We start from the raw sequence: 72,089 nt of genomic DNA on the forward strand, positions 1-72,089 counted from the left end.
CCGCATTTGCAGTGGGGAGGTGCAATCTGTCAGCCTATCAGCAGCGCACACACGGAGCGAAGTGCTTTTTTTCACACAAGCAAGGGCATGTGTCATTGGCAGTGTATGTCACATGTCCTTGCCCTATAAGACCAAGCCATTTTCCCCGTCGCCACCATTTTCTCACTGCTGCAGCTGCGTGTTAGACGGCACCGCTGTTGCTGTGTGCGCTATACCTTGTTAATTTCAAGCCAATTTTCGCACAAATATACAGATAGCTTGGGAGTAGGGAATAGTTGTGATTGCAGTCCTTTTAAGGACTAGGTTACAGCATTTCCTACGACTTTTATCAGGGAGGTCTGTGCTCTTAAATAGATAGGTTGTGGGAGTAAAGACTAATTGTAATTGGAGTCCTTTTCAGGACTAGGTTACATGAGTTCCTATCAGTTTTTGCCAGGCAGGTCTGTGCCAGTGCTGTGCAAGTTTTTTTCACAGCATTTGGCTGAATCTAGCAAAGCTAATCCTTTTTGGCCTATTGCAGAGTGTGTTAGTCAGTGGAGTAGCCTATCTGTGTTGCAAGATATAACACCTGTGTATAGAATACCAATTTTTTTACTGCACCTAGTGAAGTAAAATCTTTTGGGCATAGCATCATTCTATTAGTCCATCTATACTGACCTCCATCAGGTTGCAAACTGAATATAATTTTTTTCTGCATCTAGCTCTGAAAAAATATTTGGGCTTCTAGCAGTGTGTGGGACTTGGTCTATTAGTCCATCTATACTGACCTCCATCAGGTTGCAAATTAAAAATAATTTTTTTCTGCATCTAGCTCTGAAAAAATATTTGGGCTTCTAGCAGTGTGTGGGACTTGGTCTATTAGTCCATCTATACTGACCTCCATCAGGTTGCAAATTAAAAATAATTTTTTTCTGCATCTAGCTCTGAAAAAATATTTGGGCTTCTAGCAGTGTGTGGGACTTGGTCTATTAGTCCATCTATACTGACCTCCATCAGGTTGCAAATTAAAAATAATTTTTTTCTGCATCTAGCTCTGAAAAAATATTTGGGCTTCTAGCGGTGTGTGGGACTTGGTCTATTAGTCCATCTATACTGACCTCCATCAGGTTGCAAATTAAAAATAATTTTTTTCTGCATCTAGCTCTGAAAAAATATTTGGGCTTCTAGCAGTGTGTGGGACTTGGTCTATTAGTCCACCTATACTGACCTCCATCAGGTTGCAAATTAAAAATAATTTTTATCTGCATCTACAGTACCTCTGAAAAAATATTTGGGCTTCTAGCAGTGTGTGGGACTATTTGTATTAGTCCATCTATACTGACCTCCATCAGGTTGCAAATTCAAAATATTTTTTTTCTGCATCTAACCCAGCCAATAGTTTTGGCCTAATACCACAGTTTGGCCACTCAGCTCTGCTCGGTTACCATCCATTGTTTTTTTGTGCAAACAACTCCAGAGTTGTGAATTAGTTAACCACCAAAATGAGTGGAAAAAGGCCTGCTGCTGGTGGAAAGGGGAATAGGCGTGTTGGGAAGGGGAAAAAAGGTTGTGTCCGTGGGGTAGGTGTTAAAGCAACAGTAACATCTGCAGAAGAAAGACCATCTTCCAGCCAAACTAAAATGTCTACTTCTTTTAGCGGACAATGTGATAAGATCCCTTTCTTACGGCCACGCCAATCGCTACAAATTCCAGATGAGGCACAAAAACAGCAGGTGCTTCAACGGATATCAAGTGCTCCTTTAAGTGGGCTCTCCTCCACATCAACTTCAACATCACAAATACTCCAGTCCTCAAAGGTGTCACCCAAATCGCACTTGCTTCCTCACAGCTCCCAAATCTCCAGCTGCCCGTCTGAGTATGAGGTAGAACAGATGGTTGAGTCTGCAGAGCTGTTTACTCATACTATAGCCTGGGAATCAGAGGTCGACTCCAGCGCTTCTGTGAATCCAGACGAGGAAATGATCTGCACTGATGCCCAGAATCTTTATGAGTCGGATCCAGGACCAGACGCAGAAGGTTCTGACCATAATGTAGACCCTCATTCCCAAACTGTAACTCCTGTTGGTGGAGACAATGAGGAAGACGATGATAAGACTCAAATACCTGATTGGAGCGACAACTTTAGTTTTCTGTCAGGGCAGGAACAGGTTGGCTCTGAGGACGACGGGTGTGATAACGCACAGGGTGATGATGATGAGGTCGGAGATTCCACTTACTGTCAACCCACAGTCAGCCAAGAGATGAGGTCAGCAGAGGAGGTGGAGGAAGATGCTAGTGACGACGAGGTCAGGTTGCGCCTTCCTGGACAGAGACGTAGTACTGGAAGCACGTCAACAACTGCATCCTCAAACACAACTCTGCCTCTCACCACAAGTCGTGGTGGCTCTTCAGGTCGCATGGGTGCTAAGCCTTGCATAGCCTGGGCATTTTTTCAGATCGATAAGATGACCCAACTCGTGTTATCTGTAACATTTGTCAGCAAAAGCTAAGTAGAGGCCAAAAAATACATAGTTTGAGTACTTCATGCATGAACCGGCACATGGACATGAAGCATAAGTTGCAGTGGGAAGCTCAGTGTGCTACAATGCGGCCTAGCCGGCCGGGCCAATCACCGTCTGCCATATCTTGTGCATCCGCGGCCTCTTCATCCTCTGTGACTGGGGGGACAGCAGTCACACCTGTTTTGGGACGCAGACCTGCCACCTCTTTACCCGCAACAGCCAGCGTGATTGGCAGGTCATCATTTTCTTTGGAGGTGGTAACACCAGCTGGTGTTGAGCGCTGTCCGACATCGATAGCACCACCTTTGGATCAAGGCAACCTAACATGTCCGCCTGCATCTTCCTCACAGACCGGCAGTTTGCCGGGGACACCCTTATCAACCCCGTCTAAGCACAATAGCCAGCCCTCGGTCCCTCAGATGTGGACAAGTAAAAGACCATTTCCTCCTAGCCATGAGAAAGCTAAGAGGTTGAATTTCACCATCTGCAAGCTCTTGGCTACAGAAATGCTGCCTTTCCGCCTGGTGGACACAGAGGATTTTCGAGACCTTATGTCCGTCGCAGTGCCCCAGTACCAGATGCCCAGTCGGCACTACTTCTCAAAGAAAGGTGTGCCTGCGCTCCACCAGCATGTCGCACACAACATCACCGCTTCTTTGAGAAACTCTGTGTGTGACAGGGTGCATTTCACCACAGACACTTGGACGAGTAGGCATGGACAGGGGCGTTACATGTCGCTGACTGGGCACTGGGTAACTATGGTGACAGCAGGACAAGGGGCTGCTGTCCAAGTCTTGCCGTCCCCACGAGTTGTGCGTCAATCCTCTTTATGTCAAAGTTCCTCCACTGCTTCTGCCTCCTCAACCTCCTCTCGGTCTTCCACCTGCACCCAAAGCCTGTCTGGTCATGCCACAAGCTTTCTAACTGCGCAGAAGGGATCCTGCACACCTCCTTACTATGCTGGCAGTAGGGCTCAACGTCATCAGGCGGTTTTTACATTGAAATGTCTGGGAAATGTGAGTCACACAGCTGAGGAGTTGTGGTCAGCTCTGGAGAACCAATTTCATGAATGGTTGTCTCCACTGGACCTGAAACCAGGGAAGGCCGTGTGCGACAATGCTGCAAACCTGGGTGCGGCCCTTCGCCGGGGCAATGTCACGCACGTGCCTTGTATGGCTCACGTGTTGAACCTGGTTGTCCAGCAATTTTTAGCCCACTATCCCAGACTAGATGGCCTTCTGCAGAGGGCACGGTCGCTGTGTGCTCACTTCCGCCGTTCGCATCCCGCAGCTCAGCGACTTACATCTCTACAGAAGTCGTTGGGCCTGCCACTTCACCGGCTAAAATGCGATGTGCCTACCCGGTGGAATTCAACTCTGCACATGTTGCAGCGACTGTGGCAGCACCGACAAGCCCTGGTGCAATACGTTCTGACGTATAGCCTGGACCAACGAGATTCAGAGGTGGGGCAAATCACGCTGGAGGAGTGGTCTCAGATCAGGGACCTATGCACCCTTCTGCACAGTTTTGAAATGGCGACGAAGATGTTTAGTGCTGACGATGCCATTATCAGCATGACTATTCCGGTGATTTACATGCTGGAGCACATGTTAAACAGAATTCGGAGTCAGGTGGTGGCACAAGAGGAGGTGGAGGAAGTAGAGGAGGAGGAGTTGTATGCGGAAGGGCTAACATCTGCAAGGTCCAGACGGTCGGCAGCACCAAGGCGGCAGGCATGTGAGGGTGGGGGAGATGGTTTTACCAGGGCGCATGGTAGCAGCCAAACTAGTGAGGAAGGTGCAGGAGCCCAGGAAGAAGTGGAGGACGAACTGATGGAAGACTCATCAGATGAGGGAGACCTTGATCACATTTCTGTTGTGCAAGGTTGGGGGGAGAGGACAGAGGAAGGAAGCATGATTGTTACCTCGCCACCAACACAACAGGGACTTGGTGCTCCTGGATGCGCAACACACATGAGTGCCTTCTTGCTGCACTACCTGCAACATGACCCTCGAATTGTGAGAATTAGAAATAATCCTGACTACTGGGTTGCCACACTGTTAGATCCCCGGTACAAAAGTAAATTTGCAGAAATTATTCCTGCCATAGAAAGGGATGCACGCATGCAGGAGTATCAGCAGAGACTGTTGCAGAATCTTACATGTGCTTTTCCACAAAATACCAGTGGTGCACGTAGTGAATCTCACAGTTCCAACTTGCCAACCGTGGGACCGTCAAGTGTTCAGCACTCAAACCGTAACAGAACCACAGTATCTGCTGGTAACATCAATTTTGCGGAATCATTTCACCACTTTTTTAGCCCATCCTTTGCAAGGCCACAGGAGACAAGAAGTCTGACACATAGTCAACGCCTAGAGACGATGGTACAGGAGTATCTCCAAGTAAACATTGAAGCCACGACTGTGTCACTGGACCCTTGCTCTTTTTGGGCTTCCAATCTGGATAAATGGCCGGAGCTAGCCACTTACGCCTTGGAGATCTTGTCATGCCCCGCAGCCAGCGTTCTGTCTGAACGTGTGTTCAGCGCTGCTGGTGGTGTGCTGACAGATAAGCGCACGCGGCTCTCCACTGATAATGTAGACAGACTCACGTTCATAAAGATGAACAAATCATGGATCCGAAACGACTTTTCTACCCCTGTGTCATCCTGGGGAGAGTAAAAGCTTGATGATTGGTTAAAATCACCCTACCAACCGTTTTAAGCTTTCAAATTACTAATCATGTTTATCTGTATCTTGACTGGAAAATAATTTGGGCTTTGTAGCAGTGTGCAGCACTGATCCTATTAGGCCATCTATACTAAAGCGTCACCAGATTTAAAATTAAAAATAATTTTTAGCTGCATCTAGCCCGGAAAATAATTTTGGGGCTCCGAGATGCGCAAGGCACATAAGTGCCTTCTTGCTGCACTACCTGCAGCATGACCCTCATATTGTCAGAATTCAAAGTAATCATGACTACTGGGTTGCCACACTCTTAGATCCCCCAAACTTTTCGATCAACCTTTTCATTTTAATAAAGACCAAAAAAATGGTCATTTTTGAAATTATAAGCATTAGCAGGTTGTTAGAAACTGAAATCAAACAGTTTTCAACTCAAAACTTTATTCTAGGTGATGTTACATTTTCACATAGGACCCCTTGTTCGAAAGGAGCTTCTGAACTCTCTCGTCCATTGAATTTGTCAGGTTTTGGATGGTTTCTGCTTCAATTGTTTTGCATGAGGACAGAATACCCTCCCAGAGCTGTTGCTTAGATGTGAACTGCCTCCCGCCATCATAGACACTCCTTTTAATGATGCTCCAAAGGTTCTGAATGGGGTAGAGGTCAGGGGAGCATGGGGGTCACACCATAAGTTTGTCCCCTTTTATGCCCATATCAGCCAGAGATGCAGATGTTTTATGTGCAGCATGAGATGGTGCATTATCATGCAGAAAAATGATCTTGCTGTGAAATACACGGTTCTTCTTCTTGAACCATGGCAGGAAGTGCTGTTTGAGAAAATCCACATACATTATGGAGTTCATCTTTAGCGCCTTCAGGGATCCTAAAGGGGCCGACAATCTCTCTCCCCATGATTCCAGCCCAAAACATTACTCCACCTCCTCCTTGTTGGCGCTGTATCCGTGTTTGCGTGGGGTGTCCATCAACCAGCCATCCTCCACTCCATCCATCTGGACCATCGAGCGCTGCACGGCACTCATCCGTGAACAAAACAGTTTTGAAATCAGTCTTCATGTAATGTTTGGCCCACTGGAGCCGTTTCTGCTTGTGTGAAGTGGATAGAGGAGGTCGACAGGATGGCGCATGCACAGCTGCAAACCTCTGAAGGACCCTGCATCTTGTTGTTCGGGGGACGTTGGAGGCACAAGCAGCTTCAAAAACTTGTCTGCTGCTATGACAAGGCTTTTTTGCCGCTGCTCTTTCAACCTGATGTAATTGCCTGTAGGAAAGAGTCCTCAATTTGCCCTTATCAGCACGCACACGTGTGTACTGTGAATCAGCTACATACTTCTTGATTGCCAAGACACTTCATCCTGATCATCGCACAATGTTGATTGTAGTCATGCCTTGACCTAAACACTCCACAATTTGTTGCTTCTCAGCAGCCGACACATCCTTTTTCTTTCCCATTTTGGCAGAAAATGTAGGCTGCTTAATAATGTGAGAGAGCCTTCTTAAGTAGTCTTGCCTTTCATTGGACACACCTGCCAAACTAATTAGCACAGGTGTCTGCAATTGCTTACAGTGATATAAAGAGCCCTGACACACATAACCATCAATGAGTTTAACTGACAAACAAACAAATTCTTCCCTTATCACTCCTAAACACTTTTTGTATAATAATTTGGAACGCAGTGTACATGTGCTTTTCCACAAAACACCAGTGGTTCACGTAGTGAATCTTACAGTTCTAACTTGCCAACCGTGGTCTGTATGGAGTTGTTCAATAAAGGGCCCAAAATTAAGATAACATAGATGGGAGAGGTCTCTATGAATAGGAATTCCTAAGTATTTGATACCCTGTGAGGGCCAGGCAAAGGGAAAGTTGGACTGGATGGAATCCTATATGGATTTGGGGAGGGAGACATCGAGGGCCTCAGACTTCGCTGCATTGATTTTAAAATTTTACCATGTAACAAAGTGATCTATTTCAGCCATAACAGCATGGATGGATATATGTGATTGAGTGATATATACTAGGACATCATCAGCAAATAGAGAGCACTTGTACTCGGTGCCTCCCACCTCAATCCACCTAATATTGGGGTTATGGCGAATTGATGAGAGCAGGTGCTCCGTCACTAGGATGTATAAGAGAGGGGACAGAGGACATCACTGCCTTGTCCCATTGGTGATTGTGAAAGGTGATGAAAATGTTCTGACGCACCCCCTGGGCCTTGGGACACCCGGAGCCGGACCCTTTTTGGTGGATGCTGGTGGTCGTAGTCTTCGTGGCGGCGACCCAGTTCCGTGGCTCAGGGCGGTCAAACCAGTGGCGGAACTATTTATGTGGTTTTCATGTTTAAATGTCCGACTACGCCACCCGTGGATTGCGGTCAGAGTGAACCGCCGCTACAGGGCAGACCACTGAGGCTGGTGTTGTGGGTGCAGCAGAGCGTAGCATAACTCCCCACGGGAGGAGTATAGCCTCAGGGCAGTGTATGCGGAGGATGGGGGTGATGGTGCAGGGCAGCAGCAGTAACGACACGGAGTCAGTGATGCAGTTCAGGGCCTTTACTCACAGTTCTTATTATCCAGACCACGTCTGCAGGTAACGGCTGCCCACGTCGTACTGTGCTCACCAGGTGAGGGGCTCAGACAACTCCCAGATAACTTTGGAGCACTTCACAGGACCCCCTTTGTGTGTCCTTTGTCTGGCCTTTCTTACCAACACTTCTGTCCGGCTGCCTCGGGCCTCCTCTTGGTAAACTTGGCGCCAGTTTCCCTGACCCTATGTGGTGCCTTCCTAGCGGGTGTAGCGAGGGGCTGCGCCACATAAAATGTCAGAGCCTCCGGTTTCTAGCTGAGGGTCGTTTCCTGCCTCCACTAGTTCGGGGACCGGTCTCCCCCTTTGGCCTGACCCCTCCACGCAGGTGGATTCGGGCGTGCGGTGGCGACTCGCCCGTCCGCACCCCTGGGATCCCTTCATTTCTCGTTCCTGGAGCCTTCTCCGCTCCTCTTCCTTCCTTCTCCCTCTTCCAGGCCTGGGCCTCTGTTACTAGGCCCGCCTCCGGAGCAGAGCTCATGCAGAGCCCCTGCTCCCTGCCACTTCTGCTCAGACTTCTCTGCACTGAACTAAGATGGTGCCCACCTTTTATACTCCCTTCTCAATGCACCCAGGAACTGCTTCCTCCCTGCTCCTGCACTACAGGGTTCCCCTTCCTCAGTGTTCCCTCCCCCCACTCCAGCCAGGGACAGGGACTGTCGTGCCCATCTCAGGGGCATATTGGTCGCCCTGCCCCACGGCAATGTGGTGTAATGCATGCAGGTGTCGGGTCCTGATCCACACTCCATCCTTACCTGAGAGTGAGATATCACACCTCTGGGTGAGGTGCAATACGTCTGTAGCAACCGAGCCCTCAGGGTGCTACAGTTCCATTTATCTTCAGCCTAGGTGACGTATTGCGATACAGGGCCGTGATTTTGGCTATAAAAGGGTCCCCTAGACCCCTACCCCAAGCTTTTTAAGAGAATCATATATGGCGTGCCAGGAGACTCTATGGAATGCTTTCTCAGCATCCAACGAGAGTATCTAATTACAAATTTTTAACTGCATCTAGCCCAGGAAATACTTTGTGCCTAGTAGCAGTGTCTGCTAGTGAGCGGATTATCCCGGCTGTTAAGCAAGCTGCACCACCTGTAGTTTAGACACTTAATTTTTTCAAAGGAAATGCTTCGGGACCATGGGATACTTAGTGAAGAGCATCAGGAGGCACCCCAAGGCATAGGGGCTGGGACTGGCAGTAGGATGCCTTGCGGTGGACAGCCGAGCTCGATCCTTATAAAAGCTTTTTAACTGCAGCAGCTTTAGTGGACGCTACTGGAGCTGGAATTACCGCGGCTGCTGGCATGAGACTTGCCCTCCAATAGATCCTTGTAAATGGATTTAAAGTGTATTCATTCAAATTAGAGAGACAATTTAAATTAAAAAGCTTAGAGCTGCCTCCACCACAGGGGGGCTCGCTCGACCCACCAGCGGACAGGCACCAGTATTGGGAGAGGGGGGCTGGCCGTCAGGGTTCACCGCGGCTCTGGCACAAACCCGGCGACACGGAGGTGGCACGGGCAGGAGCGGACTGGCCGTGTCGGCTTCTCACTTTTTGGATTTTAGAAGGGCATGACATGCCTATATCTGTGTCTCCCCCTCCTTTTACTCCTCCACCTCTTTTATTTTCGCATGACTATATGTACTTGTCACTTTTCCATGTGTTAGTTATGTCTTCTGAGCAGTTTGTCAGCTTTTGGACACCTTTGAAGGTGTTTTCTATGTGTTTCTATGTGTTTTTGTTTGCCTGCCATTGGTTTTAACGGTGTTCGAAGGTGTTCGACGAACAGTTCGGCGAACACACGGGTGTTCGGCGAACACACGGGTGTTCGACGAACCGAACCGAACTCGAACACTACGGGGGTGGCTCAACACTACTCGCGAGTCCTTACCTTGAATTCTCTACTGGTCAAGCCAACATAGATTTTATTACAGGGACATTCAGCCAGATAGATGACACCCTTGGATGCACAGGTGATATGGTGGCGAATTTCAAATGTCCGAGATCCATCATGGTTTCTGAAGTTTGTTGTTTTGGTTAAATTGCCACAAGCCTTACATAAACCGCAAGGAAAAAAGCCATTTTTATATTTAGATGTCTTCTGGGCCTTTGGTTCATAATGGCTATGGACCAAAATGTCATTTAGATTACGAGAGCGTTTAGCAATAATCTGTGGTGAATCAGGTAGGATTCGTTTGAGAATTGGGTCAGTGGAGAGGACATCCCAATGTTTCAAGATTATGTTTTTAAATTCCGTCCATTGAGAGTGATAGTTGGTAATCAGACGTACTTGATTGTCAGCCACAGATGATTTTTTGCTGAGTTGATTGTTATAGAGCAAAGAATTCCTAGGAGTGATTTTAGCACGTTGGTAGCCTCTCCTAATTGCTCGATGGCTATACCCTCTGGCCCTGAACCGTTCCGATAGTTCATGTGATTGTATTTCAAATTGTTCGTCATTTGAACAAATCCTTTTAATGCGTAAGAATTGTCCAATTGGAATGCCATTGATGGTGGATTGTAAATGTGATGACGATGCGTGAAGCAAGGAATTTGTTGCTGTGGATTTCCGGAACAAAGTGGTGGATAGCTGGCCATCTGGGTTAGTAGAAATAAGAATATCTAAAAATTCCGCAGTTCTGCCAAATTTATATGTGAGCTTGATATTGTATTCATTGCAATTCAGGCTATCCATAAATACTTTCAGTTCCTCACTAGAACCCTCCCAAATAAACATAAGGTCGTCAATATAACGAAGCCAGTTGTGGATTTTGTCAATACCAGGCCTTGTTTCGTCTTGCAATATTTGACGTTCCCAAAACCCCATAAATAAATTAGCGTAAGCGGGAGCACAGGATGCCCCCATGGCGGTCCCCTGTAGCTGTAAATAGGTTTTATTGTTGAAAGTAAACACATTATGAGTTAATATGAATTCCAGCAAAATCAAAATTAATTTAGTTAGAGAATGATCAATATTGCTGGATTGAAGAAACCAAGAGACCGCCATGAGGCCATCACTGTGTCTTATAGAGGTATACAAGGCCTCTACATCTGCTGTCACAATCAGCATATTATCATTTAATTGTATATTGTCAAGGCGACGTAGGACCATGGTAGTATCCTTAACAAATGAAGGTAATTCAGAAACAAGTGGTTTAAGATAAAAATCCACAATCTTGCTTATAGTCTCGCAGAGACTTTCATTTCCGGAGACTATCGGTCTCCCTGGAGGATCTAACGTGTTTTTGTGTATCTTAGGAATCAAGTATAATGTAGCTAATCTAGGGTTCAGATTTTTATACAGATCCAGAAGTCTTTTGGGGATGATGTGGTCCTCAAAGGCCGATGACAAAAGGCCAAGAAGTTCAGAGTGAAATGCGGTGGTAGGATTAAAGGTCAATTCTTTGTAACATTTGCGATCGCCAAGTAATTTATTGGCTTGTTTCTCATACATTGAGTTAGGCCACACCACCACATTGCCACCTTTATCAGCCATTTTGAAGACCACATCATCCCAACCCTTCATTTCATCTATAGCTTTTCTTTCTCTGAAACTCAAATTGGACTGGCCTCTAGATTCAAGGGCTAGTTTTTCAAGATCACGTGATACTATTTTAGTAAAAACTTCAACAGCCGGTACAAGAGATAGAGCCGGGAATTTTTTAGTTTGACCTACCAGATGTATAGGAAAGGCATTCACATCTGCAGAACTTTCTTCAGCCAAAGATTGCAAAGTAGCCAAAGCCTCCTGTTCTTCCATACTTGGGAACATATCAAAAACATCAGTTTTATAGTGAAATTTCTTCAGAATCAATTTGCGGGCAAATAGATGTATGTCCTTTATGGCCGTAAATGTGTCTAGATGAAACGAGGGAGAGAACGTTAAGCCTTTCTGTAGGACAGACATTTGAGTTGCAGATATGGAATGAGAAGACAAATTAATTACCTTCAAAGAATCCTCACGGGAGTTTTTATTGTACGTTCTCGTATTCGGTCTCCTCTTTTGAAATTGTCTTGGATTAGATCTCGTTTCAGAATCAGTTTCAGAGCTAAAGTCCCCCGGATAGGAGGACAGAGACTGACTGGATATAGTTCTAGGTAGATTCCTCTTGTTCGTATTTTTCCTTAGCTGCCATTTAAAAATAGTACCACTCTGAAAATCATTAATGTCCCGTTCATACTTTTTGTGCTTATCCAGACTAATATTTTTCTCCCATTTTTCAAAGTCTTTATCTAAGTTTTTTAAGATTTCCTGAAAAGTGTCACTTGACATCTCTTGTTGTAATTTTCGCTGAAGAGCTTCAATCTCTTCCTCGATGGATTTAATTGTTTGATCATTTTTATCAATTATAATTTGGATGAATTGTGAGGAACATGTATTGGCCGCATTAATCCATCTTTGGATGAGGGCCTCATCGTCAAGGTCAAAAGCAGGAAAGGTGTGAATCCTCAGGCCTCGCGGGATTATTTTTTGATCTAAATAATTATGTAGTGACGTCCTCGTCCACCATAGTTTGGTCTTTCTGTAGAGTAAATTCTTGTATTTTTTGAGATTCTCCTGGTTGGAGTATGAAACACAGCGTGACTCAGGACTGGTACCTTTCCTGAATATATCAGTAGCTTTAGCTAACCAGGAAATTTCCTTGGCTTTAAAATCCATATTGAGGACAATCTGTTAGAATAACAGTAATAGTAAATTTCACAAGAGGTGTCCAAATTAAATTAATAGTACTTCCAAACATACAATAATTACCACAATTTTTTTTACCAGGATATGTTAGAATTGCCCAGTAAAACATGAAGTACCGAAATAATTTTAAAATAAATATTTTATTTTAGACATATTAAAATTATGATAAAACCAATGCTATTCTTTTATTTCTATATATACATCTATTCAGCTCTATGTTATTCCCCTCCATCCATTTATCTTTTCTTTTATTTCTTCTTACTTCTACTTCATTCTTTTTCATTTCTTATCGTTCCAATCCATGATCTGCTCTCCTTGTGGTGAGTGCGCGTGCGCGGACTGTTGCGGCCCCGAGTCCTGAACACCGTGGTCTTTTAATGCTGATCATGCCTCGCTTTCACTGGCGGTGAGGGCGTGAGCGTCATCTAGCACGTGACCGCCGGTCACGGGACTCTTTTCCAGGATGCCGCCTCAGTCTTCGCGCGCGCCATTGGATCTACGCTGTGAGCAGCATTGGTTTTATCTCCGCCCACTATCCCCTCATTGGCTGGTTGCCATATAAAAAACGAGCACACCCCTCAGTGTGACACGCCTCCCGAAGAAGCTAAGGCGAAACGTGCGCGTCGGGGCAGGAAACAGGAGTAGCTACATTGGTATGGAATAAGTACTTTACACTTTATTGTTTAGATATGCCTATGTATTGAATGTACCCATTTAGTATTAGGTGTTAGTGACAGCAGGAGATCTTTATCTATTTATATGCACTGGATCGATCACTTCGGCCGCAGGTGCTGGTCATGCAATTAATGATTAGTGCTGGCCTATGCACCTCTGTGCACGAGAGCACTAGTATGCTACAGCACTACTGCCCTGTTGATTCGATCCAATGTGTGGCATAATAAATTAATTCCTTTTGACACCCCATGCTACTATATATAATATCACTATACTCCTTTTATTTGTGATGAGTGCTTCATCCACAGCATAATCAAATTATCATAAGATTACTTAAGCTTTGCTAAAGATTTCAATGTTGTTTCTCCTGCCTCCTCATGTTTGGTACCTTTCTCTTTTATGGTTCAAATCTGGATTTTAATATGTCTAAAATAAAATATTTATTTTAAAATTATTTCGGTACTTCATGTTTTACTGGGCAATTCTAACATATCCTGGTAAAAAAATTTGTGGTAAGTCTTTTAGTGTGTGACAGCTATCAATCATAAAAACCCAATATCATTCTGGTATCTCTGTAGTCGCATCGACCCGAAGAATAAGGTCGTCTAATCACTTATACCGCACTAGGAACGGCGTAAAAAATAAACGCTGGGGTTGGGGTTGTGCTAATGTTAGGGTTGTTTTTTTTTTCAAAAGTAAAAAAAAGATGACGATATGGCAACTAGTGTTGAACGCAAGTGCTCGCTACTTGAGTTTGCATCGGGTGCTCTGGTATGCATTGAGTATCGCGGGTGCTCGAGTCTCCGCCCCATATGCTTGGCGGCCAAAAAAACCTCGCGGGGATTGCCTGCCATGCACGAGCGATCCCCGCATGTTTTTTTTGGGGTGTCTAATAACCGTGAAACATGCGGGCGGGGACTCGAGCATTTCACTTGAGCACCTGTGATACATGGTACATGCCCGAGTACCCGATGCAAACTCAAGTAGCGAGCACTTGCGCTCAAGACTAATGACAACTTATTCAATATGATGACCTAATGTCATCAAATTCTGTGTCGCACCTCTGGGTTCAAAATGTTCACCCCTTGATAAAATCCTTGAGGGTTGTAGTTTCCAAAATGGGGTCACTTGTGAGGGGTTTCAACTATTTAAGCACATCAGGGGCTCTCCAAACGCGACATGGCGTCCACTCTCCATTCCAGCCGATTTTGCGTTCAAAAAGTCACACAGTGCTCCTTCCCTTCCGAACTCTGCCGTGCGCCCAAACACTGTATTTTCCCCACATATAGGGTGTTGGCGTACTCAGGAGAAATTGCACAAAAGTTTTTGGGGTCCATTTTCTCCTCTTACCCTTTTGAAAATAAAAAAATTGGGGCTAAAACATCATTTTTGTGGAAAAAGTTTGATTTTTTTATTTTCACGGCTCCATGTTATAAACTTCTGTAAAGGACTTGGGTGTTCAAGGTGCTCACCACACATCTAGATAAGTTCCCTGAGGGGTCTAGTTTCCAAAATGGTGTCACTTGTGGGGGGGTTTCCACTGTTTAGGCACATCAGGGGCACATCCGCTAATTATTCAAGCAAATTTTACAATCAAAAAGTCAAATGGCGCTCCTTTCCTTCCGAACCCTGCCGCGCACCCAAACAGTGGTTTTCCCCCACATATGGGGTATCTGCTAACTCAGGAGAAATTGCACAACAAACTGCATAGTGCAATTTCTTCTGTTACCCTTATGAAATGCAAAAGTGGGGCCTGAAAAACATTTTTGTGGGAAAAATGTGAAAATTTTATTTTTACGGCTCAATGTTATAAACTTCTGTGATGCACCTGGGGGTTCAAGGTGCACAACACACATCTAGATAAGTTCCCTGAGGGGTCTAGTTTCCAAAATGGTGTCACTTGTGGGGGGTTTCCACTGTTTAGGCACATCAGGAGCTCCCCAAATGCAACATGGCGTCCGCTAATTACTCAAGCAAATTTCACATTCAAAAAGTCAAATGGTGCTCCTTCCCTTCCAAACCCTGCCGTGCGCCCAGTGGTTTTCCCCCACATATGGGGTATCTGCTTACTCAGGAGAAATTGCACAACAAACTACATGGTGCAATTTCTCAACAGTTACACGCAAATTAGTGCAAGCCTGCGTTTTAATTACCTCTTGCGTCTTTCAGAAACAAGATGCTTGCTTCCTAACGAAGTTATAACACTCCTTGGCTGGCCCTGTTTGCATAAACTATTTCCCAGATGTGTGCTAATTGGGGCTTTTGTGCTGAGCAGAAGGGGAATAAGGGAGGGGGGTGAACAGGGCCGGCTCCAGGTTTTTCTGGGCCCCGGGCGAAAGAGTCTCAGTGGGCCCTTTTAACACATACACGATTCATGATGCACAGATACGGCGGAGAAATAAATATATATATATATATATTTATTACACATGGCCCAGCCTGCCCCCTCATCCTTCACATACGCAGACATATGCGCGCGCGCACACACACGGTACGCAGACATATGCGTGCGCACACACGGTACGCAGACATATGCGTGCGCACACACGGTACGCAGACATATGCGTGCTCACACACGGTACGCAGACATATGTACACATACAGACATACACATAGATAAAACAGACAAATATATATACACAGTCATATACACTGACATTCACATACATGCACTCACACAGATCCATTACTAATATTTTTAATATGGGGATTGGGGAAGCCTCACTCACCTGTCCCCGATCCAGTGTCCTGTCCAGCAGCTCCTCGGGTATGGGGCAGTGCAGGGCCCCCGGCGTGTCACAGACTTCATGGCCCTGGAACAGCAGAGGGGCCCACTTGCAGTCGGGTCCGGGCCCCTCCCGCCCATCTGTGCAGGACCTCCGCTCCGACGGTGTTTGATTGCCGGCACTCCCCCAGACATGGCCGCGCGCTGTCCGGCTGTGTCTGCTAGTAATGACGCGGCAGGAGCGACACACAAGCACAATTAAAGGTGCAGTGCCGTCGACCCTGCCGTGTCATTACTAGCAGACACAGCCGGACAGCGCGCGGCCATGTCTGGGGGAAGTGCCGGCAATCAAGCAGCGCCTGCGTCCCTGAACAGGTGCCGAGGAAGCGGCCAGGGCCCCGACAGTGAGTGGGCGGGTGGGTGTGTGGGCCCGGCCCCGACAGTGAATGGGCGGGTGGGTGTGTGGGCCCGGGCCCCGACAGTGAGTGGGCGGCTGGGCCCCTCTGATTTTCCAGGGCCCCGGCCCTTGCCCGGGTGCGCCGGGTGCTGACGCCGGCCCTGGGGGTGAACATCTATGTCAAGCAGATATGGACGAACATTTCCCTGATCTTGATATTTTATAATATTCCTGACACCTTGCAACCAGAAAAAATGTAAAACCTGTCCGTTTATAAGGACCACAGACAAGATAAAGATCCCCAATTCACATCAGGATTATAAGATCCCAGGTACGTTCAGCTGTATCACATTTAATGTAGTGTACTTAATTATATGTACCAAATGTCCAGCTAGGGGTCTTTATGTAGGGGAGACAGGGCAAAAACTTAGAACAAGGATGAATCATCATCGTCACACAATAAAAGAAAAAATAATAGATCTACCTGTAGCCAAGCATTTTTGTTCCCCTGATCACAGCATAAAAGACATGAACTTACTGGTATTAAAAGGTAACTTCAAATCTCAAAGAGAAAGAAGAATCTCAGAATATAAACTGATGATGACCTTTAACACTTTCAGAGCAGGAATGAATGTGTCGCATGGATTTATGTCATTCTACATCAACTAAGGAATGTGTTCCTCAGACTCTCATACCTCTGAGGCCACAACACTGGACCTAGTCACAGGACAATATAACCTTCACACTCCTTATCTATTAACTGCTAAAATATTTATAGCCAGAACTGTTTATCTCTTCCATAATAACTCTGCTTTTCATCACCTGTCTTACCTATTGCATTTTTTGCGTGTCTTATTGTGTATAAATATATGACTCTTCAGATTTTGTGGTATACTATGCCTGATGAAGAGACCTGAGTAGTCTCGAAAGCTTGCAATTTGTTACCATCTTTTCAGTTAGCCATTAAAAGGTATCAACCACTGAGGACTCTCAAATCTAAATATTTTTCTATCTACTGGCTAACACGGTACAAGAATATATATTTTCCCTGGCTCTAGGCAGGGATGTCAAAGTCAAATACACAGAGGGCTAAAATTAAAGGGAATCTGTCACCCCCTGGAACGTATATGACCTAATATGGGTATACAGGTGATAGAAATGTTAAAACTAGTCCTACCTGTATGGCTCATATTAATGGCCTTGTTGTTGTGAAATTGTCTGTTATTTCATTATGCTAATGATTTCTTCCAGGCGCCAGGCCCAGAAGGAATCCCCGCCTTCTCTCTTCATTAAATAGCACCTACTGGCTAGATGGGACCATGCGGAACCAACCGACTCCGGAAGAGTTGCAGGGGGAATGAATTCAAGTGCGTCATCCGGTCAGGTGCCTTTGATGACAAAGTTCCCGGATATAAAGGTCCTGCATGCCAAGCGGCGGAGTGATTTGGCATCAAGCGAGCGAAGGAAGCACAGTGTTCCTTAATAGACTTTGTTAGGAGGACTTGCAGCTTAGTGGGAATATCCAGTGACCCCCGCTAGGACCATTGTGTCAACAGGAGCTAGCGTAGCTGCTCTTCCAGGAACGGGTGTATCACCCCTGTCAAAGGGACAGGGGTGATACAGAGGTAATTCTTTAAAATACTTCTCTGATAATTCTGATTGAACTTTAAGACTTATTGTATGTTTTGCATTGTATAACCCACTTGCATTTGTGCTCTTTTTCTGCTTCCCCAGTTCCACAAATTCCCGCCATACCGGAAGCAATAAATAGTTTGCTGTCTGTTCACACCTCGTGTTCATGTGTGAGTTGCATCCAGTCTCCTGCTTACATAAGAGCAGTAAAAAGCACATGGCCCAATGGCCTAATTTAAATATGTAGTAACAAAGGATAAAAAAAAACCTTGAATAATATAAAGTATGATGCAAAAGTGCCCCCAAACACAGTATGATAACCCCCCACAGTGAATTCCTTCACAGTACTCTCTACATGCACAGTATGATGACCCTACTGTAGCCCCCCTCCCTCAATCACTCCTAACAAAGATTGGAGATTATAGTTGGTGAATCATACTGTGATGGGGTCACCAAAGGCCATAAATACAGTATAATGGACAAAAAGAAGTGCTCCATTCAGTATAATGGCCCCACATATTCCTCCATACAGTAGAATGGCAACAAAAGTGCTCCATACAGTATAATGGGCCCCACATAGTGCGACATACAGCATAATGGCCTCACACAGTGCTCCATACAGTATGAGTCCCACAAAAAGTGCTCCATACAGTATAATAGGCCCCACATTAAAACTTATTAAAAACACTCACCTCTGCCCGTTCCCCTGATCTCTTCATGGTGTCTTCAGATCCTCTACACATCTCGGTACAGTGGGCGCGTTGTAATGACTTCATCGCGTCTGCAGCGATGAGTTGTCAGATGCAGAGGGGGAATGATGGGAGAGGGTTCGTCAGCTGACACTTCTTCCTCCATCATTGCTTTCAACCGTATTGGCATCTAGGCAAAGAATTTCAGGAAAATAACATCTCGCCAACCATTAAGCATGGCTGTAGATCTATCATGCTTTGGGGTTGTGTTGCAGCCAATGGAGAACATTTCACGGGTAGAGGGAAGAATGGATGCAATGAAATTTCATTTCATTAGTTTAACTCCATTGGGTCATCTGGATTTCTATTAGCTCTGATCTGTAATACTGTAAAATACAATAATACTGTCATTTTCAGGTCTACTATTGCTGTAACAACTGTCATCAGTGGTCCTGAAAATGAGGGGACTCTGAATAAGATGGCACAGCTTACAGAATCTGTATTATCTTGTGAAGATACATGGCGCTCTGACATGACTAAGAACTAGTCGTCCTCAGATACGTCACGGCTTAGCTGCCCATGTTGTGCCTGCATTATGCTGCCATGTTTCCCCCTCCATACACACATTTGTGGTTATGACCAAGAATAAAAACAGGGTCCCAAGTTAAGGCTATCCAAAGGGACAATTTAGAGGGTTACTTGCTCAGCAAGTGCCCTTGTTTGCTGACAGAGTGCTGTGCAGCATTTAAATCAAAAAGGTGCAACATGAATGTAAAATGTGCATGTTTCCTAAACTACCATTTCCCATTAACATCAATAGGAGGAAAGGGAGGGGTGGAATAGAAAATTGGGGGTTTAAGATTAAATGTTCACATGAAGGTTTAAAAAAAAAAAAAAAAAAAAAAAAGACAAGATTTCTGTGGCAGAGATCTGATGCACAAAACCACATTAGGGAGAGAGACCCCCCCCCCCCCCCCAAAAAAAATCAAAACCATACTACTAGTGTGCTTTTCCATTGAAATCAATAGGATAACCTCAATATCAAGTTGGAACCCATTATTTCGATAATAGTACCTGATCTACAGGCTGAGTGTTATAGAGCAGCAGGAGCTGCTCACATTTTTTTATTGGAAAAGTTTCAGCAAATTTTATTCATTGACATCCCTGGTGTTTGTATTCACGAGTCCAGTGGGCGGCCCTAGTAGTGATTGACAGTCTTCCTCGTACGACTAAATGCAGAGATAGCTGTCATTTACTACTAGGGCCGCCCACGGGATTCCTATGTATACAAACAGGGATTTCAATGAATAAAATACAAGTTATACTGAATCTTTTCCAACAAACCCATATATCATTCTGCTCAGCTTCTCCTCTATACCATGCTGTCCACAAATCGGACTGCATGTCTCCCTCCATGCCTGAAAGCAATTTTATTTGGTTGTTTCCATAACTTGTATAGACCGCAATGAACATATGCAACCAACTGTCCCATTCAGCCTCCCCCTGTAGACACCCACCTCAGGTCTTCTTTGCATATAGAACAAGGTTAGAGGATTTCATTGTCCCAATATGTGGTAAGGAGTAAGGACCACCACCTACTAGACATTTACAGTAAATCCCCAGGGCCTGATGCATCAAAGCTTTTACACCACAATTATGGTGTAAAAGCCTTGAAAAAAATTGAGGTGCAACTCTGAGCGGAGCCGAAATTGTAAGACTTCTGGTGTGTTCACAACAGTTTCTCCCAGCTCCACTGAAATGGGAAGAGCTGGAGCAGGGCATGGCAACCACTGCTCATCAAATTGAAGACGAGCAGTGGCGTTTCGCTATGCCACAAATCTTACTCCAGCAGGGGTTGGAGTAGGATTTGTGGCAAGGGGCACACAGCGCTCATCTCACACTCCTGATTCATGAATCAGGAGTATCTGACTACAGCACAACATCTCAAGACCGGCATGAACAACACGTCTTCATGCATCAGGCCCATATAACAGCTGTAAAAAAGTGTGAAATGTACAACATGTATACATCTTTTTTGTGTAACAAGTTTTACACCAATCTTTATTGAACAGTATGGACAGCATGACATTCATGTACGCACAGTATATAGACCAAGGATACAAAGACACTGATGCCAAGGTAAAATACTGAACAGGCAGCCAATGCACGGATGTGTCCGGAATATGCAAGTGGTGCAGTCCGACCAAGTGTACAAAAGTGCAAATAGCAGAAGTGAGAAAACCACTTCGGGCAGAGTCATTACAACTGATAAAGGTAATAGAACATACTAACTAAACAATTTCATAGGTTCTTATGAGGACGGGTTCACACAGCCATATCAGATGCAGTTGTCTTACAGCAGGAAGGTATCCCAGAGAAGGTACAAGTGTAAGACTTTACAATAGAAATATATCCATCTCCGCTCTGGGATCTGGTCCCATCATTTTTTTTATAGAAAGATAAGAAATCCCATTGACATACATCATAAACCTTCTATCATGTATGGTCACTCAGGCCACAACATTAATTGATAGTGATCAGAAAAGGTGTCCTAAGATAGCACACTATACATTGCTGTGCATGAGAAGATACGGAGATCAAATGAGTTCGGTTTAACAAAGACACTTATCTTTAAACCAACCACAGCAATAGTAAAAGTGACAAGATCCTCTATTAATGTATCAATACACAAACATTGAGGAAGTTACACATGAAATGTGCGTTAGGGTGGAGGAACATCTGGCTTCATATGCACTAGCCTCCTAGCAGCTTTAGCTAAGGTAGTTTGTATACATATATAATGTCATTTGCTATATTCCTGCCAGCACTTGCTTAAGCACTATGTATTTTATATTGGAAACAAGCCTTACTTTGATTGCATATCAATGATTACTCCTTGTGCATGTGTTCTGTTTGCTTACAACTAGGTTGTCATACCAGTTTGTGTAATATATTTCCTTCAGAGATTATTTCTGGATGTATATATGGCATTAGAACCTGATTGATCCCTGATGTCCCTCATAGAGTGAGGCTCTATTTTATTCTTGGTCTTGGTATTTTGTGTGTGTATCGATGCATTAATAAAGGATATTGTAATTTTTACCATTGCTGTGGTTTGTTGGTTTTATGAGAAGTATCTTTGTTAAACCTAATCCATTAACTGATGATGACGACAATCACACACATTTACAATGAACATTAAAATATGTTCCGGCTCCCACTGCTTCCAGAGGACCAAGCCTGAAACACAACTCCAGTGCTGCCAGGCGGCCATCACCATTACGTAACTAATCCTGGCATTGTCAGAATGGAATTGCCTCTGGTGATGCTTGCCAATACTGGACTTCTCATTTTTTATCAATGGGCGGTTTAAAGTTATTATATTCAAGAAACAGCGTCACTCTTGTCCATTGGTTGTCAGCAACCTTCTCAACCGTATTCAAGTCATGATGGAATCACACATTCGTGTTTCACGTTTCGAGCACAGACCAGTAGGGGGTCTCCTGAGCGGACCTGGACAGCCTCATGTATGTGTGTCAGGAGACCCATAGCAGGTCCGTGCATGGCAGTCCATACCAGGACTGTGGAATATGTGCATCCAGCCTTAAAAGTGTGGGTACTCACTTAGCCAAAAAAAAGCCAAACATAGGATAAAAAAAAGAAAAGCACAGTCTGCTTCTGTGGAGTCACATGTTCATTTTCAGACAGGTAGCAACACCATATTGCACCCGTGACTGGCACTTTGAGGGCAGAGGGGATGGGAGTGGGTCCGATTAATGGATGTTCATTAGTTTAACTCCATTGGGTCATCTGGATTTCTATTAGCTCTGATCTGTAATACTGTAAAATACAATAATACTGTCATTTTCATGTCTACTATTGCTGTAACAACTGTCATCAGTGGTCCTGAAAATGAGGGGACTCTGAATAAGATGGCACAGCTTACAGAATCTGTATTATCTTGTGAAGATACATGGCGCTCTGACATGACTCTGAACTAGTCGTCCTCAGATACGTCACGGCTTAGCTGCCCATGTTGTGCCTGCATTATGCTGCCATGTTTCCCCCTCTTCCGTACACACATTTTTGGTTATGACCAAGACTAAAAATGTCTAAGCATCATTCTCTTACCTAGGTAACCCTCTTTCGGCCCATACGTGTACTAATGATGGGTTAACATGCGCAGCTATAATACCTGTACAGTACTACACAATCCAACTGTACCCATAAAGCCACAATATCGGTAGCTAATGAAAACATCCTCAAAAAGTACAGCTAATTACTTCAACTCAAAGCTGAAGGTAAACAACCATGGCTGCAAACCGGCAAGTCTGGTATATCCGCGGCTATGTAAGGAAACACAGAAGCAAAACCTTTCTACACAGATCGAATTCCAGCAATAGTACAGACCTAGATGTCACTACTTGGACAACTCCTTTTCATCCTCCACACTTGGCCACATTTAGATCAAGAAGGGGTTGTACTAGTAGTGGACCGTTAACCTTAAAAACCTCTTAAAAAGGGATAAACGTAAACATTTGTTGATATGTTATAGCCCCTGTTCAGTATTACACAAACCCATAGGGCACGATTCATTATTGCATCTGCGTCTGTCTAGTTTTTGGTGTTGGCAGCATGATGAAGGGGGTGAGACCCTGATTCCAACGATGTCTCTTGCTAGTCTGGATATTGTCATTTTGATACATTCAGTTTTCTCTACTGCAGATCTACCAGTGTTCAGAATGCTGAGCCCTGTATAACCCCGCCCCCCAGTACTGATTAGCAGCTTTCTGTTCACTGTGCATAGGCAGAAAGCTGCTAATTGGTGGTGGTGGTGGGATGGTTACACAGAGCAGTTGCCTAGGAAGCATGAGACACTTAGTCCTGCGATGATAATCTGCTGATAAAAAAGTCAAGGACAAAAACAAAAACATGTCTTTCCTTTTGCGTAAAATTCATTAACAAGACGCGTCATGATTGACTTTCTTTTTTTGTGTCAAATTCTATGAATAGCACAAGATGAAAAAAAAGGGACTGAAGAAATCTCCCGCAAATTATGAATCAGGCTCACAGACTTTCTATCAATCCCATACATCACTCCGCACTCAAGGGTAAGCAGAGTGCTTCTGAGCCTTGGTTTAAGGGATTATTGACGGTCTCAGGACCCAGACCTTGACCACTCAACACTACTGACCAGGGACTTCAACATATAAAAAAATATTTAAGAAAACCCCCCAAAAAAACAGCTACCCTTTAATCCTGAACAACAATCAGAAGCATTGCAGACAGATTACTTGTTAAAGCAAAGTTTCATCACTGCAGTTACCGGAAAATATAGAACCATTACAAAGTTACATATCCTGAAAGACGAGGGTGATCTGCAGAGTTGCAGTTTGTAGACCGGTTAATCGTGAGGGTCGCACTGCTGGAGTTGCCGTAGTGAGGGTAAAAGAGAAAAAAAAAGTGGATTTCTAGAAGGACCCCCTCCTCCTCCACCCAGTTCAATATGGCATAGTTAATTTCAGGTTTTGGCCTTATCAGTCAATTTTACAATTTTCAGGTATTTGAGGGCAGTCTACGCCTGGCGCATTGTAAGCCATCCAGATTTACTGTTACTCTAAACCTTTAGTAGGTTCCTTAAATCACAATGTAAATAAAAAAAACCTCTGACATGACCTGCAATATTTGTATGCACTTTTCCTAATAAATTATACTTCAAGATTTAATCATGTTCTTAATGATCTTGTGGAATGAATGGACGCTCCGTTAGTCCTGTAAACAGTTACGGTTTTGCCGTCTTGTGGCAAAAAATAAAAATAAAGTGCCGCAGCCCCCAAAAGTGCAGAGGACAAGAAATAAGTCTGTCAAATCATCCTTGTGGGGGACGACTGCCACACACTATGGCGTCAGTGGCGATTTCCCTTCTTGGTGAAGGAGCTCTCACCATTTGTACAGGGTGGTAAACTTACACGAAAACAGACAGTTTTGTGGAATTTATAAGGCAATCTTGCCATTGAGGCTTTCGGCGAGTCAAAAGTTCATGAAGTTGGAATGGAATAGTTGATGCAGAGTTGGAATGAGCAGGACAGCTATTTTTCTATGAGGCCGCCTTCCTTCAGCTTGAAGTAGAAGAACTTTTCCAATGTGTTGGCACACTTGCAATAATCGCTGTCTGGGGGGTTGTACTCCCGACAATTGGTGATTATTCTCTGCAGGTCAGCAATGAAGATCTTTTTGGTCACATAATACCTGTTCTTCAGCCTTTCTGTCATTGTCTTCAGATCTACAATGAGGAACGACACGTCAATCAAAAGAGGGTGGGGTGAGAGTAAGAGAAAACAAGCATGTGGGAATTGTTCATAATATTTTTTTTCTTTAGTTCCCTTAGGGGACATGAACCTGGGATTGTCCAATCGCTTATACTATATACTGTAATACAACTGTATTTGCAATATATAATAAACACCATAGTCTACTTTAGCCCCTTAACAACCTTGGGTTTTTCCGTTTTTGCTCCTCTTCTCAAAGCCATAGCCTTTTTATTTTTTGGTCAATATGGCCGTGTGAGGGCTTATTTTTTGCGGGACGAGTTGTCCTTTTAAACGCCATCACTGGTTTGACCATATCGTGTACTGGAAAACGGGAAAAAAATCCAAGTGCAGTGAAATTGCAAAAAAATGCAATTCCATGTTTTTTTTTTACCACGTTTACTGAATGCTAAAACTGACCTGACATTCTTATTCTCCAGGTCATTACGAGTTCGTAGACACCAATCATGTACAGGTTCTTTTTTATTTAAGTGGTGAACAAAAAAAAAAAAAAAGGCGCCATTTTCCGAGACCTGTCTCCATTTTTTGGGATCTGTGGCAGAGTGAGGGCTTATTTTTTGCGCGTAGAGCTGACGTTTTTACGGATACCATTTTGGGGCAGATGTGGTGTTTTGATCGCCCATTATTGCATTTTACTGCAATGGTGCGAAGACCAAAAAAAAACGTAATTCTGGAGTTTAGAATTTTTTTTTCTCGTTACGCCGTTTACCGATTGGATTAATTCTTTTTCTATTTTGATAGATCGGGCTATTCTGAATGCGGCGGTACCAAATGTGTGTATGTGGGGTTTTTTTTTTCATTATTTTATTTTAAATGGGGTGATTTAAACTTCTTAAAAATATATAAAAAAAGTATAAAAAGCTTTTTTTTTTTTTTTTACACTTTCTGCTTGCTTCAATAGTCTCCATAGGAGACTAGAAGCAGCAGTTTTCTGATTGCTTCTACTGCATACAGGCAATGAGCAGATCGCTTGTATGCAGTAGAAATGCTCACTTGCTATGAGCGCCGACCACTGGGTGGCGCTCATAGCAAGCGAGACATGACAACTACAGGGGTCTGCTGCAGACCCCGGTTTGTCATGCCAACCCATAGGTGACCCGCGATCATGTGATGGGGTCACCGATGGGCGGGGCCTAGGACGTGCTTCCCGGAAGTGTGAGTTAAATGCCACAGTCACAGATTGACAGCGGCATTTAACTGATTAACAGCCGCGGGTGAATCGCGATTCCACTCCCTGCTGTTGCGGGCACATGTCAGCTGTAAGAATCAGTTGACATGTGCCCGCTTCAGTGAGGGCTCAGCGCCGGAGCCCACGCTGAACCGGGGGTGATGGCCTATAGCATACTAATATGACATAGGCTATTAAGGGGTTAAAGCCCAACTATAGGATGGAGTTGGTGGGGAGGGGTCTTCAGCAGACCCCTGGCTGCCACATTAACCCTTCATCACAGTGCGATCATGTCGCAGAACGGACCTAAGGGTCACTCCTAACTTGCGCTGTACATATATGGCAACGTCCGGAAGGGCCCCCCATTGTAGTCAGGGAAGATTTCTACTGTAGCACGCTGCTCCCCAGCAAGGGAATGAGTATCTGCGCTTTCCTAATCCCAAGCTTCACTGTGGCTGTTGCAAGACTACAACTCCTGTCATGCACTAAACAGACAACCAAATGTAAGAGACTAGTAATCTAGATAGTGTTAATTTTATCTGGAGTAAAGGGAACTTACCAATTGGAAACCGGATAACCTCATAGTAATCAGGAGCTTCAGATTTCTTCACAGGTTCCATGAAAGGCCAAGCACTTGGGTGTGTCTAAAGATAAATGGAAATCCCACTTATTTGCTTTGGGCTTCAAATATAAAAATTATTATTGACCACTCTTACGGCTACAGTTATGAGAGATGTTCAGCTAAAAACAGGGAAGTAAACTGCGATGTGTTAGAAAACCGATCTCTACCAGTGACATGAGAAGAAACAAAACAGTAGAAAGTAACTGAATGCTACATACATTGTACTTCTACTGCTCCTGTGTCTAGTATGGCTTCTAGGTAGTTTAACTGCAATTACATGGCCAGCAATAAACTGTATGGGAAGACTGGTGCCATGGCAGCACAGTATGCAGATATCATTAGAGATCTTACAAATGAGTCCTCCCTGTGAGAGCGCAGTCATTAATAGTGCTCTAACTGTGTGATTTGTGAGGAGCTCCTCAGAGGAGCGCAGAACAACAGGAGACAAGATAATGAAGGCAAGAGCACATTTACAGCTTAAAGTACTAGATCCCACACTGCAAAATGTGTCTGAAAAAGTAGATGCAGTAAAATAATACACCAGTTATAAGCTCTGCCAAGCCATTACCTTAATCTGAGCTAGCAAGTTCTTCAGGACATTATACAACTGGTCTGGGTCTTTAATTTCCTTCCTGGGAATAAATAATAAAACTTATTGTAAAATAATAAAGATATATACTGCATATAGATATTTTAATCATTGTGAGGAATGGAACCTTCATACAATGTGATTTTCTCACAGTTGAAGCGTACCTATGATAAAAATGACAGACCTCTCCATTCTTTGTAGTTGGAAAACTTGCAAAATTGGTAGTGTATCAAATACTTATTTTCCCCACTGTATAAGTAATCAAGAGGAAGTGAGTGGCCAGCCTCTTGAAGCCGGAGCAGAGCTCGCATGACGCAAGAACCTCGCGTGAGCCCCGGGAACTTGAGAGCCAACACCGGAGGCGAGTATAAGTGGTTTCATTTTAACAGGGGCAAACATTCAGATTGAGAAGGAGTTGTCCTAGTAGTGGACAACTTCCTTTAAGAAACTGCATGGTTTACAATGCAAGTCTATATACAATATATATTTTTACACACATTTGTGGCATTAAAATATGATTTTTAGCTTATTATTTATGGAACTAAAACTGCCAATTTTGAATTTAGGAGTTTAGTGGGCAGTCTCACTGACTGATTGACATTTCCAGTATGACAGTTCATATACAAATAGCTGTCAATCACTAAGAAAGACCACCTCTGGACTCCCAAGCCGAACAGGAGCTGAGCTTTAAATCAGTAAGTGTCAAATTATAGTGAACCTTGTCCCAAGACCCTGATAAGGTGACAGGTTTACTTTAACAGAAGCTCTCCACAGTGTCTAATGAAGGGGATTCACATCAGGGAGTCCCCCGCCTTTCTATTATACCCTTATGCAATAACAAAAGGCATAGATAGGGCTTGTATAATGCAGATAAAGGATGAATGGGGTAAAAACATGGCTATGTGCTGCTCAGTTTTCTTATGTTGGTGCATACTTTTGTTGGTAAGGATACGCCAATTAGCTGTGGTACTGTTAACACTCACTCACCCTTTCTCTTTACAAGATGGCTTCCATCCAGTTTCTCCTGAAACAAGAAGAAATGTTAGTTCTGCATATTTCTATACGAGTAGTTCTCTGATACACACCAACAAACTTACGTATGCCGGGTATGCATTCCACTGGAATCTGCCGCACCCCTTCCTTAAAACAAGTGAGCCCAGGGTATACTTTGCGGATCTGCGCTTGTCGGCGCTCAATCAGTTTCTTAATTATCTGAAACCAATTGAAATCATTATCATTTATGGAAGATGACAAATTTAGCGAATCAGATTTCAAGTACTCTAAGAATGTGTTTGCATGTTGAGGTTTATCTGCCCAATCGAAGTGAAGTAAAAGCACAAACTTTTGACATGGTGGAGGAAAAGGACGCTGCTTGTCGTGGGAGCAAGGACAGGCGAGAATTTTTTTTTTTCTTTTTTTTTTTAAAGTGTAGTGCAGAAGGATGGGGGCCAAGATGGTGGACATAATTATAGCATAGGGCCAGGACAGAGGAGATTAGTACAATTTGGGTGCCACACATTTATGGGGGAAAGTGGGGGATAATTGCTGTATAATACTGAATTTGGCAATAAAGCAAAAATACACACACATACCTCTTTTTGCTTTTTAATAATATGGGAGAGCTCAGTGTAAGGAATGCGAGGATTAAGTTCACACTCCATCAAGGTGGCTCCCTCATAGTCCTTGATGTAACCCAGGTAACGGCTTTTCGGGACTTTAATATCTTTTGAAAATCCCTAAAAGAGAACAGAAATATATAAAAAATCTGAAGCAGATGAATAAATGAATTAGTGGCAAAACCTTCAAAATAGGACTTTAATTCGGTCTCATTTTTGAACCTTTTTAAAATCCAGTGTAGCTAGATTCAGCTATAGCAACCACTGCGTGAATCCCATTAATTAATACCCTCTTGATGTAACGTTACCGCAGTATCTTATATGGGGATTTAATAGAATAAAGCTCTGTGCGGGCTATAGGTGGACGAAGAGTTACAATGAGAAGGTAGAATGAAGTGCTATAGTTTAAAAGGGTCAATGCCAACATTTTGCAGAACATCTGTTGCAAGAATGAATCCATGAATTACGCAGTCTCACTTTTCTACATACTTCTATGCACAAGGAGTCATTAAAAGTTAGTGGGGGTGCTATAGGAAAAGCAGTTACAAAGAGTTATGTCTTGTCCTGGCAGACCTACGAATATCCGGGCATTACACCAGCAGCCAAGTGATTTCCATGGTCATTGTGTAATGCCCCACATTTCCTGCGGGGGCCATGTAGGAGAATTGAACACTTGTTGCTGGAATCCACCCAGAGACACCCAGTGATTAGATTAGGGAGACACCATGAGATCAACTCATCATGAATGCCTTCTTGGGTGAACTGTCCAGAGCAGATAACCCTTTATTTACTCCCTTAGCGACATCTGACGCAATGCACAAGGGATGTGGCAAGGAAGTTTATGGAACGGGCTCAGAAGATGATGAGCGCACTTCAGGCAACTGTGGTGTATATTGTGTTATACAGGGACATGCACCTGCCGCTGCCATGACTGGAGCAAACTTCAGAGATGGCGTAATAGGAGATCACTGACAGAACCATACACAAGTATTGCAGTGAATAATATCCGTGATCAAGGGCTTGTAGGTTTGTGTACCTTCGTGGATTACTGCATAGTGGACACCGAGGAACAATGGCGGACTTGCTGCGTTTCTCCTTTCAACTAAAAACTCACAAATTTACTAAATTCATTATACTTTATAGTAAATTAAACTGAACCCGTCACATGAATGATGCGGTCTGAACCACAGGTAGCCTCAGAGACCGGCTCCTTCACTAAAAACTCTACTGCCTTTCATAGAAAAGCAGAGTTAAAAATGGGATCAGGAACAAGGTTACGAGTCCAGAAAGTGTCTTCCTCATCAGCTCAGCCAGATTGTGAGGTCTCTAGGTTTGTCCACTCGCTCCTGGCCCCATACTATGTTTTTTCTTTGAAACATCACAGTGGGACAGCTGGGTTGAACCAAAAGAAAAAATAGAAAAGGTGCATCCTTGAGGGGTTAAACAAAAAAAAAAGAGGGAACAAAAAGTGAACTGGACAATCTGGAACTAACAAAAACACTGGTGGTTACCAGGCTGCAGTTTTAAGATGTGATCATGAGATCATAGAAAAGCAGAGTTAAAAATGGGATCAGGAACAAGGTTACGAGTCCAGAAAGTGTCTTCCTCATCAGCTCAGCCAGATTGTGAGGTCTCTAGGTTTGTCCACTCGCTCCTGGCCCCATACTATGTTTTTTCTTTGAAACATCACAGTGGGACAGCTGGGTTGAACCAAAAGAAAAAATAGAAAAGGTGCATCCTTGAGGGGTTAAACAAAAAAAAAAGAGGGAACAAAAAGTGAACTGGACAATCTGGAACTAACAAAAACACTGGTGGTTACCAGGCTGCAGTTTTAAGATGTGATCATGAGATAGTTCGAATGCAATGTTGTAACTTCCCCCTTTTACCAAGTATTTATTTATTGCTTTAGAGCATATATGCGATCATCTTAGATTTCTCTTTAGTGGTCTCATTTGATCGCCACCATTATGGAAATGTGCTCCGAGTGATACCTTGTGCTGGGGGCTTGAGGGTGATGTTGAGCAGTGAAATGGCGCAAACATCGAAGCCAATTGTTACAATTTGAGGGTAAAGCTCAAGAGGATATAGAGGGAGAAGAACAACCTCAACCGGTCATCTCACAAATGAGACTATATTCCAAGGCGTTGAGTCCATCAAGCTACAGTGAAACTTGTCAAAAAGGGGTGGTCACTGAACACTTTTTTTTTTTTTTTTAGCATGGTAAGGCAAAAGTAAACACCACATAGTTTAAATGTATTTTTGAAAGAGGTTTAAACTTTTTCTTCCCCATTCCTTTCTCATGATCTATACTAAAATCAGGTTCCTCTATTATCACAGGATGGCTACACTCACATCTGTGTGAAACGTCCAAGTTCTAGCCAATTTTTTTCTCTTGGACAACACTGGCTAAACAGTAGAATGGATGTAGTCAAATATCCATTAGAGGGGTTGTCTGATCTAAAACGACAAGTCTGCAGTCACTGACTGTGCGCTGTGAAGATTCACAAGTCTGCAATGAGGATACTCACAGAGCACACTACTAGTGGGTACTATTATCATCGGATTTGCAGATTAGATTTGGCTATTCAAGTTTATGGGGGATCTATGAGATATAAAGTATATCACAAAAGTGAGTACACCCCTCATTTTTGTAAATATTTATTTTTATTATATCTTTTATTGGGACACCACTGAAGATATGGCACTCTGACACAATGTACACTAGTCAGTGTACAGCTTGTATAACAGTGTAAATTTGGGGGACCCTCTAAAATAACTCAACACACAGTCATTCATGTCTAAACCGCTGGCAACAAAAGTGAGTAGACCCCTAAGTGAAAATGGCCAAATTGTGCCCAATTAGCCATTTTCCCTCTCCGGTGTCATGTGACTCAGTGTTAGGAGGTCTCAGGTGTGAATGAGGAGCAGGTGTGTTAAATTTGGTTTTATCCCGCTCACACTCTCATACTGGTCACTGGAAGTTCAACATGGCACATCATAACAAAGAACTCTCTGAGGATGTGAAAATAAGCATTGTTGCTCTACATAAAGATAGCCTAGGCTATAAGAAGATTGCCAACACCCTGAAACTGAGCTGCAGCACGGTGGCCAAAACCATGCAGCAGTTTAACAAGATGTACAAACATGTACAGAACAGAAATGAAAAGAAATACATATTTATCACCATCTAGTTTATTAGTAAACAATATAAGCTATATATTCCCTGTAAGGAACAAAGAACCTCACCTGCTTTTTAAAATAGCCAATAGCGTATTCATCTGCATAAGTAAGGAAATACAGGATGTTGTGCTTAATGTGGTATTCCTTCAAATGGTTCATTAAATGTGTTCCATATCCCTGAAAAACAAACAATATACAGGACAACATTAAATTAGATAGTGTCCCTTTTTCTCTAATCCATTCACAGCCTAACTTGTTTCAAAATTTTAGATAAGTGGAGACCCTATTACCCATCCCTCCTTCTACAGAGCTGGACTCTGATCAGAGGTCATTTATGTTCTGTGTAGCAGAACTTCATGTGGTGCTGGTGCAGGTGCAGAACAAAGGCTATGCAGGGAGAGGAAAGGGTCCAGGAAGCAGACATGGGTGGATGTTTGATTGGTGTTCCTAGGTCAATGATATGGAGGATATAATATAGTCACCAGTGTTAAGACCCCAGTAAGTAACGTCTCGTATCGCAGCTTCTGGACATTGGATATCATGGGGTTCCCAGAAGTGATCTCCCCACTCCAATCTTTGAGAAAGATATCAAATAAGAATAAAAGGCAATACAGACCTTAACTTGTTCATTAGACGTCACTGCACAGAACACGATTTCTGTAAAGCCTTGGGTGGGGAACATTCGGAAGCAGATGCCTCCAATAACACGTCCATCTTTAATAAGAGCCAGAGTTTTGTGCTTTCTGCAAAGTAAAATAAGCCTTTAGCGTGATCTTAGATAGACAAATACAACATCTGACAACCTGCTCCTCAATAGAACATTTGTCTGGAATATCCAAAAACGAGACTTACGGGTCAAACACCAGCCGGGTAATGTATTCCTTGGGCATTCGGGGAAGCTGGTGGGAGAAGACGTTCTGCAACCCAACAAGCCACATGAGGATCTTCTTATTTGACTTTTGAGACAGAGAGTTTCCAATCACATGAAACTCTATGATCCCTCTGCGTTCCTCTAAGCGAGCAGTCTCATCGCGGGCAGCATTAGCGGACAGTAGGCTTGTCTGTCATGGGGTACAGAAATGCTGAACGTTAAACACTCAACATATTAAAAAATTTTTATCTAACCAATTCGTTATTACAGCTCACATGTCAGCAGGATTGTGCTTATTAAACCACATATACTGTCAGGGGGGGGCGCTATTACGCCAAGTAAAATTATACCTTTGTTGATGAAATCCTTCCAGCGGTTCTTTTATAATCTTTATTTTCATGTCTGCCATAATGATATGCTCGTGCTCTGGGGCGGGACTTTAGGGAGGGGCTGTAGCTGGTGCTCTCATTATGTATGCCTATCTCTGGCCTCTGACAGGTCACTGTGGTTTCAGTGACCTTAAATACTGCCTTAGTAATTTCTGTGATAGTCAAATGTACATCCCCCAAAATGGCTGCTGCTGCCCACGCATGCACAGTAGCACCTTTCGGTTGCTGAGATATGCCACTGTGCACGCGCGGGCGCCATATTAATTAAGGAAAGAATTTGGGTGCAGCAATATGGTGCCGCACATGCGCACTAGCATCTTTCGGCAACCGAAAGGTGCTACTGCACATGCACGGGCGGCAGCAGCCATTTTGGGGGATGTACATTTGACTTTATCACAGAAATTACTAAGGCAGTATTTAAAACAGTAGGCAGGCCACTGAAAGCACAGTGAGCTGTCAGAGGTCAGTGATAGGAATACATAATGAGAGCACCAGATACAGCCCCTCCTAAAGCCCCGCCCCAGAGCACGAGCATATCATTATGGCAGACATGAAAATAAAGATTATAAAAGAATCACTGGACGAATTTCATCAACAAAGGTATCATTTTACTCAGTGTAACGGCGCCCACCTGACAGTGTATGTAGTTTACTGAGCACAATCCTGCAGACAGGTGCGCTTTAAAGAGGATCAGTCGGCCCTGCAGGCACGCACTAGAAAAGAATTGTAATCTTTACATTTTTTGTAGAAGAAACTAAAAATAATTATATCTTTTTTTGGTGAGAAGGTGACCAAAGCATAATTTCTATGCTATTTTTTATATTGTTCATATCCATTTGTGATAAACAACATACTATTAGGAAAGTTCAGACTTTTACAAAAACATTGTGATCATTTTGCTTGTTTTTTATTCTTCAGGAGGTTTTTAAATAATATGTCCCGTCAGCCTCTATCACACCATAAATGCACAGCTTCACTGCTTAGATGATTTGACAGCAAAATCTAAGGTTTAACTGGCTAGAGCGGATTATGTCAATTACACACATGGATCAGCTGTATAAACTAGTTAGCACACTTCTAAGCCTGCTACATACACACCCCAAAAGATGGTTAAAAGGAATATACTTGTAATTAATTCAAAAGACAAGTTCAGCAATATCTTTACATGGCCAGTCCATTCCTCAGTGATTGAGAAATCAGTGTTTGTATTAATATGCAAATGAGGCTGAAGAGCTATTGTAGAGAACCCTCTGTCACTCAAGCTCTATTTCCCTGCCCAGAGCTGCCTCCTTGACTAACCACTCCTTTCCCTTGACACACAGTATAAAGGCTGTGAGTCAAGCAGGAGGAGATGGCCCTGGTGGATAAATAGAGCTGCAGTGATCGAGGCTTCAGATCTTCAGTCTCATGTACATATCAAATCAAACGCTGATTTCTCAGTAATGGAGGAACGGACTGGTCATGTAGTTATTGCTGTACTAGTCTTTGAAAGAGCTACATGTACAAATAGTTTGGGTGGAGAAATTCTGCTGATAGATTCCCTTTAAGCAGAAATAAGCAGCAAGGACCTCAACCCTTCCAGCCTTGTGCCTAAGATGTATATACTCTACCACTGCATTTCTAATTTAAATCAAATCTCAAGCTCATATCTTTTGATAATATGCTCACAAAGAAAAGTTATACCAGGACTTGTCAGACATACAATGGCACACCGCTTACATCTGGGCCCAGCATGGCAGCTGGATCGGTGATTGTCAGCATCACTTCATTCACCAACTCCATGGGAATATCGCCCATCACACGGATTCTTTTAGCGTCCTCCAGAGTCAGACTGTCTGAAAGTTTCCTTTTTTCCCCTGTAATAAATAATGACTGTCAGTTTGCATGAAAATAACTGACTTGTTGGGAAACAAATATTTATACTATCTATTATAACATCTATACAATGCCAAAAGTATTTAAATCTCCTAATCGATTACTACTTGCAAAGTGGTTTCACCCTTGCGTAGTGACAGCTGTAAGATAAGATACAGCTCGATCAACTGGCCTCCACCATTAATAAGACCAGCTTTTCTGAGCCATTAGAGGGGTTTTCCCCAACTACAAAACAATTTTTAGTTGTATTGCACATATAAATATATGCAATTTACTAACATTTTTATTTCCAAATGGTGCTTTGACTGTAAAAAAATTAGCAGTGGTCCAGGCTTACAGTTTGGGAGAGGGTTTTCTGTTTAAGAGCCTGTCACGTCAGATAATGCTATTAACCTGCAAATATAGGGGTTTATCTGCATGTTAATAGCATTAGAAAAGTGCCCAGCTGCCATATTAAAAATGCGGCTCCTAGGAGAAAATGAACTGTATTCCTTCCAGGAGCTGCTGGCTTTCAGTCACACAGGCATCCTGGAGAAATTACATTATATTGTGAGGCCGGATGTAAGCACACCCTGGCACTTAGATTGATAGCCCACTCTGCAGTGCATCAGTGTAGAGCTGACTGCCAGTCAAAGTGCAAGGGTGTGCCTACAGCCACCACTCAGTGCTGTGAGCGGTGACTGCCAACATGCCTGCATGACTGAAAGCTTTTAGTAGCTTCCGGGAGGAATAAAGTAGTTTTTTTTTTCCTGGGAGCCGCACTTTGAGTACAGCGGCTAGGCACATTTCTAACCTCCATATTAACCCTATATCTGCAGGTTTATAGAATTATCTGATGTTACAGGTTCCCTTAAACAGCTATGCACTGTAAAAAGAGCGTGAGTGACATAGCTGGAATATTACCTGGCATGGGCTCTGAGTTTCCAGCATCTCCATTGGATGTCAGAGAGGAGCTGTTGCTCAGGCTGCTGCTGAAAAGTGGAGTACTGGGAGCAGTGGTGGTATTCACAGCAGCTAGGAATACATGGCAACAAAAGTCAGCTGTGAGCGTCATACACAATGATTGTACTGATAAGATTTCAAGGTTCTTACTTACCAATACTAGAGAGTAAATTGAAATTGAAAAACACATACACAAGTAAAGTAATTGCATACATTGTGATATGATTAAACGTATACAGTGTCTATTGTGTAATGCATCCATCTGCAGAGAGAATTTTATATGCAGAGTCCAAGGTTAGCACTGATGCCTTGCATCACCAACACCCCAGGGTGTGAACAGAATGTTCTCATGGAGACTTGTGGGCTTCAGTGTCATTTCTGTACAAATATTAACATAGGTTGAAGTTTACCAGTTACTTTAATGATCACATGATTAGTAGCTATGTTGGGGATAGAGCTAAAGGGGTTTTTTCAAGACGTATCTAATCAATATCAATTCGTTGAGTTCTGACACCTGGCATACCCACTGATCAGCCATTGAAGTGAAAAGGATCCAAATTGCAGTAGCTGAGAACGGCCACTACACGGTGTATGGAGCTGCTTAGTTCCGGCTCTGTATGCTGCGTAGATCTGACACCAGGGGAGCTGCAAATGGCTGATCGGTGGGGAAGTGAGGGTTTGACAAGCCATTAATAACAAAGTCCTAGAAAACCACTAAGTGAATACAGCTGTGTACAATAGAAATAAAAGTCAACAATATGTTGTAATATGGCTCCACATCAGGAAAACCCTGCTGACTCCCCTCTAAGAGACAAGCAATTTTGACTGTCGGACTCAGGCTATCCAGAAGCACAGTGATATATGGTTCCTATACGAGAGACGTTGCTCATGTTGTAACAACCACTTTAATGCAAAGTTGTGATGTAATAGGTCTACATCTTCATATCATTGCTTTGATCAGTGTAATCTCGGACAGGTATCCTGCATAATAATCTCAATTGATTATCTAACTGGTTTAACATTTACCTGGTCGAGACACTAGCTGATGACCTTCAGTGTTAGAGACCGTAAAATCAGCTTCCCAGATTGGAGAATTTTCACCATATATCTCTTCTTCTAACATAGAAAGAAACCTGCAAAGGAAGAGAATGCATGGAATGAATACTCGTGATTTTCTCACTGCTCTTCCATAGTGAAAGCCCATTTTGAATTCAGCTCTATGAGTGGAGTTTAGCGATTCATGATTTTGCCAGAGTCATTAATTGTAACTTCATTGTGCAAAATATCCACTCCAGTCCCCCAGTGTATTTAGGAGTATGCCAGTATTCTGGCGCAATTTTTGCACAATTTAACAAAATATTCTACTTTGTTCTAAAAATTCGCAAAAACAGTTCAAGACAGAAAAAAAAATGAACACTTTTTGAATTTGCGCCAAATTCATAAATCACGCACTCTTTTTTGAAGAATTTGGCACATACAAAAACGAAAACTAATAGAACACCAGGTGAAAAAGGAAAGGGACTAAAAAAAAAAATAAAATATACTGCAGCAGTACAATGACATTTTACTGGAAATGGTCCAGGCCATGACCACAATTCATGCATATGCATGGAGCATTGAAAATAAGTGTCATGTATACTGACTTGGGAAAGTGCGTGAGAATTAGCGTCCTCTTCTCTGGAACCAATTTGTCCTTTTCCACCCTAAACTTTTCTAGCAGTTGTCTGCGTGTAACTGTGAAGATGGAGCGGAGCAAGCTTCTTCCGAACACGTGTGTAGTTTCGTATCTTGGCAAGCTATCACAGCTCTGCGGGACATGACAGTAACACAGCCATCTGAAAAGGGAAGAAATATATACTCATCTGTATGGGAGAAGAGCACCACAAATATCACACAGATATACAAGAAATCAATACTTGTCATAACTGTGATGGTTTAGAACTGAATTACAAATCTCCTCAGTTATGTAACAGTACACTGCCTGTTTCCATATTATTGTAACACTAGCTAGTACACAAGGACATACGAAAAAGGTTTGCCTAAAGTAGAAAACCCCTTTACCATCATACCATGAAAGACAGAAGAGCTTTGGACAGTACACAGGTTAACTCAAAATATTAAATAAATCCCACTTACCTTGTGTAATTAACCTTATACGTGGCCACATCCTCGCTTTGTGACCTCTGCCGAAACTGCGAAGGAGTCTCCAGCTTCCAATAATTTAAACAAAGAAGAAACATTTTGGAGAGTTCATACATTGTCTGCCGCTCTTTTGGTTGTAGGTGGCTGAACTTGTACTGCACAAAATTTAACACCCCCTGTGGAAGAATAAAAATATAAATAAATAAATATACAATTAGGAGTTTTCCCACTTCAATGCCAAAAATCAGAAAATGCACTGAACGGAGGTTGTGCTGGGAAAAGTCTCGCAGCTGTCTATTTTTGCACTCTCCATGATAAAGATGGCGGCAGTCGCAGGATTATAGCATGTGACCACCTCACTGACAGCCCCAATACTGTGCAGGCACTGAAAATGTCCAGATTTGCAGAGAGAGATGTCACTGCCCATATCTGCATTCCATACCCGGGCAGCAGTGGGTACACTACACCTAAGGCCTGTTCCACACGTCCTAATATTTCTGGTACTAAAAAAAAAAAACAGTACCGGAGATATCCGTGCCCTTGTGTACCTGTGTGGCAACGGTGTGCCGCATCAGAATCACACGTACCGGCGCCTGGGAATCAGCAGTACAGTTAGCGCTGTCCCAGGCGCCAGGTGCTGAAGGGATCGTTCATCATCGTCCCCTGCTGGCGCTGCAATCAGCGCCAGCAGGGGACAGTGTTGAGAGTAGTAGTCTGCTCCCAATGTCTCCAAAACCTGTAAAAATAAGAAAATAAAAAAAATCATTATACTCACCTGGCTTGAGGCGACCGCACACGCTGAGAAGAAAAGGAGAATGACACGCGAGCTCACTGAGTGACAGGACACTGCTCACTAAGCTTAGCGCAAGTCAGGGGCCCCCTCGCTGCAGCGCATCATTCTACTCTGTTCCTCAGAGTGTGCGGTCACCTCAAGCCAGGTGAGTATAAGGATTTTTTAATCTTATTCTTATTTTTACACTAGAAGACAGCGGGAGGCGAATACTACTCCCAACATTGTCCCTTGCTCACGCTGATCGCAGCGCAAGCAGGGTACAATGATGAGAGCTTCCTTCAGCGACCGGCACCTGGGAACAGCACAAACTGTACCGCTGATTCTCAGGCGCCGATACGTGTCAAACTGATGACACGGATGTCATCCGTGTGCTGGACGTTTTGCAGTCCCTGCAGCGTGCAAAAAACGTACATGTCAGCATGTTTTGCCCACGAATACACTGTCAGTGGAAACACACGTTCATTTGAATGGGTCTACGTGTGCAAGTATCTCCTGTACGTGTGAAAACTGTCACCATACATACTGGAGACACTGACATGTGAAAGAGCCTAAGTAGGCGTCATAGGTACAAACTAGGGGCTGCCGGCATCTTTGTTGTGTGGATGCAGAGATTGTGCCATCTACTGTTAACCCAGTGCAAAGATGGGCAGCTGCAAAATCTATATTGGCACAGAATTGGTGCAATATGCAGATATTTATGCAATTCTAACCAAAACCACAGTTTAGAGCATTTTTTTTATTTTTCAAGTTTTTGTCCCTAGGGTTAAGTGCACACTGTGCGTTTTTTTATGTGTTTTCGCGCTGTTTATTCCGCGCGGAAATGCATCAAAAATGCTATGTAATCCATCTGCCAGCTAATGCAATGACAATCCTGAAGTGCTGTGCACATGATGCGGAATTTTCTGCTCAGGATTGTCATTGCTTATAAATACGCAGCATGCCCATTCTACGTAGCCTTTCTGCAGCGTTTCCCGCCCATTGACCAATTGAACCGCAGCAAACCTGGAGGTATAAATATATTTGTGGATTTGCTGAGGTTGTTTGCTGCATATTTGACTTGTCAATGGGTCAAATACGCTGCAAAAAACGCACATGGAGTGGTACCCGAGTCGGCTGGGGAAGATTACTTCTCCAATCATCAGACCACCGCGCCCGCTGATAACAGCGAAAGCGGTGCGGCTGAGGGGAGCAGTAGTCTCCTTAGCCAAGCCAGTAAAGTAAAAAAAAAAATAAAAAAAAAACACAAAAAACACACACCGATGCTCAGCTGTCCGGTGTCCTCGCAATGTCCCCCGGCGGCCTGATCCCTCGCTCGCTCCCGGCAGTGTACATCGCTGCGGTGCCGGCTGAGGTCACACAAGTTCACAGCTGGAGATCAGCTGATGAGCTTGGGACCTCACTGTACGGCACCGGTGCTGCGTGGGTACATTCGTGAGAATGTTCCCATGTACCACTGATGCTGAGGTCACCGGGGCTGATCAGCTGATCTTCAGCTGATGAACCCAAGTGACCTAATTTCTGCAGCACAGCCATGTACACTGACAGGAGTGATTTTACACTCCTGTCAGTGTACAGTGTGGTGTTCTACAGCAGTCACATCAGTGATTGATGTGGCTGCCTGTAGAAGTGACCCGGTTCGCCGAGAGCTAATCTGGATTACATTGTGACGGCGGACAGGCGAGGGGTATGGCTGTTTTTATTACAGAATATCGAGGGCTCTGGGGACTGGCAGTATAACAACTAAATTATTAAAACAGTGTGTCATTTTATTTCAATAAAATGCTTTTTCAATAAAAGATACCGCCACAATAAAATGTTGAAAATTTTACTGCGGGGTTAGTAATGGTGACGTCTTATAGACGCCTCTCTATTACTAACCTGGGTTTCATTTCAGCCGCCAATACAAGGCTGACATGAACCCCAAAACCCATTACCCCACTCGCCACCGCTACAGGGCAGTGGAAAGAGCGGAGGCTAAGCTCCAGATTTGATTCAATTTATGGATGTGCCATTTCTGGTACTGCTGAGGGGTGATATTATTAGCCGCTGAGGGGGCCAGGATCCATGGCCCCTTCCCTGGCTATTAATATCAGCCAGCAGCTGTCTGTTTAGCCTTTTCTGGTTAGATTTTATAGGGGGACCCTACGTCAATTTTTTTCTGGAGTCCCCCTGTAATCTAGCCAGTAAAGAGTAAGCAAACATCTGTGGGCTGATATTAATAGCCAGGGAACATTTTTGGCTCATGGCCCCCTCCCTGGCTACTAATATCAGCCCCCAGCGGTCAGCTTGCCCTCTGCTGGTGATGAAAATGACACGGGAGGCCACGCCAATTTTTTTTTTACATTTTCGGCTCTGTACCTATGATCCGGATGTAGCAGTGCTTTGGACGCATATTTTGCTGCGTTCGAATTGAACGTAGGTAAATCCACATGTGTTCACTGAACCATGCGGATTTACCGCATTCTATACATTCTAGTGGTCAAATTTCTGTTGCGGAGACTAGCGACTCCACAAGAAAATTTGACATGCTGCGGTCCTGAAAGATGTGCGGCATGTCAGTGTTCCGCAGCCTCAGATGCACGCATAGTGTACATGAGATTTCTAGAAATACCATCCACTATGCTGTAACATCTGGACGCTGCGGGTTCAATGCTGTATATACATGCAGCGTCAAACCCACAGCAGTTCCTGATCATGGCCACGTACTCAAACTCACCTACAGCATTGTCAATTTCTGTAGCGGAGAAGTCATTATATGCGGTGGATTCACATGTACCGACAACAAAAGTGCGGCATTATAACACAGCGTTTTGAACACAGCAAAAATATGTTGCGTCCAAAGCGCTGCTTGTTGCTAATCGGGGGGGGGGGGGGGGGGACGTAGAGGCTAATTAAACAGCTGTGTGCTGTTATTATAGCCAGGGAACATGTTTGCCTAATGGCACCTACGTAGGCTAAAAATAGCAGCTCTCAGCTGCCCCAAAAATGACTTGAATGGAAATGCTAATGAGATTGGGTGCATGGGTTTACCTGACACCTAGCCCTTTTGTGTGGTGATGACAAGGTGTCAATCAGACCCTTTCATTACCAAATCTAATTAAACTAAAGAGTTAAATAAACACACAGACACAGAGCAAACACTTTATTTGAAATACAAGACATTCTTTAATCATTTAAATTAACCAATATACTCACCCCAGTTCTGATGGTAATCCAAGTGTTAAAGCAATGTCCCGCAATTCTTTTTTCAAATAACTTCATTTAGCTCCAAAAAGCATTCATTGATGTACACAAAAAAAAAAAAAAAAAAAAAATAATCGCATTTTTCTCCTGCAGCGTTTTTCCTGTCAAGAGATGCAGATACGCTGCAGAAATTTCTGCAATCAAATTCTGAACGTGCGCACATAGCCCATAGTACACAACCCCATTTAAAGGGAACATCTTACCAGGTTTTCCTCATATAAAGTACGGCCACCACCATTAAGTCTTCTGTTACAGCATATAAGAATGCTGTAAAGAAGTCCCAAATCCCCTCTAAAGATCTAAAAAAATACCTTTTATTATACTTACAGACGGCGAGATCCGGTCCGATGGGAGTCTCTGGTCTTGATCTGGCACCTTTCTTCTTATAATCGCCGTCCTCCTTCCCTGCTTAATGTGGATGATACGTCCTACGTCATCCACATAGTGTCCCCCATTACACTCCTGCGCAGGCGCACTTCTGTCTGCCCAGCAGAGGGCAAAGGAAACACTATTTCGCATGCGCAGGGAAAAGCCAGAGCGTCGATGACCGGTATAAGAAAGCCGGCATGCGCATTACAGTACTGTGCAGGGGCGCAATGGGGGACGCTGTGTGGATGACATAGGACGCATCATCCACATGAAGCAGGGAAGGACGACGGCGATTGTAGGAAAAGAGGAGGCGACTGATCAGCCAAGAGGCACTCATCAGACCACACCGCTTGCGAGTATAAAGGAAGGGGTTTTTTGGGTTCTGCAGCAGGGATTGGGGAGGAGGAGTTTTTTTTTTTTTTTTTTTTTTTTTTTACAGCATTCTAGTATGCTGTAAAAAAAGGCCTTAATTGATGGTGGCCGTACTGGGGAAAACCTGTTGACCGGCCCACACACAGCCCATTTTGTTAACTGCACATTTCATCACTGCTATATTAAAAAAGGAGAAATAAAAAAAGTGAAAATCCAAAATATAAAAGCTGCAGATGAGAAAAATAAAATCTCAGCCACTTGTCAGTTAGGCTATATTCTTGAGGTGTGGTTTTTATGTAAATTAAAAGCGGCTTTTTACAGTACCAGAAAAAGCTACGGGATTTCAGAAATCTGGGGATACATAGCTACATCAGTGCATTACATACAGTGATCTAATGTCACCTATAAAACTTTATATACACTTAAACTCCATGGTAAACTCACTTGTTCAATATTCGGCTTTTCGAATGGTGGACTTCCTAGAGAACCTTCAACCACTGGTCGGTTCATCTGCAGGATGCATTTTCTAAGAAGCTGAAGGTAAAAAATTACAAATTATCATTAACAGTTTCATAAATTGGTTAACCACTTTACAGCCTGTGCCATATTTGTACGCACAAGGCTGTAACCCCCAGAACTGAGCCCGCACTGAACCGGGCACATGTTAGCTGTAATAATCAGCTGACATGTGCCCGCAATAGCCGTGGGTGGAATCGCGATCCACCCGCGGCTGTTAACATGTTAAATGCCGCTGTCAATCTCTGACAGCGGCATTTAACAGCGCCACGCCGGAAGAGCGTCACTTACCCCACCCATCGGTGACAACCCTGGGTCTGCAGCAGACTCCAGTGGTTTTCATGAGCTGATCGCTATGAGCGACACCTAGTGGTCGGCGCTCATAGCACAGGACCATTTCTGCTACACAGAGGTGATCTGCTGATCACCTCTATGTAGCAGAGGCGTTCAGACAAGTGCGGCTTCTAGTCTCCTATGGAGACTACAGAAGCAAGCAAAAAGTGAAAAAAAAATGTTTTTAAAAATATAAAAAAAATTGTAAAAAATATATAAAAAGTTTAAAGCACCCCCCTTTCGCCCCATTAAAAATAAAATAAAAATAAAACCCCACATACACATATTTGGTATCGACGCATTCAGAATCGCCCGATCTATCAATAAATCATAAAAAAAAGAATTAATCCGATCGGTAAAAGGTGTAAGGAGAAAAAAATTCTAAACGCCAGAATTACGTTTTTTGGTCGCTGCAACATTGCAATAAAATGCAATAACAGGCGATCAAACCATCGTATCTACCCCAAAATGGTATCAATAAAAACTTCAGCTCGGAGCGCAAAAAGTAAGCCCTCACCCAGCCCCAGATCCCGAAAAATGGCGACATTATTTTATTTTTTTAAGCAAGCTTTGGAATTTTTTTTTTCACCACTTAAATGAAAAAGAACCTATACATGTTTGGTGTCTGAGAACTCGTAATGACCTAGAGAATAATAATGGCAGGACAGTTTTAGCATTCAGTGAACGTGGTTAAAAAAAAAAAAAAAAAAAAAAAATCTGTGGTATTGCACTTTTTTTTGCAATTTCACAGCACTTGGAATTTTTTCCCGTACACGATATGGTAAAACTAGTAATGGCGTTGAAAAGTACAACTCGTCCCGCAAAAAATAATCCTTCAAACGGCCATATTGACCAAAAAATAAAACGCTATGGTTCTGGGAACATGGGGAGCAAAAAACGAAAATGCAAAAACTGAAAATCCCAGGGTTGCGAAGGGGTTAAAAAGCCTGTATCTATATAGTATTTGATAGTTTGCAAAAGTAATGAGAAAATAGAAATGTGAGCAATATAGATGTAAAAAAAAAAAAAAAAAAAAAGGGTTTGGAACCGTGTTAGCCAGTTGAAAAAAGATTGCTCTCAGTGGGAAAAACAAGATAATCTTGTAGTTATGATACGTTTTAATGGCTAACAAAAATAAAAGAAATGGATGTTACAAGGCAAGCTTTCGAGACAACTTAGGTCCCTTCCTCAGGCATGGTATAACAAGATATATGAAGAAACAAATATATGCACACACCAAAAAAAAAAAAAAAAAAAAAAGGAGAAGATGCATGGCATAATAAATTGACATTTAAATAAACAAACAAACTGAGCTTAGAAAATGAGTCCTTAATTGGATTAGATTAGTGGTGTGAAAGTTTTATGGTCCCAATATCCATGTAAGATCATGGCTATTGGGACTCCCACATAGAGACCCCTAATAGGACCCCTAATAGTGCACAGAATTAAGTACACCACATTGGAAGAGGAACATGTGAATGTCCCAGGAATCTTATATTCCTGCTGTGTGTTGGGAATCTGTATCCTGTCTTTGGTCTCTACATGGTTGCAGGTTTTGCAGCTCTTCACATTGCAAGGAAAAGTTCCTCTTGGTGTACATGAGGGCATCGAACTTCGGATCACAATGTTTCTTAAATGTGGAAGTTGCCTGTAGCACAACAAGGGAGGGTCTTTGAATATTGTTTTTAGCCGGTCATCCTTGTGCAGGATGTGGTGAAGTTTTTTAGCAGTTTCTCAGTACCTCAAGCTGTGGGTTGTAGGTCACCGCCAGAGGTACACGATTATTTTCCGCTTTTTCTCCATACTGAAGTAATTGATTTCTAGGGATCCTTGTGGCTCTAATGATCTGGTCATCAACGGAGGTGGGGTGGTAGCCTTGGTTTAAAAATGTCTTTTTAAGATGGGTTAGGTGTTCATCCCTGTCCGTTGGACTGGAACAGATACGATTATATCTAAGGGCCTGGCTGTAAATGATGGACTTTTTAATGTGTTTCAGGAGGAAGCTGTCCCATCTGAGTTATGTGGGACTGATGTCTGGATTGAACCATTTTGAATATTTATGGTGGCATCCAGAAAGTTGATTTCCATTTTTGAGTGCTCCAATGTTAAGTTTATGGTGGGATGAAATCTATTGAATTGGTCATGGAATTTTAGAAGTTCTTGTTCAGACTCAGTCCAGATTATTAAAACGTCATCAATGTAACGAAAATAGGTGAGGGGTTTGATGGAGCATGATGCTAAAAAGTCATTTTCCAGTTTCGGAAAGGAAACACCTAACATCAGTGTGAAGGAGAGAAGGGCTATTCACTGTCTGAAGAACAACAAGGAGATCACTATTAAGCCTGCAGATAAAGGTGGTGCCATAGTCCTTCTGAATACTACTGACTACATTAAAGAAGCACACAGACAGCTGACGGACATAAAATACTACACCAAACTGGATGATGATCCGACTCCAAAATATATGAGGGAGTTGAAAAGAGTCAAAAGGTATGTGTACAGATTCCACATACCTTCTGGACTTCATATCTGAGAATCCCAGGATAGGTAAGTTCTACATGCTTCCCAAGATTCATAAGCCAGGTAAACCCAGGGAGGCCAATCATCTCAGGGGTGGAACACTCACCGAAAAAAATTCAGGGTGGGTAGAAAAGGTCCTTAAACCGCTGGTAAGAAAGACAGCCAGTTATTTACAGGACACCAACAACCTTTTAAGAAAGCTATCTACAGTCATGGCCAAAAGTATTGAGAATGAGACAAATAGTAATTTTTCCAAAGTTTACTGCTTCATTTTTTGTAATGGCAATTTGCATATACTCCTGAATGTCAAAGAGTGATCAGCTTAACAGCAATTACTGTACTTGCAAAGTCAATATTTGCCCAGAAAATGAACTTTAACCCCCAAAACACATTTCAACATCATTGCAGTCCTGCCTTAAAAGGAGCAGCTAACATCGTTTTAGTGATTGATCCATTAACACAGGTGTGGGTGTTGATGAGGACAGGGCTGGCGATCAATCAATCATGATTAAGTAAGAATGACATCACTGGACACTTTAAAAGGAGGCTGGTTCTTGGTATCATTGTTTCTCTTCAGTTAACCATGGTTATCTCTAAAGAAACATGTGCAGCCATCATTGCACTGCACAAAAATGGCCTAACAGGGAAGAGTATCACAGCTACAAAGATTGCACCTCAGTCAACAATCTATCGCATCATCAAGAACTTCAAGGAGAGAGCTTCCATTGTTGTCAAAAAGGCTCCAGGGCGCCCAAGAAAGACCAGCAAGCGCCAGGACCGTATCTTAAAACTGTTTCAGCTGCGGGATCGGACTACCAGCAGTGCCGAGCTTGCTCAGGAATGGCAGCAGGCTGGTGTGAGTGCTTCTGCACGCACTGTGAGGCGGAGACTCTTTGAGCAAGGGCTGGTTTCAAGGAGGGCAGCAAAGAAGCCACTTCTCTCCAGAAAAAACATCAGGGACCGACTGATATTCTGCAAAAGGTACAGGGAGTGGACTGCTGAGGACTGGGGCAAAGTCATTTTCTCTGATGAATCCCCTTTTCGATTGTTTGGGACATCTGGATCTTAATCCCATTGAGAACTTGTGGTCAATCATCAAGAGACAGGTGGACAAACAAAAACCAACAAATTCTGGCAACATGCAAGCATTGATTATGCAAGAATGGACTGCTATCAGTCGGGATTTGGTCCAAAAGTGGATTGAGAGCATGCCAGGGAGAATTACAGAGGTCTTGAAGAAGAAGGGGCAACACTGCAAAATTTGACTTGCCTATTGGTACTCATAATATGATTGCAATTATATTTCTGTATGTGATATAAACATCAGACAAACACTTATAAAAACCAGAGGCCAGCAGATCATGTGAAAATATAATTTTGGTGTCACTCTCAAAACTTTTGGCCATGACTGTACAATAGGTCCTCTCATTAAGAGTGCCATCTTAGCCACCATGGATGTGGAATCCCTATAGTCAAACATCCCACATGAAGATGGATTATCCGCCTGCCAAATGTTTCTTGAAGCCAATGGGATCCCTTTCCGAATCTGTATTAGGACTCACCAGATTTACCCTCACACAACTTCTTCTTTTTCGGCAAAAAGCTATAGCTGCAGAGCACTGGAACTGCTATGGGCACCAAAATGGCACCCCAGTATGCCAATCTTTTCATGGCGAAACTGGAAAAGAGGGATTTTTGGTACTCACCAAAAAATCTCTCTTTCTTGGAGCCTTCATTGGGGGACACAGGACCATGGGAGTGTATGCTCTTGTCACTAGGAGGTTGACACTAGGCAAAAAAAAGAAAAAAGAGCTCCTCCTCCACAGTATACACCCGCCTACAGGCACCAAGCTCACCACTTAGTGGCTAAAGCAGTAGGAGGAACTTAAAACAATTAACTATGCAATGCCCAAAGGGGCACAACCGTGAAACTAAATTAGATGCCCAACTGTACCTATGCCCAAATTCAGGGAGGGTGCTGTGTCACCCAATGCAGGCTCCAAGAAAGAGATTTTATGGTGAGTACCAAAAATCCCTCTTTCTTTATCGCTTCATTGGGGGACCCAGGACCATGGGACGTCCAAAAGCAGTCCCTAGGGTGGGAGAACAAAAAAAGGTAGCCACAGACTAGGTCTGACTGCAGGCAACTGCTGCCTGCAGAACCTTCTGTCCAAGACTGGCATCAGCCGATGAATAAATGTGGACCTTGTAAAACCTTGAAAAGGTGTGGAGTGAAGACCATGTTGCAGCCTTACAGATCTGAGAAGCTGAAGCCTGATGGCGAAAATCCCAAGAGGCCCCCACCGCCCGGGTGGAGTGAGCCCTTACCCCCGGAGGGGGAGATTTGTCCGAAACGCGATATGCCTCCAAAATGGTCGAACGTATCCAACGGGCGATGGCTGACTTGGAAGGAGGGAGACCCTTGCGACGCCCCTCAGGAATGACAAACAGGGTGTCCGAACGCTGAAGGGAAGCCGTTCTAGAAAGGTACACATGTAGAGCTCTGACCAGATCCAGTTTGTGCAGGGATTTCTCCCGAGGGTGCACTGGGGCCAGGCAGAAGGAAGGCAAAACGATGTCCACATTGATGTGGAAAGAGGAAAAAGAGGCAAAAAGGAAGGCACTGGCCTGAGCACTACCTTGTCTTGATGGAAGACCAGAAAAGGCGACCGACAAGAGAGGGCTGCGAGCTCTGCAACCCTCCTAATAGAGGTAACAGCCACCAGAAAAGCCACCTTCCAGGAGAGAAGAGAGGCTGAGATGTCCTGAATGGGTTCAAACGGGGGCTGGTGAATGACGCTCGGGACCATATTAAGTTCCCATGGATCCACCGGGGGGCGATAAGGCGGTGCCAGGTGAGCCACCCCTTTCAGAAACGTCTTGACCTGAGGACGGAAAGCCAAGTTACATTGGAATAGAATAGACAAGGCCGAAACTTGGCCTTTGAGAGTGCTTAGAGAGTCCCGCCTCCAGGCCACACTGAAGGAAGGCCAAAATGGCCGGTAGCGAAAAGGACATGGGAGCTAGCTGATCCTTCTCGCAGTGACGAAAAAAGGCTCTCCAGGTTCTGTGGTATATGCGCAAGGTTGCGGGTTGCCTGGCACTCATTAGGGTCTGGAAGACGTTGTCCGCAAAACCCGCCTTCCTCAACACTGCGGCCTCAACGGCCATGGCATTGAATTCACAGAACGAGAACTCTGATGAAGAATAGGTCCCTGAGAGAGGAGGTCCGGTAGTCTCCAGGGGGAGTCGACGAGCAGGTTTACTAGATCTGCATACCAGATGCGTCTGGGCCAATCTGGGGCTATTAGAATTACCAGTACTCTCTCTGTCTTGATCTTTTTGATGACCCAAGGGATCGATGGTGAAGGGGGAAAAAGATAGGGCAGCAGGAACTGAGACCATGAGATGACTAGCGCGTCCTGAGAGATAGCAAGGGGATCGTGGGACCGGGCTACGAAGGATGGAAACTTGTGGTTTAACCGAGACGCCATAAGGTCGACGTCAGGCGTGCCCCATCGTGAGCATATCTGATGGAACACCTCGGGATGGAGAGACCATTCTCCTGAGGCAAGGCCCTGCCGACTGAGGAAATCGGCCGCCCAATTGTCGACCCCCGGAATGTGTACTGCTGAGATTGCCGGAACAGTATTCTCAGCCCAAACTAGCACTCGTCACCTCTTTGAAGACGGACTTGCTGTGCGTTCCTCCCTGACGGTTTATGTACGCCACTGCAGTGGCGTTGTCCGATTGTGCGCGGACTGGGAACCCTGCAAAAATGTCCTGCCAGTGACGCAATGCCAGGTAAATTGCCCTTATCTCCAATATATTGATCGCTATGTGGTGGAGGAAGAATGCCCCCCAACCGATGAGGCTGGCATCGGTCGTGACCACCTGCCAGCAAAGCGGTAGGAATGACCTCCCAGGTCTGAACGAAGAAGGACGAGTCCACCATATTAATGACCTTCTCACATGAAGAGGTAACCTGATGCGTCGATCTAGAGACGACGGGTTCTTGTCCCATGCCGACAGAAGGGCCAGTTGAAGAGGCCGGGTATGGAACTGGGCAAAAGGGACTGCTTCCATAGCTGCCACCATTTTTCCCAAGACACTCATGCACAGGCGAAGACGGCGTGGGCTTGGGTCAGAGAGAAGGTGAATCCCCCGGAGAGAGTTTATCTTCTCCCTCGGGAGACGGACCTGGGCATGGGTCGTGTCGAACTGCATCCCTAGAAAGGTTAAGCACTGAGATGGGACCAGGGAGGATTTGTCTGTGTTGATCAGCCAGCCTAACCGAGAAAGCGTGTTCAGGGTGATCTGGAGACTGTGGAGGCAATCCCTGAACGTGGGACCCTTGATCATTAGGTCGTCGAGGTAGGGGATAATTACCTTTGTGAAAACCCTCGGGGCGGAGGCAAGCCCGAAGGGGAGAGAAGTGAACTGGTAATGTGCGTTCTGGAAGGCAAATCAAAGGAACTTATGATGTGGTGCGCAGATTGGGATATGAAGATACGCATCCTGAATATCCACTGAACATAGATATTCACCGGTCTCCATCAAGGCAATTACCGACCTGAGGTACTCCATTCTGAAGTGCCGTACGCGTACCTGTCAGTTTAGTTGTTTGAGGTCTAGGATCGGACGAAGTGAGCCGTCCTTTTTTGGAACGACAAAAAGATTTGAGTAGAAACCTGAACACCTTTCTTGAAGGGGGACTGGAACTATAACTCCTGAGTGCAGAAGGGAGGCAATGGCCTGAAGGAAACCGGGAAGTAGAGATGGATGCGGGTGGCGGGACCTGAGAAATCGTGTTCCTGGTATGGCGTTGAACTCGATCTTGTAGCCTGAGGGTCTAGGAACAGAAGTAGACGGCAGCCCACCCTGGGAGAAATCCCAGGTGGGAGTGACCAGTCATGCTGAGGAAAATCTGTTGGATCGTGATTGGGATCCAGAGGGCTTGGAAGAGCGACCCTTTGCGCGCCAGCTGGGAGTGGGCCTAAAGGTAGGCTTACGTTTGTCCTGCTGTGCTGGGGCACGGTCCTGTTGAGAGGAGGGTCCTGGTTGAGCGAACCGACGAAAGGACCGGAACTGAAGGTAACGTTTCCTAGGAAAAAGGCGATTAGGTCTCGGCTGAGGAAGGGAAGTGCTCTTGCCCCCAGTGGCATCAGAGATGATCTGGTCTAATTTAGACCCAAACAGTCTGGAGCCCTGAAAAGGGAGATTTGTTAGTGATTTCTTGGAGGCCGGGTCGGTGTGCCAAGCCTTCAGCCAAAGAATCCTACGTATAGCGATGATATTGCTGGAGACGCGGGCTGAACATGTAGAAGCGTCAAGGGACGCTGTGAGGAGATATTTCCCTGCGTGGGCGATCTGATCCGCTAGGTCAGCCAGATCGTCTGGGTAAGCCCAGGTGAGAATGCCCTGCCTAAGCTGTTTGGCCCATGCGGAGACTGCTTTTGATACCCAAGTTGAGGCGAAGGAAGGACAAAAGGAGGTGCCAGCAGCCTCGAAGGCTGACTTAGCCAAGGCCTCAACCTGTCTGTCTGTCTGTCTGTCTGTCTGTCTGTCTATCTGTAGTATCCTTGAGGGAAGAACCGTCTGGAAGGGACAGTACCTTCTTAGCCGAGAGACAGGAGGATCCACAGAAGGGGACTCCGTCCATCTGCTGACAAGGTCGTGGTTAAAGGGGTATAGCATGTCTAACTGTTTCTTTCCAGTGAAGCGCTTCTCTGGATGCTCCCATTGTTTCTGAAAGACACCATCAAATTCAGAATGGTTAGAAAATGTGCGTGCCGGGCGCTTGATTCTCTTGAAGGAAACGGAGTAGTCCTGAGAAGGGCTCTCGTCCTCTTTAACGTGCAGAGTCTGATTGACGGCCGATATAAGGCTGTCAACCATGTCCTGGACTCTAGAATATTGTTCCGTGTCGGATCCAGAGTCAGAATCTTATGCCGTGTCTGATCCCGGAGCGGCCTCTGGGGAAGAAGTGTGAGATGCAGGGAGGAATTTGGAGTCTGGAGAGCTGGAGGATGAGCTTGTGTGAGTCCGTTTCTGAGAACGTGCCCTTAGAAGGAGGGGGCAGAGGTGCCTGCGAATTGTCCATTGGAACATTCGGAGCACTGGTGGCCGTGGATAGCATGGGCAAGCGTTCTAGGACCTGCACCGGAGATTGAGATACCTTGGTAAGGATGGGGAGTTACCTCGTCCTGGGCGGCAGGGGGATCTTGGGGTGCCAGCATGGTGGGAGGCTTGCAGGTCGAGCAGAAAGCAGTTGTCAGACCCGCGGGCCACTTAGTACTGCAAAGAGCACAGGCGTAATATGTGACTGTGTGAGTGTGACGGACAGAAAGCTCCGTGGGTTTGGGCATATGTGCCTAACCAGGAATACTGCAGAGGAGGGAGCCTGTGTGTGTGTGTGGAGGTGCCAGAGTAGGGCCTACCCGGTCTGGAATGGGCACGGTCCCGTATCCCCCGTCAGAAAGTCCAGAGCCGCGGAGACAGGAGCAGGGCTGCGGTGATGAGGCAGTCAGACAGAATGATGCTGCCGGAGCCAGACCGAGAGCAGCGTAGAGGGGCAGAGCCGGAGCGGAGCGTGCTGCCCTGAGCAAGCTGCCTATCGGAGCTTTAGCTCCCCTAGAAGGGATGGGGGCAGGCTTAAGAACTCGGCCGCTGATAGGCCCCCGGGATAAAAGTGGGCGTAACGGAAGAGTCATATTGCTCCTCGGCCCAGATTGGCCGGTTTCCGAGAGGGGCGTATACCCGCGGGAAAGAGTCACGCCCAACCCGAGCCGCCCTCCGACAGAGAAAGCGCGGGCAGAAATGCCACACAAAAAAGGACAGAGAAGGGGGGGGGGGCTATGGGGGATGCCATGCTGAGGGGGGACGCCATACTGTGGTGTGAGTCCGAGGCCCCCGGTTTGTTTCCTGATGTCCTGTGAGGAGAGGGGGCGTGGCCAAGCGCTGCTGTAAGTGAGCGTCGGCGGGGAAATGTGATGCCCCCATTATTATCCCAGGATTTAAGGGGCCCGCTGGTAGGCAACTCTGTGCCATAGCTGAGAGACCTGGGGCTGAGGAGGCAGCAGGGAGGGATTGTACCTTTCCCGATGACTCTTCTTCCTCTTTCCCTCTGAGGATGGACACAGGAGGCCCTCCGTGGATAGGGGGATCCTGGCTCTTCCTCCTTCCCGCACTGACCAGTCCTGGACAGTGTAGGAGACGGTGTCAACCCCAGAATCTGGGGGAAGGTCACCGTAGTGACCACCGTCTCCCTCCCAGGCCGCTCCGAGGAGGGGGCTGGGGTGGGGAATGGGAAAGGATTGGCCACCGAGAATCACCCGAAGGTGACAGGGGATAGGTCCTGCCCAGCGGGTCCGAGAGTGGGTGATGTGGGAAATGCCACACTGCTCTCTTGGTCGCTTGAGAATGGGGATAACAGGGGACGCAGTGTTCCCCGTTAACCCTGAAGAGCTGTATCTGAAAAATAAAGAAGAAACATTAATAAAACACAACAGGGTAGGATCAGTAGGATCCAGGTCTACCTCCTACAGACACTAAGCTTAAACTGGTGAGCTTGGTGCCTGTAGGCGGGTGTATACTGCGGAGGAGGAGCTCTTTTTTCTTTTTTTTGCCTAGTGTCAACCTCCTAGTGACAACAGCATACACCCCCATGGTCCTGTGTCCCCCAATGAAGCGATAAAGAAATGACTTTTTAGCATCATGCTCCATAAAACCCCTGGCCTATTTTCGCTATATTGATGACATCTTAATGATCTGGAATGTGTCTGAACAAGAACTTCTAAAATTCCATGACAAATTCAATAGATTTCATCCCATCATAAACTTAACATTGGAGCACTCCAAAACATAAATCACCTTTCTGGATACCACCATAAATATTCAAAATGGTTCAATCCAGACATCAGTGTATCGGAAACCAATTGACCGTCCCACATAAGTCAGATGGGACAGTTTCCACCCGAAACACATTAAAAAGTCTATCGTTTACAGCCAAGGTTACCACCCCACCTCCGTTGATGACCAGATCATTAGAGCCACAAGGATCCCTAGAAATCAATTACTTCAGTATGGAGAAAAAGAGGAAAATAATCGTGTACCTCTGGTGGTGACCTACAACCCACAGCTTGAGGTACTGAGAAACTGCTAAAAAACTTCACCACATCCTGCACAAGGATGACCGGCTAAAAACAATATTCAGAGACCCTCCCTTGTTGTGCTACAGGCAACTACCACATTTAAGAAACATCATGATCCGAAGTTCAATGCCCTCAGATACACCAAGAAAAACTTTTCCTTGCAATGCGAAGAGCTGCAAAACCTGCACCCATGTAGAGACCAAAAACAGGATACAGAATCCCAACACACAGCAGGAATATTAGATTCCCGGGACATTCACATGTTCCTCTTCCAATGTGGTGTACTTAAGTCTGTTAACTATATGTCATATTGGGAGTCTCTAGGTGGGAGAAACAGGACAGAAACTGAGAGCAAGGATGAGGTCTCATCGGCACACGATTACAGATAAAAAAAAAAACAAAAACATGTACCGGTGGCCAAACATTTCTGTGGTCCATGACACAACATCAACAATATGAAAGTTGTCATATTAAAAGGCAACTTTAAATCACAAAAACACAGAAGAATTTGGGAATACAAACTGATTAGTCTTTGGCACCCTCCACACAGGAAGATTTAGGTCTCACTACAAAATCTGAGGAATCTGCTCCAGAGACAGTGAGGGCACCAGACCTATGATCTTACATGGATATTGGGACCATAAAACTTTCACATCACTAATCTAATCCAATTAAGGACTCATTTTCTAAGCTCAGTTTGTTTGTTTATTTAAATGTAAATTTATTATGCCATGCATCTGCTCCTTTTTTTTTTCCTGGAGTGTGCATATATTTATGTTTCTTCATATATCTTGTTATACCATGCCTGAGGAAGGGACCTAAGTTGTCTCGAAAGCTTGCCTTGTAACATCATTTCTTTTATTTTTGTTAGCCATTAAAAGGTATAACTACGAGATTATCTGTTTTTCCCACTGAGAGCAATATAGATATAACACACACAGATGTAGATAAGTGGGCACCCAAATATGAGAAATTTGGTACTTACAAATAAGGGAACGTGCACATGACGTTTTTTGTCCCAAAGAGTCTTTCTAATCAGTTTTTGAAGCAGCTTTTTTTTCCCTTCATGTTTTAAATAGTGAGCAGTTAAAGAACGGACATTCACTACTTTTAACCTCTTTGAAGCTGAAGTGGTTTAAAAAAAAGCTCACAAAAGACTAAATATTCCAGCATATATGTTCATTCTCTTTAGCGCTTTTTCAGGCAGCTTACCCACCTGAAAAATACATTGTGGGCACATACCCTTAGATCAGGGATGTCTAACTCAACTACACAGAGGGCCAAAATGAAAAATTTGGACAAAGTCGCAGGCCAAACAGTATACAGTATAATGGGCCCCCACACAGTGCTCCATGCAGTATAATGGGCCCCCACACAGTGCTCCATGCAGTATAATGGGCCCCCACACAGTGCTCCATGCAGTATAATGGGCCCCCACACAGTGCTCCATGCAGTATAATGGGCCCCCACACAGTGCTCCATGCAGTATAATGGGCCCCCACACAGTGCTCCATGCAGTATAATGGGCCCCCACACAGTGCTCCATGCAGTATAATGGGGCCCCACACAGAATAATGGGCCCCACACAGTGCTCCATACAGAATAATGGGCCCCACACAGTCCTCCATACAGAATAATGGGCCCCACACAGTGCTCCATACAGAATAATGGGCCCCACACAGTCCTCCATACAGAATAATGGGCCCCACACAGTCCTCCATACAGAATAATGGGCCCCACACAGTCCTCCATACAGAATAATGGGCCCCACACAGTCCTCCATACAGAATAATGGGCCCCACACAGTCCTCCATACAGAATAATGGGCCCCACACAGTCCTCCATACAGAATAATGGGCCCCACACAGTCCTCCATACAGAATAATGGGCCCCACACAGTCCTCCATACAGAATAATGGGCCCCACACAGTCCTCCATACAGAATAATGGGCCCCCACACAGTCCTCCATACAGAATAATGGGCCCCCACACAGTCCTCCATACAGAATAATGGGCCCCACACAGTCCTCCATACAGAATAATGGGCCCCACACAGTCCTCCATACAGAATAATGGGCCCCACACAGTCCTCCATACAGAATAATGGGCCCCACACAGTCCTCCATACAGAATAATGGGCCCCACACAGTCCTCCATACAGAATAATGGGCCCCACATAGGGGTTGTAGTTCTGGTGTTGCAGGCCAAATAAAACCACCCTGGGTGCCAAAGTTTGACATGTATGCATGCCTCAGATAAAAAGGTAAAGCACCTCTGCTCCGACTCCTCTTGGATGCTGCTTTACTGACTTCCATAAATGGGAGTCAGGGTGGTCCTGCTTTCGTGACAGATGGTGGTCACAGAGATGACACCCCCAACGCATCAGACAAAGGATATGCCATTCATGAAAGGGAGATTTCCCCTTCACATTTTTTCAGTTTTTCTAGTGAAACACATTAGTAGCTATAATGCTGAATCTCACCTTGAACAGGTAGAAGTACACTTGTTTGGTGTCCGTGTCCTCTTCCTTATGTACGGACATGAAGAGGTTCTCCACATCCACCACCATACCCAGCAGGCGATTGATTTCATCTTCAGATACATTTTCTAAATGTGACACGTGGTCGGCTACAGGTAAAGAGAAAAACATTGACTGTTAAACCAATTCCAATGCCCACAGCTAGAGAATGGGCTCAACGCTGACTACAAAATGTGTCAAGTGCCAAGGACAGAACTTGTGCCAGAAATGTTAGTATGACAACAGGGACAAGTGCTTCCATCTGTAAGTTGCTTGTCACCTCTTCTGGTAGTATATGATAACATATTTAGAAGTTTGCATTATTACACTGCTCGGTTATTCATCCTGTAAATATATGGACAATCTGACAAATGTGCACTACCATTCTGCATTTCAATAAGACGTTTTTCTTTGCCACTTGACACTGGCAGCAGGGATTAGAAATATATGATCGTCATTTTGGAACAGATCCCATTGACTCATAACCGGACCCAATTTATTTATTTATTTTTTGTCAGGATCATATCATACCCAGTGAGTGGCCACAGCTTCGGCAGGGCTCGCTCAGGCTGGCTGCAGGCTGCTGAAGGTCCATACGAGGTGCGGTTTGTGGATTGGGGTTCTTCCAGCCATTGCATTTACAGACATCATTTGCCTGAAGTAGAAAAAAATAGGAATATACATGAGGAGAAAAGAGATAAAAACACAACCCAGGAGTGCTATTTAAGGCAAAGACGACTTCCTAAGAACGACAGGCAGCAGTGCTATGGAAGGCAAAGACGACTTCCTAAGAACGACAGGCAGCAGTGCTATGGAAGGCAAAGACGACTTCCTAAGATCGACAGGCAGCAGTGCTATGGAAGGCAAAGACGACTTCCTAAGATCGACAGGCCGCAGTGCTATGGAAGGCAAAGACGACTTCCTAAGAAAGACAGGCGGCAGTGCTATGGAAGGCAAAGACGACTTCCTAAGAAAGACAGGCGGCAGTGCTATGGAAGGCAAAGACGACTTCCTAAGAAAGACAGGCGGCAGTGCTATGGAAGGCAAAGACGACTTCCTAAGAACGACAGGCGGCAGTGCTATGGAAGGCAAAGACGACTTCCTAAGAACGACAGGCGGCAGTGCTATGGAAGGCAAAGACGACTTCCTAAGAACGACAGGCGGCAGTGCTATGGAAGGCAAAGACGACTTCCTAAGAACGACAGGCGGCAGTGCTATGGAAGGCAAAGACGAATTCCTAAGAACGACAGGCGGCAGTGCTATGGAAGGCAAAGACGAATTCCTAAGAACGACAGGCAGCAGTGCTATGGAAGGCAAAGACGACTTCCTAAGAACGACAGGCAGCAGTGCTATGGAAGGCAAAGACGACTTCCTAAGAACGACAGGCAGCAGTGCTATGGAAGGCAAAGACGACTTCCTAAGAACGACAGGCAGCAGTGCTATGGAAGGCAAAGACGACTTCCTAAGAACGACAGGCAGCAGTGCTATGGAAGGCAAAGATGACTTCCTATGAACGACAGGCAGCAGTGCTATGAAGGACAAAGACTTCCCAAGAACGACAGGCAGCAGTGCTATGAAGGACAAAGACTTCCTATGAACGACAGGCAGCAGTGCTATGAAGGACAAAGACTTCCCAAGAACGACAGGCAGCAGTGCTATGAAGGACAAAGACTTCCCAAGATTTTTTTTCTGATTTTGTGAAATGCTAACTTGAGCTCAGGATTTAACATCTTGAATGTATGGCTTCTAGCGCTGTCATCTGATGTCCTTGCACCCGACTCTTCTCACAAACACAAAGGGTCCAATTCATCAAGACCGATGTTGCTCACGTTGGTCTTGATGAGGAGAGGTGCTTGGAGTCAGAGGCTCCTAATTCATAAAGAGGTGAACCCCTCTTCATGAATCAGGAGTGTCAGAAAAGTCCTCTCCTAGTCCAGCCCCTGCTGTAGTAAGATATGGGGCGTAGATATGAGTAACAGCATTCACCAAGCCCCGTCCCGGCTCTACCCACTTTGCCAGAGCTGGGCAAAAATGGCGTGAGAATAGGAGGAGAAAAAAAAAAAAAAAAAAAATCACCAAATTTTAGTTCAGATTTGAGTTACACAAAAATATGAAACATTTCAGAGCTTTTTACAACAGAATTCTGGCATAAAAGCTTTGATGAATCAGGCACAACAATTTTAATATAATACACGCCGTGAACTCCTGTAATCAGCAACAATGCTCCCAGAATATAGAGGCTAGCTGTTCCACCGTTAATCCTGACGGCTGAGTCTAGACTGCTATTACATATATAATGCCCGTTAGCATGCAGTCTAATTTATCACAATGCTACACTGCAAGGAAAGAGTACGTCGCCTCGATTGATCAGTCACTAAGCTCCAGAGAAATTATGCAATGTTGTACGTGGACTGGCACAGCCCTGCAAATAAGAAAACGGTACAAGACAAGAAACCACACATGAACTTGAGAGCATGGGCTGCTACTGTGTGACTGAAGATGAGCTGCAATACCAGTCTGTGCCCATAGAGGAACGGGCACAGCACGGTCTGTGGGTGCATACAATAGTAGTCACTGAGACATAGATTATAGCCCTGATAGCAAACAGTCTCTGTGTGTAAGATGTCCTGCAAAGCCCCCAGCCCCCTACAGACTATACACAACACACACAATGCACGGGCTGCAGACACACACAATGCACGGGCTGCAGACACACAATGCACGGGCTGCAGACACACAACACACACAATGCATGGGCTGCAGACACACAACACACACAATGCACGGGCTGCAGACACACAACACACACAATGCACGGGCTGCAGACACACAACACACACAATGCACGGGCTGCAGACAGAGACAGACACACAGAGACACACACACACACACACACACACACACACACACACACACACACACACACAACGGGCTGAGTACAGGCAGCTGCTCCCTGCCGCCATTATTTACCTTACACGCCGAGAACACCCCGAGCTTCTCCAGCTTCTTGGCCCGGGGAAGGGCCCTGACCTGAGCTTTCCTCTGACTGGCTCTCTGCTGCTGGCTCAGGCCGGGCCTGGCCGGGTCACTGCTCCCGGCGCTGCTTCCCGCTGCTGCAGCCACTGCAGATGTCCCGCTCTGTCCGGTTACTGCAGGAGGCTGCACACTGCTCCGGGACTGCGAGGCCTGCACCAGCTCCGCCATAGCAACGATGTGCACCGCGTGCTGGAGCAATAAAGTTCTGCTGTTCAAAGCGGCCGCTAGGAGTGTTCTGAGCATGCAAGGCATGCCGGGAGTTGTAGGCTTTGTTTACCGTTCTAGTGCAGCTACAGGAGCTCTAAACCCTGCATTCACACTTTTGGGATTTCCTATCCGTTTTTTTAGCTATTTTAAGGCCCTATGTTTCTTTTGTAAGCACTTTTTATGCTGTAGAGTAAGGTTTCAGCTTGTAGCCATTGCTACATGCAGGATTTTGATACGAGGCCTAGTCAATGTTGCGTTTGTGCCATTTTGGCGAGCTTTACCGGATAACGTCTGTGTTTATCTTACACCACACTCATCTTTTCATTTGTGCGTTTTCTTTTTCTTCTAGGATATTAGTATAATTAATGTACTTTGAGAGTTCCAATTTTCTCCTGTCTTTCTCCTGTCGTAGGACCTATTAGGGACAGATAGGGAGAGCCGACGTCGAGCAAGGGCGCCATTGCGCAGGTTAAGGGTGCCAACCTCCGCAGTTAGGTAGGGTGATAAGATAAGGGTGTTTTAGAATTTTTTCTATCTATTGAGATGTATGAACCAGTTTGGTGTCATACACTTTAGTGATAGTTATATTTATACACATCAAACGTCCATATTGAAGAACTAGGTCTCCAATCCCCTTATATATATCTCTGCACTTTATCCACCTTTCCTGCAGGGCCCAAAAGGGTCAGCAGGGACAGTCGACGGCGAGCGGGGGCGCCATTGCCGCAGGATAAGGGTGCCAACCTCCACTGTCAGGCAGGGAGACAATAGGATAATTGTAGGGCAATATACCTGCGTATAAGGTGTATATTGGATGGACTATTTGGGCCGTGTGTCTTATTATTTTTTCTTTTTACCTATTACTTTTTAATTGATGGAATAAAAGTGATCATCAATAACATTTAGATCATAAATGACATTTAGAAGTCATCATTTTGCACAAATGGACTCCAGTCGCCCCATGAAGTGATTTTATGGTCTCGATTTTATTTCACTTTTTTTTCGTCTTGAGGTATTCATTGCTGTTTTTTTTTTGCTCCAGATTCTTCTAAATGGTTCAGGCGGTTTATGGATTTTGTGCAAAGTGAAAAATGATCTTCATTTTTATGTTTGATATTTTGTGTAGCTTTTACGTGGAAAAAGAAGCAAGTTTCATAAAATGGCACCAAAATAACTGGCGTACATAAGATAGCTCCAGGGGATGAAAGTACATTTTTTGACAAATTTTGTGACTTTTCCATGACCAATAAATTAATTAGACGAAAACATCTGGGAGCCCTAACCCATGCGCTAAGTGGAGGACCAAAAAAAACACAGAGGAACACACATAAAGTAGACTTTAAAAAAGGCTCAAATTAAAAAAAAGAATAAGGTGCAAATAAAAAATTGGAGCCAAAAGTTAGAGGAAAAAAAGGTGCAAATGCAAAAATGCACCTTGCCTTATGAGTTTTGATTTTGCGCAAAATTTATGAACCACATGCTCCATTTGGAGGAATTTCGTGCAAAATACCCCCAGCAGCAAATACCGCAAGATTAAAAAAGAAAAGTGACTTAAAGCATAAATCATTACCATACTTTACAGTGGTTGTCCACTACTTTTACAGACACTTCTCAGGCCCTATGTTTCCCCCTTGTAAAATAATCACACCTATACTCACCGCCGGTGCAGTTACAACAGTGTCGGCACCGACTCTCCCAGGGATCCCATGACATTGTTGGCTTCACTCCTTCGGAAGTCTCATAGACGCTGAATAGGGCATATCTTCATATCTTGGGAATAACCCTTTAACTGATGGCATAGCGATACGTTATTCTTAAAGAAGTTGTCCAGTACTTTATATTACCCCCCCAATGTATCCCCCCTGGGCAACTAAGGATTTTTGTAAATAGCTTACGTTGCTGTTTCTGCCTGTGAGCGGCGCTATCCTTGGCCGCTCACAGGCGTCACGTGACCCCGCACTGACGTCACTACAAGTGAGGCGTGACTCAGTGCTGGGGTCCCCGCCCGCTTTCCCAATGAATGGGGAGAGGCAGAGCGCGGGGTGGATGCCGGGTGTGACGCAGGGGGTAACCCCGCCCACAGCCTGGCATCCACCGTGGAACGCAGAAGACAGAGACCCCCGGCTGCAGCCTGGTCTTGTCGTGACGTCAGTGGATGTCAGAGCCGGCTGCAGCCGGGGGTCACGTGATGTCTGGGAGTGGCCAGTGATAGCGCCGCTCACAGGCAGTATCTGCAACGTAAGGTAATTACAAAAATCCTTAGGGGTCCCGGGGGGATACATTGGGGGGGGTAATATAAAGTACTGAACAACCCCTTTAATAAGATGCAATTAACCCTTATATTTCCATGTGGTAGTCCTGCTTTCAGGTTCTTCAACAGACTACAACTGTTCATTGGGGGGGGGGGGGGGATTCAGCAGCTGAACACCATATGATAAGTTTATTTTTACAGGGGACCTGTCTCTTGCATAAAGTAGATAATTCCCATAAAGCCAGGTTCACACGTCATCCAGAAAACTCGGACAATTTTTTTCTCACTTCTTAACCGTATACAATCCATTTTTTTTACAGCAGCTATTAATCATCTATATGACCATTTACAGTTTCCTATGTTACAGAATTGCTATGTATCTGTAAAAACGGATGTTATATATATAGAATCCATTTTATTTTTGCATACCCATAAACTTGAATGGTTGAGTGCCATCCAGTTTACCGAAGAAACTAATGAACGCTGCAATGTTTTTCACATGCAGATTCGGTAAGTGAAAAAAAATCGCTCCTCTGCACTGTCCGACTGTATAACATTGGTCCGAGGGCGGTCCATGTGTGTTCCATATTTTTACGGACAGCACTAGGACCTAAAATACGGTCGTGTAGATGATCCCTAATAATGAAGAGTACACATGGCCTGCCACCTCTGCACTGGGTCTTTGGGGTGGTGGGAGGGGGAAGCCCCTTTGTCATAAACTAAGATCGATTAGAATTCAGACATTTGTGGCACATCCTATAGACATGGTATAAATGTCTGCGGTGTGAAAACTAGAAGAGAGCCATATTAGTATTTTATTATTATACTGTGTTCACATGTCCATTCGGACAATCTATTTGTCGGTTACGTTTTAGAAACAGACTAAATGATCTGTTGCCTCAGTTATGTAAATGGATGCAGCAGGGCCTCATACATTATTATGGGGTATTTTTGGTTTCAGGTTTTTTTTTTAGAATGGAAGAAAAAGTCTGGCATGCATGCAAGTCCCCTCTGCTTCTGTTTGCATAAATGATGCCTCAGATCACTTTTTCCGTTTGTCTGTTCCTATATCGGAACAGACAGATGGAATGTTGAAATGGATGTGAACAGAACCACAGCTCGCCCTTCCTCTGTCATATGCCCCTGAGAGAAACCTTCCATCCCTCTCCCTGAGTAGAGAGGTATGTATGATAAAGAGATAGCAGTTGAATTGATGGTCGTCATATTTAATGGACGGGATATTTCGTGCTCTGTCCTCCAAACGCTATCTTTTTCTAAAATCACAAAAAAAAACTTTTTAAAAACAAACATTTTTATTGTTTAAGATACATACCCATTTATTTCAATTATATGACAATGTAATATATCAGCAATGCAGACCCAAGTATACAAGTTGTAGTTAGGCTCTAGAGTCTTTGCTACTGCCGGAGACCCAAGGATTGGCCTGCAGTGCCGAATGCTGTATTGGCACAGTCCTTTCCTGAGAATGGGTCTGGGAAACTTCTATCTGCAGTTGGCCCCCATTGGTCACTGTACAGCTCAGGTCTTCTGCTCGCACATCTTGGGGAAGATCCACCTCCTTCCTGAAGATCTGACATTTGTAGGAAAAGGAACCTTTCCCATCTTCACTCTTACATTTCTTGGCTCCGCTTACTAGCAGTTTCTTGCCTACTAGTTTGACTGTCAACTCTTCGGGAGGAAAATCTTGGACTCCTAGGGAAACCACAAAACCAGCCTCAGCTGACTTCTTATCGCTGATGGTTAGAACTGCCTCAGCTTTGTTCTCCGTAGACTGTGCATTGAGGGTGGTCAGTGGAGTCTCAGCCTTGTGTTTGATGGACTTTGCATCACTGGAGGTCATCACAGCTAGATTCTTGCACTCAGCGGTTTCCTGAAGCAGCTGCTGGTGAAACTGGTCCATCAGCTTCATGCTGGCTTTTATTTCTCCAAGAATATCATGTTTTGCTCAAGGCTAGAGAAGATGTCTATGGACAATGGCCAGAGAGGTCGAAGAAAAGGCCTTAAAGGGCTTGGGGTGGACTTCTTAGCTAGCTGAAGGCTCAACATAATGTTCCTTGGTTCTTCTTAGCAGAGGAGATTCTAGTCCTGCTGTCTGCTCTGGAGGGGTTATACATGGGACTAGTTTTATACTGGACTCCATTACATCAAGATTATTCTTACATTCCTAGGTCCTGGTCTTCATGTCCCATTATTAGTAAACGGGACTTTACACAACAACATGATGACTCAGACGTGAAGTTTCCAGTCACCAGTCACACTAAACATGGCTGATTGCCAGCGTCTGAGCTCAAAATATCACAGCGACTTCACACAGCAACCACATTCATTGTCAACATGAAGCTTCTATGAAACCAAAGCCAAACAGGTTTTACAGTAAAAGAGCAAATATGTCATTATGTATGGCTTTTCTTTTGTGGTGGGGCAATTAAAGGGAACCTGTCAGGCGATCCATGCTTCCCAACCTGCGACCAGCATGAATCGCAGCCAAGAATATAATTCCGGCGTTTCAGTGAAAATATACTTTGAGAAGATCCGGCTGGGGGAACATAGTCAGAAAGTAGGGAAGCGGAGAAAAAGCCTTTTCTTTTCTCCTTCTTGCACACCGCGTAGTGGCATTTATTCACAGCGATCCCAGACGGTCTTCGTTTTTTAAACACTTTCCTTTAGTGTTTTAGGGCTAATACAAGCATTATTAAAAAGGCTGAAAAAGCACTCCTAATGTCTTCTAATGGTAAATCCTGATGACGAGTTCCAGATAAATCAGTGCAGAAAAATTAAGGTATACGGTTTTATAGTACCCATCGGAGAGCAAATTTTATGATGTATGTTTTATTTTTCCAGAAAGTTCAGTAATTGGGTTAAAAGCTGGGGGTGCTCACTGGAAAGGTTAAGATTATCCTCCTGCTCACTAGAACTATAATCAGCCTGTGTGAGCTGCTTCTACATTAGTCACTGCAGTTAAACATAGGCTTTACACACTCTAATGAGTGACACATCGTTCTTTTATCTCCACTGGTTCTGAGCAATCTGTCACAACTCGGTGAGGTGCAAATTACAGGGGGGGGATGATCACCGCCCCCTTTATTACTTCTTTAAGATAAGTCCAGATCATTCTTTGAAAGTGAATTATCCTGGATGTTAATGCATTGTATTGTCTATGAGGATGTCAAATGGAAAAAATTCAGGAACCAGAAACCAGAACTCTTTAAAGGGAACCTGTCATCAGTAGATGTCATTTTTAAGTAAGAGCATCTCTTAGAGCAGGGGTGCACAACATTTTTTGGTCCAAGGGCCGCAATGCCATACTGAACCAATCCCAAGGGCTGCAAAAAATGTAACGGGTACTTATATGAATTCGTCAACAGAACCAAGTTTTAAGTATCTGGAGAGATTCTGCTCCAAAAAATAAGTGTGAACATATGCTAACTCTTGCCAAATCCTCCTCATAATCTTTAATGTGTAAGTTTTGAGTTTTTTTAAAGTTTAACATAGCCATGAAGCACATTTTGGATTGCTGCATGCGTACAACATCAGAATCACCGTCAGCACATGAATGCAGCGCCAGAACCACTGTCAGTACATGAATGCAGTGCCAGAACCACAGTCAGTACATAAATGCAGCACTCCAGATGCGTCAGTACATGAATACAGCGTCAGAACCACCATCAGTACATGAATGCAGCGTTCGAACCACCATCAGTACATGAATGCAGCATCAGAACCACCGTCAGTACATGAATTCAGCGCCAGAACCACCATCAGTACATGAATAAATAACCAAGTTTAGTACAGCGATCAATTGCAATGTTAGGTCTGCCCCATGTAAAATTGTATCGCATGAACCTACAACTCCCATTATGTCTTTAACAATGGTAAGGAGATACTGGGAGTTGCTGCAAACAGTGATCATCAGACTGTGAACCACACAGGAACCACAGCACTGATGAGTCGTCATCAGGATCACAAATAAGCATTTACCTCCAGGTACCTTATATATGACATTTTGAAGTCGTTCCCATCCCTTTTGTCTCCATGTAGTACAGACGCAATGATGAGATTTCATGACCAGCGTTCGTCTTTCCAGACTTCCCTCTTCTCCGGTTTTCTACAGCACTTCCCAACATGGTGCAGTTAAAAATAAAAATATCATTATACTGCCACATAAATAACAAATATCTCCCTTGCTTCACCCAGTATAAATAATTGCCCCTCACTCTGTTTCCTGCACAAAATATCCCCCTTACACTGTCCCTCTCCATAGTATTCCCCCCACACCACCCTCTGCCAAATATCCCTGCACACTGCCCCCTCTGCAAAATATCCCCCCAAACTGCCCCTCTGCAAAATATCCCCCCATACTGCCGTTCTGCAAAATATCCCCCCCCCACACTACCCCTCACTGTGCTTCGTGCACAAAATATCCCCCTCACACTGCCCCTTTCCATAGTATCCCCCCACACAGCCCCTCTGCAAAATATCCCCAGCATACTGCCCCCTCTGAAAAATATCCCCCCAAACTGCCCCTCTGAAAAATATCCTCTGCACACTTTCCTCTCTTCAAAATATCCCTTGCACACTACCCTTCTGCAAAATATCCCCCCCACACTGCCCCTCTGAAAAATATCCACTCACACACTGCCCTCTCCTCAAAATATCCCCTCTTCACCGTCTCCAAAATATCCCCAGCACACTTACCCCTTTACGAAATACCCACCTCCTATTCCCACTAACCCTCTCAAAAATACCCATCTCCCACACACACACTGCCCCTCTGCAAAATATACCCCTCACTACCCCTCTGAATCACATACCCCCGCCTCTAGCAAAACTGTGCCCTCTTTCACAATTGTCCCTTCCTTAAGTGCCCTCACAGTAACATTAACCCTCACGCTGCCCTCACCCCCTCATCCATGAAAATTTGTACTTAATCATCGTCTCCTTGATGGAGCGCTTACTGTTGCCTGTTACTGTCTTACTGTTGTTACTGTTACGCTTTGGTGCTGAGGTCACAGCGTGCTGACCTCACCACACCACTGCACATCGGGCCTTTGCTGACGAACACTGCTCTGCCCCATTTGTCTGAAAGACGCAAGTACATTTGAATATAAGAAGAAGGGAGCGGCATATTCCAGACGGCTCCTTGGGCCGCAGCAAACTTTTGGCAAGCCACATGCCTGCCTACCATGGTGTGCAGGCCTGTCTTAGAGTTTCTGCTCTGAAAACACAGAGGTGGGTATCTACACCAACAGGTTTTTTTTACATAGATTGTGGAATGATTTTTGCCACATAAAATAACACTACAATAAAATAACAACTTTTAAAATAAGTTTCTATTGTTTAAGGTGATTTCACTCAGTTTTTTGCTGAGTTTTTGGAGCAGAAAATCTTCAAAAATCACTTCTAAAAGACACTGTGTTCACATACCCTTAGAGAGTTTCTTCAACAAAAACTCAACAAAAAGACCTCAATGTGAACACACCTCAGGGCCTGTTTTTCCTATGCTTAAAAATAACAGTTTTTCAAGCAGAGGAGGCTTCAATATAAATCTTCTTTTCCCTGACTCTTGGTAATCATGAAGCATCTTTTGCTAGGATTTTTTTTATTGTTTCATTGAGTGTTTATTTTTAACACCGACATTTTTTGCACTTTTTTTATTCCAATTCCAGAGTTTTTTGATCTCCATGATGAGATCAAGAAAATGCTAGCAAAAGAACATCTTAGCGTCTTCCGGGCATCTTTTTAGCCTTCCCATTGTTTTGTATTGTAAGTGGAAAATACCTGAAGAATTGTATGTTACTTCTTTTAATTGCTTGGTGTCTTATGAAAGCCTGAGCATTTGGCTATCAGTATTCTGTCAGTATTTTTTCTCAGGAGTGGGTGATAAATGCAGAATTGGTGACTTGTTTCTATTATACCTTTTCTCTGATTGTTCCTCACCTGGTTTTGGCTCCCACTCTTGAGAAAAATACTGACCAAATACTGATAGTGGGGCCGTGGCCTTTAAAAGAGGCTCAGAAGACTGAACATATTACACAACTAGAACAGTACGTTCACAGATAGAATACATACGTGCAAAATGGACGTTTGAATGAGGCCTTCATTTTTTTCAATGGGATTTTAAAAATGTTCCAGAAAAAAAAATGTCTGCCAAAAAAAATGTATAAGGAAAAAAAAACTTTAAAAAAAATACATGGATTTCTGACATTGATTTCAATTGAAAATCACATTGCATTTTTCCTCTCCAAACAAAAGATACTGTGTGCACACACCCTTAGGCCACGGCCCCACTATCAGTATTTGGTCAGTATTCGGTCAGTATTTTTTCTCAGGAGTGGGAGCCAAAACCAGGTGAGGAACAATCACTTGAAAAAAACAGATGGTTTTAGCTGCCTTAAAAAGGCACCATGCGCACACATCCCGGGCGTATGTGCACAGATTTTTTTAGGAGATTTTTTGGACCAAATCCTTTTCAAAATTGTTCTCCTAACTTCGAAACCTCTTCCTATTCATTTCTATGGAAAATCCAGTTTGCTGTGGGGTTTTTTTCCTGAAGAGGTGTTGAAAATTTCCTGGTGGAACAATGAAAGGACATGTCACCTGCATCGGGTTATACTGTTGCGGGTACCATTACCAGAAAGAAAAAAAAATAGTGGGCACAGCAAAAGCACAATAGGAAAATGGGGGGGCTATTGAACCTTGCAAAAGCAATGTGTGTAAAAGGAAAAGGGAGGGAAAGCTGCATGGAATAAATAGTGCACACGTGTTATTGAAGTAATGTATATTTATTGTAATTGAATAACACTACAGCAAAGACAAACACTTAAAAGCAACGCAAAAAATGACCCCAATATCAGGAATCATTACCCCTGACAAAGCTAAGATGCGGTAGCCATACGCAGGGGGACTTGCAACACCGTTTCTTCCTATTATTGCCAATAAAGGTGCATGGAAGCCACATATTTCACATTTTGCATGTCAAAGTAAAATTCGGACCTATATCTGAAGCTTAACATGAATTACTACAGGTCTCAGATCCGACGTTTTTCAACATTTCTTCAAGAAAAAAAAATCCAGGTTTTCAAACATTTTTTAAAGGGAGTCTGTCAGCACAGAATGACTGTTCAAACCAAGTAGAGGCGCTAAGTGCATCACGGCGGGGCCAATCATTTATAAACATCTTCCAACCTGCTTGTTTGCCATCTATCTCTGTCCTTCTCTGGCTCTATGAAGCCAGAGCTGTCAATCACAGATGAGGGGGTGGTGATAATAGAAACCAAGCAGATGGGAGGGTGTATATAAATGTTTGGCCCCACTGTGAAACACCAAATGGTGGGAATTAGTTTGAACAGTCATTCTGTGCTGACAGAGTCCCTTTAAAGCACAACTCCAGCGTTTTTTGTTACTGCAGTTTTGGAGTGGTGTTTCTAATCCAATTCCCTGACCCCTTAGTCTTATATTTACCTGCTGCCGACTTCACCTTCTATGGCCACCGCTCCCATCGGTCTCCAGCAGTGTTTGCTGGAGCGAGCCAGAGGTCACTTTTCAATGCAAGTCTATGAGAGGCTTGTTATGACTCTCCTAGACTTGCACTAAGAGCTTGTGACCATTACTTCTGACTTCTGGTCAGTCAGAAGTTGCGGTCACAAGATGGTGGTGCGGAATCAGAGTGGCGCCGATTAAAGGTGAAGATGGCAGCTGGTAAGTATAAGATAGATATAGATTAGAAGCACCACTACAGCGCTGCTGAAAAAAAAAACGCTGAAGTTTTTCAAGGATTTTGAAGTGGATTTGCATAACATGGCCTTAGGGTGTGTTCATACTTTCACCATAATGTGCTTTCCAGGTCATCCCTCACTTATGTTTCCTTCCTTCGAAGTCCACACCGTTAGACTCTTCAAACCTTTCTCCCTGCTAGTTGCGGTTGTGTATCGCCCTCCAGGCTCCTCCCATCAGTTTCTGGATCACTTTGCCACCTGGATTCCACACTTCCTGTGATATTCCCACTCTCATCATGGGGGATTTTAACTTACCCATTGATAAGCCGCTTTCCCCATGTGCCTCTCATCTTCTTTCTCTAACTGCCTCATTCGGCCTCTCACAGCTTACTAACTCTCCTACACATGAAGACGGGAATACTCCGGACCTGGTATTCTCATGACTCTGCTCGCTGCATGACTTTACTAACTCCCTTCTACCACTCTCTGACCATAACCTTCTTTCCTTCTCTGTCAAGAACTGTCTCTTCACACGGGACACCGCCACTTACCATACACACAGAAATCTACGTGCCATCAAAATCCAGCAGCTTATGAACAATCTACAGTCATCTTTAGTTCCCATCCTCTCCCTCTCCTGTCCAGACTCAGCATTGTCACACTATAACAACACATTGCAGAGTGACCTGGATGAAGCAGCACCTGCTACACGCAGAATGACCCGGCAAAGACGGCAACCCTGGCACACGATGCAAATCACTTTCATCAGAAGACTTCATCTACTATAAGTTCATGCTCAAAACTTATAACTCTGCTCTCCATCTGGCTAAACAAGTCTACTTTACCACCCTCATCACATCTCTAGCCATCAATCCTAAACGACTCTTTTAAACCTTCCTCTCCCTCATGAACCCTAAAGTACAGACCCCCATCACTAACTTAAGCGCTGATGATCTGGCCACTTATTTGATACAAAAAATCAATCATATCCATCAAGACATTTTTGCTCAATCCCCTCAGAGTCTGGATCCCCTTCCCTCCCGCACCTCAAGTACACTTTCCATTTTCGAGCCTGTCACAGAAGAAATGACCAGACTCTTTGCTTCTTCTCGGCCTACAACATGCAACAGTGACCCTATTCCCTCACATTTCCTTCAGTTCCTTTCCCAAGCTGTCACTACCCACCTAACTAAAATATTTAACATCTCTCTTTCTTCAAAATCTTTCCCTCTTCATTTAAACATGCCATCATAACCCCTTTACGTAAAAAGCCATCCCTGGACCAGTACTGCACTGCTAACTACAGACCGGTCTCTAATCTTCCCTTTATCTCTAAACTCCTGGAATGCTTGGTCCACTCCCGTCTCATCCGCTATCTCTCAGATAATTGTCTTCTCGACACTTTGCAATCCGGTTTCCACTCTTCACACTCTACTGAAACTGCCCTCAGTAAAGTCCCTAATAATCTATTAACAGCTAAATCAATGGACACTACTCCCTGCTGATTCTCCTGGATCTCTCTGCCGCATTTGACACTGTGGATCACCAGCTCCTACTCACTATGCTCCTCTCCATCAGACTCAAGGACACCACTTTCTCCTGGTTCTCCTCCTATCTCTCTGACCGCTCCTTCACGGTATCTTTTGCCTGCTCTTCTTCCTCTAACCTTCCCCTTACTATTGGGGTTCCACAAGGCTCAGTCCTAGGCCCCCTCCTCTTC

The 72,089-nt window shown here is 44.4% G+C and overlaps 2 protein-coding genes across 2 annotated transcripts; both read right to left on the reverse strand.

Annotated features, from left to right (window-relative positions):
• Nucleotides 1-20,631: 20,631 nt before the first annotated feature.
• Nucleotides 20,632-60,402, reverse strand: KAT2A (lysine acetyltransferase 2A). The gene is made up of 18 exons (XM_073683555.1): nt 60,110-60,402; nt 57,671-57,794; nt 57,104-57,249; nt 43,544-43,633; nt 38,317-38,498; nt 37,824-38,015; nt 37,207-37,313; nt 36,142-36,252; nt 35,083-35,219; nt 32,956-33,164; nt 32,720-32,846; nt 32,170-32,280; nt 28,900-29,043; nt 28,405-28,519; nt 28,295-28,331; nt 27,287-27,350; nt 26,656-26,740; nt 20,632-24,882 (listed from the first exon to the last, which is right to left on the reverse strand). The coding sequence occupies exons 1-18, from the start codon at nt 60,341-60,343 to the stop codon at nt 24,689-24,691; spliced, it is 2,409 nt and encodes an 802-aa protein (XP_073539656.1). The 5' UTR covers nt 60,344-60,402; the 3' UTR covers nt 20,632-24,688.
• Nucleotides 60,403-63,927: 3,525 nt separating this feature from the next.
• Nucleotides 63,928-64,863, reverse strand: HSPB9 (heat shock protein family B (small) member 9). The gene is given in 2 exon segments (XM_073681136.1): nt 63,928-64,586; nt 64,589-64,863. Coding segments are annotated over 2 exon segments (666 nt in total). The 5' UTR covers nt 64,701-64,863; the 3' UTR covers nt 63,928-64,032.
• Between the last annotated feature and the right edge of the window lie 7,226 nt (nt 64,864-72,089).

This window comes from Phyllobates terribilis, unplaced genomic scaffold (genome assembly GCF_046119375.1).
Source record: "Phyllobates terribilis strain yellow unplaced genomic scaffold, ASM4611937v1 Scaffold_5__5_contigs__length_657084704, whole genome shotgun sequence".
NCBI lineage: Eukaryota > Metazoa > Chordata > Amphibia > Anura > Dendrobatidae > Phyllobates > Phyllobates terribilis.

Bases quoted from the DNA above. Each gene is read 5' to 3' on its own strand.
- KAT2A (XM_073683555.1), bottom strand. From the start codon at position 60,343: ATGGCGGAGCTGGTGCAGGCCTCGCAGTCCCGGAGCAGTGTGCAGCCT. The intron at 37,314-37,823 runs GTCAGTATACAT...CTTCCTTTGCAG, and splicing joins ATTCTCACGCACTTTCCCAA to GTTTCTTTCTATGTTAGAAG. The intron at 32,281-32,719 runs GTCTGTATTGCC...TTTGTTTTTCAG, and splicing joins CGTCTAATGAACAAGTTAAG to GGATATGGAACACATTTAAT.